Genomic DNA, 72089 nt, shown 5'->3' on the forward strand with positions numbered 1-72089 from the left:
CTGCTACCCCTGCGCCAACAGAACAATATGTTGGGAACCTGCCAAAGTGCAGCAAATGCAACTACCATCACCACGGTAATTGCGGTGAAATGCACTGTTAAAACTGCGACAAGAAAGGGCACACTGCTCGTTTCTGTAAGGCACCGGCGCGACCAATCACTCAAGTTCCTGGTACTGGGATAAGCCAGGCATGTTATGGGTGTGGAGAAACTAGGCACTTCAAGAGGGATTGCCCCAAGGCAAAGAATGTTGGCAGCGTCGGGAGAGTGCTGGCGATAGGTCAAAATGAAGCAATAGCTGACCCCACGGTGGTTACGGGTACGTTTCTCCTCGAAAACATTTATGCATGCATACTCTTTGACTGCGGTGTGGAGAGAAGTTTTGTAAGTCATAAATTCAAACACCTACTTAATCAAAAACCCCAACCACTCAATAACATATTCATTGTAGAAATGGAAAACGGTAAAAACGGAAAGCGCAAGCGATATGTACGTAGGGTGCACATTAAATTTAAACGAGCACTTATTTCAAATCGACCTTATGCCCATTTCGATAAGAAGTTTTGATGTCATCATCGGTATGGACTGGTTAAGTCTTCACCATGCCGATATACTTTCTCACGAAAGGGCCGTTCACCTCAATCTGCCAAACGGCGAAACTCTTGTCATCTATGGTGACAAACCTAGTACGAATTTACAAATCATCTCCTGTGTTAAAGCACGAAAATATCTTCGCAAGGAGTATCATGCCTTTCTAGCTCACGTAGTAGACCAGAAACAAGAACCGAAGAACATTAAAGACACTCCAGAAGTCTACAACTTCCCAGACATTTTCCTAGAAGATCTTCTAGGAATCCCACCAGAACGTCAAGTCGAGTTTAGAATCGACTTAATCCCCGGAGCTACTCTAGTAGCAAAGTCGCCTTACTGTTTAGCCCCAGCGGAGATGCAGGAACTGTCCAGTCAATTAAACGAGCTGCTGAGCAAGGGTTTCATCAAACCGAGCTTGTCACCATGGGGAGCACTGGTCCTATTCGTGAAGAAGAAGGACGGATCTTTTCGCATGTGCATCGATTACCGGGAGCTGAACAAACTCACGATCAAGAACCGATATCCCCAACCGCGCATAGACGATCTGTTCGACCAACTACAGGGAGCGAGCTACTTCTCAAAGATCGATCTAAGATCTGGTCATCACCAACTGCGAGTGCTGGAAGGAGACATCCCCAAAACGGCATTCCGAACAAGCTATGGTCACTACGAGTTTGTAGTGATGCCCTTTGGATTGACAAATGCACCAGCAGTGTTCATGGACTTGATGAACCGGGTATGTCGTCCCTTCCTGGATAAATTCGTGATCGTGTTCATAGATGATATACTCATCTATTCAAGAAGAAAGGAAGAACACGGCCAACACCTCTGCCAAGTCTTGGAAACATTGAGGGAAGAAAAACTATACGCAAAATTTTCAAAGTGTGAATTTTGGATTCGGGAAGTAGATTTCCTAGGTCACGTAGTAAGCAAAGAAGGGATACACGTGGATCCTTCTAAGATCAAAGCAATAGAGAATTGGACAACTCCGAGAACCCCAACAGAAATCCGGCAATTTTTGGGACTCGCCGGGTATTACCGAAGGTTTATACAAAACTTTTCGAAGATTGCTAAGCCACTTACCACCTTAACTCAGAAGAGTATGACCTTCGACTGGGGAGAAAAACAAGACATCACGTTTCAAACACTAAAGCGAGCCTTATGTAGTGCGCCCATTCTAACCTTACCAGAAGGAACGGAGGACTTCGTGGTCTATTGTGATGCGTCAAACCAAGGACTTGGGTGTGTTCTGATGCAACGAGGGAAGGTCATCGCCTATGCCTCAAGACAACTAAAGACGCACGAAGTAAACTACACAGCGCACCATCTCGAGCTAGGAGCAGTCATTTTCGCTCTAAAGATATGGAGGCACTATCTCTACAGCACAAAATGTACAATCTTCACCAATCATAAAAGCCTCCGGCACATCCTCAACCAGAAAGAACTTAACATGAGACAAAGACGGTGGGTAGAACTACTAAATGATTACGAATGCGAAATTCGATATCATCCCAGAAAGGCTAACGTCGTGGCCGATGCACTCAGCCGGAAGGAATACTCGGGCCGCAGAGTGAAGTCTCTAACCATGACAATCCATTTACACCTGTCCACGCAAATCAAGGAAGCCCAAATAGAAGCCTTAAAATCCAAAAATGTAGCAGGGGAAGCCTTAAGGGGAATGGATAAGAAGCTTGAAGTCAAGAATGATGGAGTTCATTACTTCATGGATCGAATCTGGACACCGAAGTTTGGCGGATTCAGAGAAGTCATCATGAACGAAGCCCATAATACACGACACTCCATACATCCCGGCTTCGATAAGATGTATCTCGACCTCAAGAAACTGTACTGGTGGCCGAACATGAAAGCCGAAATTCCTACCTACGTGAGCAAATGTCTGACGTGCGCCAAAGTCAAGGTAGAACACCAAAAGCCCTCATGATTGCTGCAACAACTAGAAATACCCGAATGGAAGTGGGAACGGATAACCATGGATTTCATAACCAAATTACCCAAGACGACAAGCAGACTCGACACCATCTGGGTGATCGTCGATAGGTTAACTAAATCAGCGCACTTCCTGCCAATCAAAGAAATGGATAAATTGGAGAAACTAACTAGAACATACCTCAGAGAGATCGTACGATTGCATGGTGTGACCATATCCATTATCTCGGACCGAGATAGTAGATTCACCTCAAGATTCTGGCAGTTGCTACAAACATCTCTAGGAACATGACTAGACATGAGTGTTGCTTATCACCCACAAACTGACGGCCAGAGTGAGGGAACCATACAAACCCTAAAGGATATGTTGAGATCTTGCGTAATCGATTTTGGCAAAGCATGGGACACCCATCTACCCTTGGTCGAATTCTCGTACAACAATAGCTACCACACTAGTATCAAGGCTGCCCCGTTCGAAGCCCTCTACGGCCATAAATGCATATCACCTCTGCGCTGGGCTGAAGTGGGGGACACACAACTAGCAAAAGGGCAAGCAACAGAAAACATGCTCACCGGGCCAGAAATCATAAGAGATACTACGGAGAAGATTGTTCAAATCCAGGAACGACTGAAAGCATCAAGGGACAAACAAAAGGGTTACGCGGATAAAAGACGGAAACCCTTGGAATTCCAGGTTGGAGACCGTGTCGTACTAAAAGTCTCGCCATGGAAAGGATTAATACGCTTCAGAAAGCATGGGAAACTGAACCCAAGATACATTGGACCATTCGAGATCCTTGCTAGGATCCGTCCGATGGCTTACAAACTTCGATTACCTCAGGAACTCCACAATGTACACCCTACCTTTCACGTATCAAAACTAAAGAAGTGCTTGTCCGATGAGACCCTTGTCATCCCTCTAGACGAAATTACAATAAATGAGAATCTCCAATTCATAGAAGAACCAGTAGAGATCATGGATCGGTAAATAAAAAGGACTAAACAAAGCCGCATACCTATTGTAAAGGTCCGCTGGAACGTCAAGCGAGGACCTGAATACACCTGGGAACACGAGGATCAGATGAAACAAAAGTACCCGTATCTCTTCCGTAACCCGTAAACGCAGTCTTAGATTAAATTTCCGGATGAAATTCCCCTAACGGGGGGATGATGTGACAACCCTATATTTTTCCAAAAGCAATGTAACACTCAAAAGTCAAATACAACGAAAACTATTTGGAATCAACGAAATTAACCTCAAAAATAAAGTGTTCAAATATCTAAATTGGGATGCATCAAATGTTAGATATCGTGCCAAGGTTTCCAAAAACATAAAGAACATTCGAAACCGGGTTATATTGAAGAAACTATAACCACTCAAATATTTACGACACACCTAGTAAAACACTATTTAACGTAAAAAGGTGAAATAACAATAAAATGCATTTTAGCCTTAAGTATCTAAACAAAAGTTGCAGAGTTCGTTAAACTGTAAACTTACATAAAAAGATCGCCCAAATTGGACCTCGTATGAAGAAGTACGAATTTTCTAAGTCTCGTAACAGTAGTAGAGGGCTAAAAACTCGAATTGAAGATCGAGCAATCTTTAGCTAACGCAACCTAAACGAAAGTTGAAGGTCTCCACTGTAGGAGTAAGATGATAAAAAGACAAACAAAAACCGACGTCGAATAAAGAAACTATGAATTTTTAACGGACTTTAGCAGTCCCGGCCTATTAAAAACATAGCATTAAAAATAAATTCTAAACTAGCCAACGGAGTCTAAATGAAAGTTGTAGAGCATAATCTCGCCTACGCGTGGATATAAAGAATGCGAGAAACGGAGCCCGCACGCGAAAGTTACGGAATTTAGAAGATGGAAGCTAGGATTACGCCCAACGTACTCAGGTGCAGGGTCGAGTCCCATCGGCTGCAGCTCTACGCCTAGCAAGACTCGAGTCGTAAGCCATGACGCAAAGTTACGCCCAGTGTAACCGAAGTACACCCAGCGTAACGCGTACGCCCAGCGTACTCCGGTGGTACGCCCAGCGTAGTCGCACCTTCAGCCCTATAAATAGAAGGCATAAGCCCCATATTTTAGCACACATTTCCCAAACATTCACTTACTCTCACACACTCTCAAGCACCAGAGGCCGTCCCGACACCCTTGATTTCCGCACCCGAGCCCCCGACGAAGGTTCTACGCTACCGAGATCCCCAAGAAGCTCGAAGATGCAGCTTTCCACGGTTGAAGTTCTGCTCGACTCTAGTCCCACTCTCTTCAAACCAAACAAGTGAGTTCATACCCCTACTTTACAAGTCTTTTCATGTTGTAGGGGGGGATACAAGTATAATACAAGAAAACGTATCGTTTTATATAAACTTAAATGCAACAACTATCTTTACGTATAAAGTTAGTATATCACCAAGTTATTTTCCCCAAATGGAACATACTTTCTGAAAAACTATAATGGGTATAGTTTGCGAGTTATTCATCCATTCTTACGTTTACATCATGAAAAACGAAATACTTTCATCTAAAGTGAAACAAAGACCTTATCGTAAATCTATTTATACTAAGTAATGTGAGATATTCAAACTTCAACGTACTCTAATGTATGCATTTCCAGTTCTGTATTATAAGCCATAATCTCTTGAAGGGAGAGCGTGATTCTTGTGTATAGATCTATACGGGATTGACAATCCCGCACCTAAACTGTTAGATACAGTTAGACCGACAGGTCTGGGGTGACAAATGTCATAACACTACAACACCTGAAGAATGTTGTTACAGGCATTCTGTGTCAATAGTATGGTTATAAGACTCATACGAAAGTATAAAAACAAGCTTGATTTACGAGATTTATACATGCATTCAGTATTTACATTATTTTGAGTACAAACTTATCTTTATCATTCAATTACGAAAGATACTAACGCCCTCCAACTTTGGGAACTTTTCAAACTATATATGGAAAATATTGGATTTTCTAAAAACCACGTTCATCGATTTTCTACCAAAAAGACATACTTTTCAATACAAAACACTTATGAACTCACCAACTTTATTGTTGACACTTTTTCGAAACCACTTGTATTTCTCAGGGAATCGGTAATACAGGTAACTACCAGCTTTTGAAGAAGGAACACTAAGGACGTTTATTATTAAACATTTTACATCATCATATTGTAATATTCTTTTGGAAACATGTATAACGCAACAATGTACGTTTTTATTATATATATGATGGTTGTGTTACTTTCTTTACAATATTCAATTGTTATGGTACTACGTGAAGCCATCCATCCCCGAATGTTTCCGCCATTCTGGTTTGGGGGTGTGACAGCGTACTTCGGCTACGCTGGGCGTAAGTATGTGTCATGGCTTACGACTCGGGTCTACCTAAGCGTAGAGCCTGCTAGCTGATGGGACTCGACACTGCGACTGAGTACGCTGGGCGTACTCTTGAATTACGTTGGGTGTGATTTAGGCTTCAATTTTCTAAACTCCGTAACTTTTGCGTATGGGCTCCATTTTTCGCGTTCTTTATATCCACGCGTAGGTGAGACTATGCTCTACAACTTTCATTTAGACTCTGTCGGCTAGTTTTGACTTTATATTTAATATTATGTTTTTAGTAGGTCGGGACTGCTAAAGTCCGTTAAAAATTCATAACTTCTTTATCCGATGTCTGATTTCGTCTGTCTTTTCACCATCTTACTCCTGTTGTGGAGACCTTCAATTCTCGTTTAGGTTACGTTAGCTAAAAACTATTTGATCTTTAATTCGAGTTTTTAGCTCTCTACTACTGTTACGAAACTTAGAAAATTCATAACTTCTTCATACGAGGTCCAATTTGGGAAATATTTTTATGCACGTTCACGGTTTAATGTAATCTACGACTTTTGTTTAGATACCTAAGGCTAAAATGCATTTTATTGGAATATCACTTTTTACGTTTAATAATGTTTTACCGGGTGTGTCGTGAATATTTGAGTGGTCATAATCTTTTCATTATAACTCGGTTTTGAACGTTCTTTATGTTTTTGGAAACCTTGGCACGATATCTAACATTTGATGCATCCCAAATTTAGATTTTTGAATACATTATTTTTGAGGTTAATTCCGTTGATTCCAAATAGTTCGTTGTATTTGACTTTTGAGTGTTACATTGGTTTGGAAAAATACAGGGTTGTCTCATCCTCTATGACCTTCTTAAACTCCAAGCCTTCTTCTTACAATTGCTTCAAAACACTCTTTCCCTCCTTCACACACTCAAAATGGGGGTTTGGATCTATTAGGGCTGCTTCTAGACATCAAGGGTTGAGGTAAGGACTTAAGGTCCTTTAAATAGGGTGCAAACCCTAAAATTAGGGTTTTCTCTTCCCAACACCAACTCGTCGAGTCCAGTTGCCGACTCGGCGAGTTGGTCACTTAACACGTGGCCAACACCCGCTCCGACTCGACGAGTAGGCATACCTACTTGCCGAGTAGACTCCTTAATTTACATATAAGCCCCTAAAATATACTTCTGATGTTTGGGATATTACATTTACCCCCAATATGATTACATAACTGCCCGGGTTTAACCACGATGTTCAACTCCCCTAAAGACTTTTATTGTTTCTTATTGTGACAATACACTACTGTACACACATAGGTTTATATTTTATTTTTCTTAAGAGTATTTTAGTCCCAATGTATTTATAGTTACATATCTTGTATTATTAGATATGCCTGTTCACTATAAACATTCTTGTGATACCAATCTGTCACACCCCCAAACCAGACGGCAGAAATGTCCATGGGCGGGTGACTTCATCAATTAATATCATCACAATATATATAAATGAATCAAAGACAACATCATCACCATACATACAATATATCAAACATCATAGTTTTACATCATTGTATTTGTTTATAATATTACATCCAAAACATCTTGTATGGTGAGAAACAAAAATACGGCATAAATCTTCACTCCTTATCGACCCACCTGTTTTAACGTGTTCCTGAGAATACATGTCATTTTGAAAAGCATCAACATATAAAATGGTGGTGAGTTCATAAGTATGTTTGTATAAATAGTTTTGTATTAGTTTGTAAACACTAGAAAATCCGATATTTTCTGTAAAAGTAACTTGAGAGTTTTTTTTTTCAAATCTTGTATTATAGTGTGTGATTTTGTCTAATAATGTATAAAAAGCGTTTTTCAAAAAATCCTATATTTTCTGTCTAATGAAAAAGTGTGGTCTTAACCCTAAGACCAGAGTGGTGAAAGTTTTAAACATGAATAATAAATGTATAGTTCGTACTTTGTATCATGAGTATAGTATGTGCATTCCGTAAATTTATTTGTTTGTTATTCTCTATGTGAGTCGCTATAACCATACTTGATATGACTGATATGCCTGTCATGACGTTCTTCCCAACCCTTGCCACCAAATGGTGACATGTGGCATCCAACTCGATGTGTTAGAGGCCCTAACTCGATGAGTTGATTTGTATTTCAGCCTATAAATAGCATGCGAAGGTCTCCATAATTTTCACACAAAAACCTACTTCTCTCTCTCTCTCTAACTTCTCTCTAAGCCTCTGAAAACCCTCCCCAAGCCCTAGTAACTTCTAAGTGCTAGAGGAAAGCTCGGAGCACCCGAAGGCTCAAAGAAAAAGAGCTTTCTAACTCAAAAGTTTTGCTGCTGTAGAGCCCGATTCCTAGAGAAACCCCCTTGTAAGTGAGTTATGCTTACCCTAATTTAATTATAACTTATGTTTAAGTTCATTATTGTTATTACGAACCTATAAACAAGATTTATCAGTAATTCAAAGTCATTATATTGATTGAACTACTTATGGGAGAGATGTCTAGAATGGTCACGTTGGGTTTGGTTGTTGTATATCAGAAAAGCTAAACGCCGAAATGGCCCTGCCTCCCAACTGTCCTGCCTGGCTGATCCTTACATGATAGATCATGACGTAGACTCTGAGTACATGTCAAAGCTAGTGGGAGCATAAGGGTTATGCTGATAATTCTCATATTAGTGGGAGCATGATAATTATGATAAGTGTTGCAAATTAGCAATGTTAATTATAGAAAATAAAAAGTTTCAATTAGGAAAAGTTGTTTTGCTATAATTAAGGGAGAGGAAATTGTACTTCATTTCAATTCTAAAAGCTTAGATTGAGATTTTAATCATCTTTAGTCAAGGATATATATATATATATATATATATATATATATATATATATATATATATATATATATATATGAATTTTATGTTGGAATAGCTCAACATAAGGAAATTCTATATATGGGTCCATTATTTGCATTCTAAAATTCGATTATGATTACGGCATCCCTTTTCATAATCTGAATTATGGGAACTTGGCAAATAGATATAGAAATATTATAGCAAAAAGACTGGTCTATTATCATGTCTTTATGTGAGACATCATGAATCGTGTCCCATATGCTTCGGATATAGGATCGATTGCATGTGCTATAATATTTATCCTTTCTAAATTTTTTCCGAAATGCCTAGTGGCATTAAGAGGGGAAAAAAGGTCTAGAATTGGATATAACTAAAATGATTAAGCAATTGTCGAGGACAATCTAAGGTTTACCAAAGATTGGTTGCTTAAGGACAGTTAGAAGTATGGTGTTAATTTTGGAAGGACCATATTGACATACTCTGAAAGGAGGCAACTTTTGTTCAGAAGTGATAGTCAAAATGGGAATATGGAAATGACTCCATAGGTGGAAGTTATTCAATCTGTGTAAGATTAAAAAACTTAATGCAAGAAGGATGTTCAAAGCAATGTACTTTGAATATGAGACTTCGTTTCCATGGAGTTTATCTCCATTAGTATACTCTGTAATTTCTGTTGACAAGTCTTTGTGACTTTGTGCATAATCATTACAGAGGATTAGTGCATATAAGTTTAAAATCTAACAAATTTCGGTAAATGGCAGGAATTTGGAATTATTGTATTTGCAGTAAGGATTTGGGATTGTGAAATGAGAATCATTGGAATTATGTTCAATCGATTTATTTCACAAAGTAAAGATCATAGACAAACTTAGTGTGCATACTTGGTGTATGGCATAACTAATGTTTCGAAAAACATAGTGTGCATACTTGGTGTATGGCATGACTAGTGTTTAGAAAACGTAGTGTACATGCTTGGAGCATGGGACAACTATTGTTTTAACTCAAGTTTAAAGTTGATAATTTGAAACAGTATTCAATGAATAATGTGTAATCAATATGGTGATAAATAAAAGGTGTTTTATTTATATTCATAAGTTCTGAGACCATATTGGATTCGATTATTCTTGTGTTTCACTTCGCATGTTTTGACTTCCAGAATAATTATGTTATGGTATTTCATATTATTCAAATTCTCCATAGTCGGTCATATGTTGGAAGTAGATATGAATCAAGACTGTCATGAGTTGGCTTGTAGATGTCTAAGATGTTGGACATAGCAAGAGTTGCTACAACACTCATGGGTGCTCATAAGTTCTGAGTATTGGATTCAACCCACGCTCACTTGTATCAATTCATGGAATTTATCTCGAGTGATCGTGAGAAAGTAATATCATATAAGTCTTCAAACCTAGAGATATGAGTTATTGCCTATGAGTTGGTTATACATTGATTGTACAAAAAAACTCATTGGCAACTCGATGTTATAAAACGTGCCTTTGTGTATGATTTAACAAGTAGTAGAACAAGCATATGAGTCGAAGTTTATATGTTCCTTCTTGGTTTAGAAGCGATATCTGGGCCCCTCGATGATTTTGTTGTGACCTATGTACCGGGCCCGGTCAGAACTAAATTGATGTGTTCAATTAAGTCCTATGTCAAACAAATCGGAAATCGAGAAACAAACTGCTGGACAATAAGTAAGACACTGTTCCATGTATTTTTCTGGCTGATATCTAGAACAGAGGATTATATGATTCCTTGTCTAAAATGTTCTTCATAGTTCAACAGAGTTTTAAGAGCTACGATTGTCGGTCGGTTCCTGAATTCATAATTGAAACTATAGTTATTAGACTTATCCAAGTGGGAGACTATTGGATAAGGTGTCTAAGTCCATAACTATATTTGAGATGTACTTCACCCGACCCGACATGGTCCATTTGGGTTGCACTTCACCCGAACAATTTATATGGATAATCTTTTGAGAATAGTATAAGTTATGATTTATTAATATATTATAAGTTCTAATATATTAATATGAAATCATATTATTTAATTAATATTGATATAAAATTAATTTAGAATTAATTTAGTGATCAAAAGTGTGACTAATTAAATATGGACTCTTGTATTTATATAGTGTGGGCTAATGCTTATTTAGAATGGGCTAGGCTTGCATGGTAAGTCCATGGAGCTTTAACCCATGGATCTCATGGAAATGAAAGGTCATGGGTATTAGGGTTTACATGGATGTAACCCTAATCCACCACACTATATAAAGGAGTCCTTGGCACTTGAAATTGCACTAGTTTTTCTGTACGAACTAAGGGTGGTGATTTCTAGAAGTGTTCTACCATTCTCTCAAGTTTCCAAGGGTTGTGGTGATTTGTGACTTCCATTTGAGGCATCCACATTATTAGTGCTAAGCTCTCAAACTCCAAGCAATCAACCACTACTAAAAGGTATGTAACTCTACTAGCTTATTAAGTTTCAAAGTTCCCCATGCCATGCTAGTTAGGTTAAGAACCTTGGAAAAACAAATTTGCATGTATCTTAGTAAAACATAGATCCAAGGTTTCTAGGGTTACATGTACACCATAGGAGTGTTAGAATGCTCAAAAACCTTCAGTTTAAACAAGAAGTGGGGATCAATTGGGCAGGAAGATAAAGACGTTGTGATCCGATCGAGGAGGAGAGTATCTTAATATCGAGTTCCATGACTATCTTAAGGAATGTGGAATTGTTTCACAATTGAAGCCTCCAAGGAAACCATAGCTTAATGGTGTGGCTGAGAGGTGTAATAGAACCTTGCTTGACATGTTTCGTTCCATGATGAGTCGAGCTTCATTACCTATCTCATTCTGGGCTATGCCTTAGAGACTGTCGCACATATCCTTAATCTAATCCCTACCAAAAAGGTTTCCAAAACACCTCACAAGATGTGGATAGGGAAGGTTCCCTTGTTAGACCACATCAAAGTTTGGGGTTACGAGGCTTTCGTGAGACGCAAGACTCACGACACGCTCGAACCTCAGAGTGAGCGATGTGTTTTCATCGGCTACCCACAAAAGTCCGTTGGATATCTCTTTTATAGACCGAGTGACAATGTTGTCTTCATCGCGAGGAGAGAAGTCTTTTGTGAGTGAGAACTCATATGCCAACGGGACAGTGGGAGGCAAATTGACCTTGAAGAGCTTCAAGAGTCAAGCGGTGAAGGAACCTCAAACACTAACAATCAACCTAAGGAGGAAACAACGGTTGAGCCAATTGACGAATTCGTATGACAATCAAGTTTGGAACTTGGTTGACAATGTACCAGGCCGTAAGACAGTCGAGTGCAAATGGATCTTCAAGAAGAAGACCCACATGGATAGGAAAGTACACACATATAAAGCACGACTAGTTGCGAAGGGCTTTACTCAAACTCCGGGAGTTGACTATGATGAGACCTTCTCACCAGTAGCGAAGATTAAATATATATATAAGGGTTATGTTGGACATAGCTGCATTTCATGATTATGAAATATGTCAAATGGATGTCAAAACCACTTTCCTTAATGGAAAGTTGGCAGAAGATGTTTACATGAGTCCACCGAAAGGTTTTTGTCAATGCAAAGTACCCTAATAGAGTGTGTAAGCTTGAGAAATCCATTTATGGATTGAAACACGCATCTCGCAGATGGAATCTTTGCTTTTATGAGAAAGTCAAAGAGTTTGGATTTTCGAGAAGCGATGATGAGTCCTGTGTATATGTCAAAGCTAGTGGGAGTATAGTGAGCTTTCTGGTACTGCAGGAGGTTAAGTCTTGGCTTGGGAAGTGTTTTGCTATGAAGGACCTTGGTGCAGCTGCTTACATCCCAGGGATAAGGATATTGAGAAACAGGAGTAAAAGACTAATAGGGGTCCAATAAAGGTGAGCTACCTATCCAAAGCAATACTACACTAAGTAAGACTCAGAGTCTGAGTACAGAGGCAAAGCTAGTGTAACGCCCGTAGATCCGGGCTAGTCAATTTAGAGTTAATAGGGGTCGAAAACGACTTTTCGACAAATGATTATTTAGAATAAATAATCTAAACCAAGTTGTAGAATATGTCTCGGGGGTTCCATACATATAAAGAACGCTGAAATCCGAGTTATAACGAAGAATTTATGGCACGTCGAAGTTTTTCGGCAAAACCGGCACGACACCGGGAAACGTAAATAGTGAATTTACGATAAAAGACTTTGTATGAGGAAGTTATGAATTTTCTAAGATTTGGCATAGTAGTGCACGGTCCGAAAATCGAATTTTAGTTGGAGCAGTTTTTGGCCTATGCGACCTAAATGAGAGTTAAAGATCTCATTAATAGGAACTCAACGAAAAAAAGACACACGAAAATGGAGTCTGTATGTAGAAGTTATGAATTTTACGCGGACATTTAGCAGTATAATCTCCTCCTACTGTTAAATTTAAGATCAGTCGAGAATTAGCCGACAAAGTCTAAATGAAAGTTGTAGATCTTGTTTTTACCTACGTGTGGATATAAAGAACGTCGAAAACGGAGCTCGTATGCGAAAGCTACGGGGTTTAAAAGTCGACAGGGTGTTGTGCGAAATCGAGTGACGTGGCTGAATATGGGCCAATGCTTTCTCCCCAAGGCAAGCTACCTGGTGGTAACACCTGGCCATGGACTCGACGAGTAGGACCCCCTACTCGACGAGTAGAGCAGGATTCCAGCCTATAAATAGAGGTGTCGGGTTCCCTCATTCTTCACACCATTCCAACTTCTTCTCTCTCTCTCTCTCTAAACTCTCACTCTAGCCCCCAAACCCCTCCTAAAGTCCAGGTGAACCTTCTAGCACCCAAAGGAAGCCCCGAGGCTCCCGAAGCCCCAAGAAAAGAGCCTTTCAGCTCAGAAACTCTGCTCCGGCGGAGCCTGGTTTTCAAGAAAAACCCGTTGTAAGTGAGTTATGCCAACCCTATCTTTTATGTAGCTTATGTTTCAATATAGTAATGTTATTAGAACCTTATAATGAGTATTTAGGCTATTATTATGATTTATATAAGTGTCGTAATAATTTCTTTTTAACCACTCGCAGTACGGGGAATATGGTTTAAAGGGCCGCTTGGGTTGCTGGATTCAGAAGTGCTATATGCCGAAATGATCCTGCCCTCCGGTGTTTCATGTCTGGCCCCTGTCTGTACATAGTGATTGAGAAATATTGTTTCATGCATATATAATAGTAATAATAGAAAGACTATTAATTAGTCACGGTGAATATTAGACTAAACTCTATTGGTAATGATTCCAGGTTTTGTCAAAGGAAAATTATGTTAAGAGTAAAGAAGTGTTGTCCGAGTGCCGAGTCACCACCTTTTCAAGTGAGTGCATGGTCCCTTTTCATCTTACACATAGATATGAAGTATTTTATATAAACTATGTGCTGTGTGTGCATATTATCTATATAATTGCTATCTATGCTGGATGAATGATGTTATACAAGTTTTATATGATTTAAACTGTATATGTATTTATATCTACATAATATGTTGGGTAAAACATGGGTAGATGAAATATGAGTTGGATGATGAGTTGAGAGGTGATATAGACCATGTGGTAAGGGTGAGAGGTGGACAATGTGAGAAGCCTTGTTCCCAAATGTTGGCTCCGTCATCTAGCAGAGTATGGATGACAACCACGGACAATTCTAGACAGTCCGGTGGAACACTAGAAGGCTCGCAACCTGTAGGTGTTGTGAATGATGTGTTCAGCGGTGTACTCTAAAAACCCATTGACATGTATTACGAGTGGACTATCAAAAACGATACTATCAATAAACGAGATAACCCTAGCAACTGTTCCCAAAGGACAATACCAACAGTTGCGCCTCATTGAGAATGTCACAATTCTGGCAGCTGCGCCTAAGTGATAAAACTAGCAGTTGTGCTTGACAGTTGTGTCATTGACAACGATGGACTTCGTACCCATTCTTTAGGATAATCCTTAGGAATGAATGAATGAGAAATAGCTGATTCTTAGGGTAGATCGTTAAGAGTAATGAAGATAATGGGGATGGGTAATTGGGTTAACTGTTTGATGATTAAACATAATAATTATAATATTATGGGTTGAAAACCCTATGCACTCACCAGGTTTCACAACCTGACCCACTCAGTTTATTTATATCACAGGTGTTGATATGAAGTCACATTACACTAAGAGATTAAGGAGATATAAATCACTAGTGATAACGAATTATGCTTATGTTTCTTTATTGACGATGACATCCCAATGTTTTAAAATGAATAAAATACATTTCTTCGGAAATGCTTTGATAATGTATTTATCATGTTTTTCTGGGAACAAATTCCGCAACTATTTTCTTTAAAAGGTTACTCTGATTTTCAAAGTAAAGCATAAACAAATCGGTCTTTTCTGTCCATGAAAACGGGATGTCACAGATAGCAGAGATGAGTCGAATGCCATATGCTTCTGCAGTTGGCTCGATCATGTATGCTATGACTTGTACTCGCCCTAATGTGGCCTTTGCTTTGATCATGGTCATCAAATATCAAGGGAATCCAGGTAAAGGTCATTGGATTGTAGTTAAGAACATTCTTAAATACTTGCGGAGGACTAAGGACTTGGTCCTTACCCTCGGTGGGAGTGATGACTTGAGAGTGACGGGGTATAGTGATGTCAGTTTTCAAACCGATAGAGATAATTTCCGCTCTCAGTCGAGCTGGGTATTTACCCTGAATGGAGGAGCAGTGACATGGAAAAGTTCCAAGTAGGAGACTGTAGCTGATTCAACGTGCGAGTCAGATTACATAGCAGCAAGCGAAGCATCGAAGCAGGCGATATGGTTGAAAAACTTCATCGAAGACCTTGGAGTCATACCATCCATACAGGATCCTATAGAGATTTTCTGCGATAATGAAGGCGCGGTTGCCTTAACCAAGGAACCGAAAGATCATGGTAGATCCACGCATAGTAGGGTTAAGCACCTGCAGCATGCAAGGGGCATTGGGCTACTGGACGATATTAGTTTTAGTGGTTAGATAAATAGAAACTTATAATAGCTAAATAGTAATTAATATTTGATGATTAAATAAAAGGAGTTTTATTTATAAGTAAAGTTACTGTCTTGTGTCAATTATATACTATTGTTTCACTTTGCGTGTTTTGACTTCCAGAATAATAATATTATTCAAACCATCCACAGTCGATCATACGTTGGAAGTAGGTAATGAGGCTAGACTGTCATGAGTTGGCTTGTAGATTGTCTAAGGTGTTAGACATAGCAAAAGTTTGCTACACCATTCATGAGTGCTCCTAAAATAAGATTTGAGTATTGGATTCAACCCGCGCTCACCTGAATTACTTCATGGAATTTATCTTGAGTAATTGTGAGACGATAATATCATATAATCTTCAGACCAAGATATATGAGTTGTTGACTACGAGTTGGTTGTGTATTGATGGCATGAAAACGCATCAGTAACTTGATGTTATAAAACATGTCGTTGTGCATGATTTGATGAGTAGTTAGTACAAGCATATAATGTCGAAGTTTATATGTTCCTTTTATCCTATGAGGATTAAAAGCGATATCTTGGGCCCCTCGATGATTATGTAATGGCTATGTGTCGGGCCCGATCAGAACTAAATTGATGTGTTCAGTTATGTTCTATGTCAGACGAATCAGAAATCGGGAAACAAATTGCAGGAAAATAAGCATAACTATGTTCCATGTATTTGTCTGCATAGATATCTTGAGAACAGAGGAGTATATGTTCCCTTATCTGAAGGACGTGTCACTAACTAGGTCAGAGTTCGACAAAGGCTTTTGAAAGCTTACGATTGTTAAGTCGGATCCTGAAGTTGTTGGGTTTTGAGCATTATAACACTCCTAAGTATACATGCAACCCTAAATACCTTGGATCTATGTTTTCTCTATTATACATACAAATATGAACATCCAAGGTATTATCCTAATCTAGCATATAAAATAATGAATATAACAAGATAGAATACATACCTCTCTCATGTAGAAAGTCTTCATGAAGCTTGAGTGCCAAGTGCCCCAAGTGTGACACCTCAAATGGTTCACACAACACCAAATACACTTGGAATAACTTGAGAGAATTCTACACTTCATGAAAATCGGCTAGCCCTCTCTAGATCATACTCTAGTGGCCGATTTTGGTCAAGAATAAGATCTTTATATAGTGTTATAATTAGGGTAAACCCTAATTGTCATGACTTTCCATTTCCTTGGATCCATTGGTTCAAATACACCATGGAGCATCCATGGACCATCCTATGGGTTTTAGCTCAACTTGATTATCCATGGAGCATTAGCCCACTATACAAGTATGGATGATTTACACAATCAACCCATATATTTAATTAGTCTTCTTTTGATCACTTAATTAATCCTAGATTAATTCTTGATCAATACTAATTAAATAATCTTATTATTCTTATTATTAATATACTAGAACTTATAATATATTAATAACCATAAGTGTCTTATTTCTCTCATTATAGTCTATCCAAGTGCATGATGCCATGCAACCCAAATGGACCATGTCGGGTCGGGTCAAGTCTTACCAATTATAGTTATGGACTTAGACATTAATCCAACAGAAGTTGCATTGGCGGTTATAGTTATTAGACTTATTCAAGTGGGAGACTGTTGGATTTGGTGTCTAAGCCCATAACTATAACTGGGATGTACTTGACCCGATTGTAGCATGGTCCTTTTGGGTTGCCTTCACCAGGGCAATTTGATAGGATGGACTCTTGAGAATAAGGTTATTTATGATTTATTAATATATTATAAGTCAATTATATTAATATGAAATTATATTATTTAATTAGTATTGATCAAGAATTAATTTGGAATTAATTTTGTGGTCAAAAGAGACTAATTAAATATATTGAGATTGATTATGTAAATCAATGATTCTTATAGTGTGGGCTAATGATCCATGATAATTTAGATGGGCTAAACCAATGAGATAATCCATGGATAGTCCATGGTGGTTAAAACCATGGAGCATAAGAATGTGAAAGGTCATGGAGCATTAAGGTTTGCATGAATGTAACACTATCTTAGCAACACTATAAAAGCACATCCCTAGAACCAAAATTGGTTACACCATCATTCTAAGAAGTTTGATATTGATTTTGAGCTAAGTAACTTATTCTCTCAAGCCTCCTCTTGCATATTGGTTTTTGTCAACCATTAGAGGCATCACACTTGGGGTGCTCAAGCTTTCAAAGGTCAAGAACTACAAGTCCTTCTAAGAGGTAAGTCATCTAACTAGTTGTATTGTTCATTGTTCAATTGTATGCTAGTTAGGGAGAATGCTTTGGAAAAATTGAAAATGCATGTATAATTAGAGAAAATATACATCCAAAGCATTTAGTATTATAGTGCTCAAAACCCAACAAAGAGTTAGTTTCTCTCAAGGATGTTAATAGGAAATGTTCAGGCTGTCGTTTCATCGTTGGATCAGATTTATGAGTATTGGTCAACATGGTTGAGGTTCGAGTGTCTGGAAGTCAGGCATAGTTACAAAGTCTTCAGATTATGGATAAGGAAGTTAGTTCTTCTCGATCTGGTTTAGTTGTAAAGTGTTAGTGTTGCCTCTTTGTCGGGTCTCACGTTTCCAACCAAGGATTAAGTTGGCTTTTGGGATTGAAGGGAAGTGTCTGTTTTGATCAATTTCCCAGTGTTGTGATGGTCATGAATTCGACATTTGGGAATTCCGCTAGGGTTTGTCTTATTTGCTTGGTTTTAGAAATCCTTATGACTGTGGCGAAAGTTTCAAGCATTCAGGGTGGGGTCGATTGAAAAAACCATAAGGGGTTCGGAGTGTGTTTTAAGAGTAATTTGTAAGGACAAATTTCGAGGAAAAAGTCTAATTTATGCAGGGGAGATTTGTAATACCCTTTTTCTAGAATGGTTTAGCCAAAGAGTTAACAAGATCAAAGATGGTGTTTTTTGGAGAAAACCCTAAGCCGCAACGTAGTGCAAAGATGAACACGACACGGAATGGGTTTTATGGAATACACATTTTAGGAGAGCACCACGACATGACAAGAAGGTTGCCATGACATGACGAGTGCTGGAGCCCAAGCTTATGATTTTTAGGGTTTCACCCATATTTTTAAAGGCCTTAACTCTAAGGTTAGCTCATTTCCCTCGGCCTCCATTCTCCTATTTTGAAACCTTAGCCCCATTTGAGTGTTCTTGATGAGCTCTTTGAATTCTTGAAGTTTGAAGCCTTGGTTTGTACTTTGTGAAGAAGAAGAAGGCGTGCTTGCTAGTTAGAAGAGTGCATCTACTTCAGATCTTGCATCTCCTGAATCTCGTGGAGCCTGGGAAGGTATAAAGCCTCCACATGTATCATCCTTTTCCATTATTTCATGCCATGAAGTCCCTTGATGGAGTGTTCTTTGAGTTTTGGTCAACTCCTGAACCTTAGGCTTGTTTGGTGACCATTTTTTTGGTCATATGTGATGGAAAAAGTATTAAGTCTTTGTCCCCTTTGCTCTATGATCAAGTTGAGGTCTTATTAAGGGTTTTATGGACTTAGGATTTTATATTTTGTCTTGTGGTGAGGTCCTAATGGATAAAGTTGGAAACTTTATCCATTAAGTCACTAAGAAGAATTAAATATGGAAGTTTGAGCTTTGGTATGTAAGAATTAAGCTCTTAATGACAAAATGGCTTCTGGCAATAGCCACAACATGGAGAAGAGGTCTCCATGTTGTGGAATAGGTTCAGTCTCACGACTGTTTTGTATGGACATTCCCACGACGTGGCCAAGAGGTTATCATGTCGTGGTGACAGTTGACCTGGTTGATCGTTGATTCCTGACCTGTTTGACTTGGGGCCAAAGTTAGAGGATTTGGATTGTTGATTGAGGATTTATCTCCTTTGGTGTTAGTTTGTTTGATTGAGCATAAATATTTTTTGCCGATGGCAAACCACAACTTTCGAATATGGTACCGCTGCTTTCAGATCTGGAACCAACATCTTTAGATCTAGAACCATCAGCTTCAGATCTGGAACCATCGCCTTCAGATCTGCAACCAACACTTCTAGATCTAGGGATGAGATTTAGAACCGGAAAACCGAACTGGAATCGGAATCGGACCGGAACCGGAACCGCTAGAACCATAATATATTGAACCATTTCCGGTTCCGGGTTTAAAAATTTGGTTTATCCGGGTTTCGGGTAATCTGGGTTTGCGTCCATCGGTTCCAGGTAAACCAGGTCTAAAAACCGGAACCGTTGTTAGGAACCAGAACCACTTTTAGGGTCGGAACCGATTTTTGTGAAACGTTTAAAAGATGCATATCTCATTCGTTTAAACTCCGATTGACATGTGGTTTTTTCTAATGTGTAGCTTAGAGTTTGTACATGATTTTAAACAATAAATTTTTCATTTTTAGTTTTATATTCATTGACTTACAGTCCCCCAAAGTTGAGATATTAAAGCTGAAAGTTTATGGTTTTTCAGTTTTTTTTTTGTATTCTGTGAAAGTTTTAAAACATGCATATCTAATTCATTTGAAGTCGAATTGATATGTGGATTTTTCCAAATTGTATTTTAGAGTTTGTACATGATTTTTGGACTATAATTTTGTCATTTCTGGTTTAATATTCAATGATTTATAGTCCCCCGAAGTCGGGATATCAAAACTGAAAATTTTCAACTTTTCAGCTATTTGTTTTTGTAGTTTGTATTATGTGAAAATGTTAACAGATGCATATCTCATTCGTTTAAAGTCGGATTGACATGCAATTTTTTCCAGTGTGTAGTTTAAAGTTTGTACATGATTTTAGACTATAATTTTGTAAATCTTGGTTTCATATTCAATGAGTTACAGTCCCCCAAAGTCGGAATATCAATATGAAAATTTTCAAAGTTCAACCCACTAAGTAGTAAGTAATTGCCAAAAAATTCCGGTTTTTTCTGGTTTTCCGGTTCTAAGCTCACTTTATCCGGTTCCACCCTATCCACTTTGATGTTTCCGGGTCTTCCGGTTCAAGACCCACTTTACCCGGAACTGAACCGGAACCGGTTCCTATATACCGGTCCGATTTCCGGTTCTACAAAATCCCGTTAACCGGTTCTAGGTTTTCCGGGGTCGGGTCCATTCGGTCCGGGTTTGGACCCACTTTCATCCCTATCTAGATCTATGATTTTCCGTTGTCACTATATAATATGATCATATATGTTGTTTTTGATGCGATTTCCTTAGATCTAATACCGTCACCATCACCGTCGACGACCACTACATGTCAACGAATGTTGCCACTGGCCGTACAACTTCCCTCGGAATGTCAATTCAGAAACATTTTTTGCTTTAGGAGTAGTTTTGTAAGATGATAATTATTAATAAAATTAAAACAAACCAAATTAATATTACGGTTTTGGTGTATTAAGAATTAAAATTTATTTTTATCTATTTCAATATTTTAATTTTTAGAAGTGTCTAACTCTTCTTATATCAAACTATATATAAAAAAGTTAGCTTATTGTGTGTCATTTTGTACATGGTAGTTTTATTCTATCAATGACAAGTAACAGTAACAATTAGAAAGATTATATGATGTAAAATGATGATGAAAATAGTTCAAAACAATTACTATGTTTTTTCCCCTTAAAATCACATTTAATATTTTTCTTAAAATTAAACACCATTTCTTGAAAGAGAGTTATCTTGATGGAAATTGCAAAATGAAAGCAATAATACATCACTTAGGCTTTGTTTGGCGTACTAGCTGAAAAGCTGGCTGATAGCTGAAAAGCTAGCTGTTAAATAAAAAGCTAGCTGATAGCTGAAAAGCTAACTGATAAAAAATGACGTTTGGTAAAACTAGCTGAAAAGCTAGCTGAAATATATAAAATTACATAAAAGGACATGTGAGAGTATGTGTTTCTATAATTAATTAAGGGGTATATTTGGAAATTTTTAAAAAAAGCTCCTAAAAAGCTAGTCTAAGTAGCTTTTCAAAAAGCTAGCTTATAAGCTAGTTTTTGGCTTACCAAACACGACAACATAAAAAAGCTCAAAAAATAAGCTAGCTTATCAGCTAGCTGTGGCGTGCCAAACACAACCTAAATGTGAGGTTCCACCAAATCATGAACAACCTTATATGAGATTCCTTTCTTTTGGAAAGATTTGGGTGTGGTCCAATGGTTTGACATGAAAAGCATTGTCATATTTCTTCTTATGTATCTTCCTTTTTGTTATAAAATTGTAGTAATTGAAAGTTAAGTAATCATAGAATCTTACTTTATTAAAAGTAAGTTCCCACCCAATTTCCCTGTCTTTCTTTTAATTTTTCACTCTTTATAAATTACCTCACATATTCACTACTCAAAAACAAGTTAGAAACTGTGTGTTTTATAGAAGAGAATCAGTAATAATAAGTATATGTGCCCCCGCCACCTTTCCAACGTTGAAAATACATAGAGCAAATCGACATGCTTTCTCATTGTCACAAGTTGTAAATCTAACTTGTAAGTATGTAAAAGCACCTCATAATATAATTATTTATGAGTTAATGTACACTATGTTAATGCCATTGAAGTCTTTGATTTTGTGTACGTTTATTCTTACTAGGAAAAGGAAAAGCTTTTAAGAAAAAGATTAAAATAACAAGTATAAAATATGATATGAAATTGCATTGCATTGTATTTTTTTTTTAAAATTATTTTAATAGCTAGTCAATATATTACAAATTATATAATGCCACCACACTATAGACATCGAAAGTGAAACAATGAGAAACATTTTCTGGACAACATAACCTTAATTTTTCATTAGAAGGGTTAGATATTTTCAAAATTAAATAAATTATTATGTATAAATACCCTTCTCTATCTGAAAAAACCATACATTATGTATAAATAAATATATATATTTTTAAAAAACATTTTCGACATAAAAAGAAACGCTAAAAAGTAGAATCTATTCACGTGTTTGGTTCTACAAAGGGAATTTAATCCCCACTCATCTGAGATACACTGCACTTCATCTTCATCTGCTTTCCTTTCTCCCTCTCCATCTACACTTCCTTTGCCGGCGAACAATCTCTCTTCTGAAAGCCCACCAACTTAACTTCGCCACCGATGCACCAAACGTCCTCATCAGCAGCCTCTGTGGAAGCATTTATACGAAGAATCAGTGTTATCGATAACTGTGTCCAGATTGCAATTGATCAAACGGGTGGTGGACATGGTTGCAGGAAGAACACATGGGGAAAAAAATGAGATCCGGGTCTCCGCTCTCCGGTCACCACTCACAAGTAAGATCGATTAATATTTGGCCGGAAATCGACCGGCCTTGTTTGTATTTCTAATCAAGTTTCTTTCTTGCGTAAACACATGGTTAGGCTGTTCGATGATCATGGTTGAACCTGTATTTTTTTGTTAATTTATCTGTCCATGACCTGTTCGACGAAATTCCTGAATGAACCCCACAAGTCCACAACCTTTCTTTCAAAGCTAATTCCACCATTATCAACTTATATCCTTGTTAATCAACAATTAGGTGCGTGATCTTACTTCCTCATTTCAAGAGCTCTTTTCCTCTTTCTTAAAATGTTTATTTTTGTATCCTGTTCGTATTTATGTCTTCAATTGAGCCCCTTTTATTGTTTTCATTTAAGGATTCTATTGAATTTATATCTCTCTTCGTAAATTTATTTAAAATTTTCTTTTTAATAAACTGAAGTAACTTCATAAATACAGAGTAATCCTTAGGAAAAGAGTATTATAATTTAGTCATGATTTTATATATTAGTAGTAGATCTTTAAATTTGCATTTCTTGTTGACTCTTTTGGAAAAAATCAAGTAAAAACTTTTCTCCTAATTGCTCTTATATCGATTATATTTACTTTTTGTTGTATGTATGTCTACTAATTACTAATTGATCACTAACGATATTATAAATTTTGATGTACACATTTTTTAGAATAATCGAAGACAGGAATATCAAATATCTACTAAATAATACAATATACAAAGGTTTTCATAATAATTTAACAAAGAGATAAAAAGCTTTTCGTATTTGGAAATACCACTTTAAGCTTTTGTTTTCAAGATAAAACGTCATCATCATCTTTGCATAAATCAAATAGTACACCATGGCACATGCTAAAAAGCAAAATCTCGATTGGTTTTAATCTTCAGAGTCTTCATCTTCTTAAGTTGCATTCTTTCGATTGTTGCAGCCTAATCATCATCTTAAACTTATTATTATTCTTTTGATATCCCACAATTAGTGTTAACATATGGACATATGATCATGATATATTGTTGTACATGAAATATGTTGTCCAAAAATTCACTATAATAGAAAAATAAAAAATTTATTTTTGAATAATTTGATAAGTAGTTTTATATAATCAATCTCCAAATTTCAACATAATAATAATAATAATAATAATAAAAAATAATTATTATCGTTTCTAGGGATGAGCAAAAGGACCGAACCGGCCGGAACCGGCCCGAACCGAACCGGACCGGGGAACCGGCTTCGGCCAAAATCAAGAACCGAACCGGCCCGGCGGTTCTACCGGTTCCCGGTTCCTACCGGTTCTTGTCGTGTCTTCAAATGTTGGAACCGCTCCTTGAAAAATAGCATCATACGGTTCCGGTTCTACCGGTTCCGGTTCCTACCGGTTCCCGGTTCCAAAAATCCACAAAAATAACGTCCCGGTCCCGGCCCGACCGGTTCCATCGGGTTCCGGTTCCGGTACCGGTTCCGGCCGGTTCCCCGGTCCATATGCTCATCCCTAATCGTTTCCATGATTTTGAATGTACGTTACATAATAGCAAGGAAAGGTGAACATTTTTTTTGTCTATTTGTTGTTTATAAAAATAAATGATGTTATTGCATCAAAAGGAAATAACAGTTCACTTAATTTCTTGTAATAAATATATTTTTTGTTACTTTTCCATTAAACACATTCACATTGTTGAAGTGACGAAGGAAGTTATAAGGAAGGTTCCACAAAACTAGACCTGACAATCCGTGTCTGCGTGTCGTGTATTTGTGTCACACATGAATTTACACGATATGAATTTGTTAAACACAAACACGACACGAATTATAAAACGTGTTTGGGGTATCAAACACGAACACGACACGTAAAAAATTCGTGTGACACGTGACACGACACGAATAGACACGTTTTTAATGACTTTTTTTTAAAACTAGGGATATAAACTAATTATTGAGTTTTATGAAATTGTTCCCTAATATATTGTAAATATAAAATTTAACCCTAATATATATATATATATATATATATATATATATATATATATGTGTGTGTGTGTGTGTTTGTACGTATCACATGTCAACATGATTTTGTATCGTGTCTTATACGTGTCTAAACATGTAAATTTGTGTTTGACACGTGTAAGACACGAAACATGAATTTAAAATGTGTAAGACACGAATAAACACGAAACACGAATTTCTAAAACACATACACGAAAAACTCGTGTCGTGTTCATGTCGTGTTAATCGTGTCATGTAGCAAATTGCCAGGTCTACACGAAACTTCATGGTCATCCTTTATACTTTATATAAAGTCTCTTCCTCTATATATTCACTATCATCAAGAACTAGACACCATATCCAAAACAAATTAGAAGAGAATCAATGGCATCTCCTAATTTCCTAATCTTCTATCTCAGCTTGCAACTTTCTCTCTTTCTCTCTAGCTTTTACTCTTATTGGCATTTGATAAAATATAAATTTTGAAAATTGAAACACTTGTGAAGTTTGTTGGAGTTAATCCTCAAAATAAGAACTTACAAGTATAGTGTGTGCATGAAGCTTTCTTTACACAGAAGTTAACTTCGATAACACGGATATGAAATTACCATATATTAATCCAAAATGTAGATTACATTTTACATTTCAACATACCCCTTAATCCAGGCTTGAGTTACTTCTTCCTTTGTCCTCAAATCTTGGATGTTTAATACTTTTAATGATTGTACGTTTGTTTTGTGATTTCTTCATGTGTACTCCTTTGCAACACAAGGTGAAAAACCTATCATATACACCGTTCCATTTGTTCTTTTGTTTATCTTCTTTGATTCTATATTTTTCTTTTCCACAAATATCTTCTCTTCCTTCTTTTAGTGTTTAATTTCAACCCATCATCCTTATCCACCTGTCTAACATTAACGAAAGAACGAAAGTAGCTACATGTGATCATTCCATTGACACCATATAGCCCTTCTTGAAAACTGGATAAAGATAAAATAAAATAAAATAAAATAAAACTTTTTTCATGCATTAACTTTAATCCTTCTTAGAACTCATAATAGAAATCTGATTCATGTACTATCATTTCATATCATGATGTTTCTTTCCTTCACTTTTGTAAGTACCCACGTGATCAACCTTCTCTTCCCCTTTTCAAACAATTTGTCTTCTTTTGAGTTATTGTTGGTTCGTAAATCACTCTTTATTTATTGAAATCAATATCCATTAAACCATACCTTGAAGACCGTTCCTTTTCTTGACCAAATATTTTTGTAAGCTTGTAGAATCAATTCTCCAAAATCCTTTCCTTAATTCCTTAAGTTGGTCGGTGTGGTAAACGCCCACATCGGCGTTTTTAGATAAAAACAAAGAAACCCAGTTAAACGAAGGTGGTGGTGGCAACGGGAAGCAACAGCAAATGTATAACGCCCAAAAACGGTAAAGGGGGCGGTTTTTGTGTGTTATAACGCCCTATACCCAACACCCTTATCTAAATACCTTTATGTTTATTTCTTTTATTTTTTTTAAAACCTATACACACATCATTATCTTCACTTAGTTTTATTTCATCATAGCTTTAGTGCAAATAAAGCTTTGTTATTTGTTGTTACACTTTTCCCATATCCCTTATTAAAAATCTATATATTAATTTTGAGATAGTTTTATTAATTTGAAATGTATGTTATTTTTAGGATAGTTTTGTTGATTTTAGGACTTTATCCGCTACAAGAAAAAACGATTATTAGCGGCGACAAAAAATCACCGCAAAGAGTTTGCTTAGTCACCGATAAAAGTAATAACGGAGACAAGTCGTTGCTACTGTCCCTCGTTATTGATCAAAATGTCGTCGCTAAAACTTATTGTCGCCATTAATAGATCCAAATGAGATGTACTTCCAATTAGTTTAAACCAAGATATACTTGTCGTGCTTCGCCACATATATAGATATGGACAGAGAAAAAGGACGAAAGTTATACTTATCCTTAACATATGTGCGTGTGTGTGTGAACATAATGTTGAAATGTAAAACTCATTTATCTAAATATTTGATTTCCCTAGCATTATGTGTGCTCCTTCTATCTCCCCCGACATCTACCAATTATATTAGTTAATTATCATTTTAAACCAAATAAGTATTAGGCTAGCGGTATCAAGAATTGACTGATAGGTGTTTATCGGTATCGGTAAAAAAAGTGAGGGTTCAAGCCTCGAGTTGGGATGATATGTGTAGATATAAGAGTAGAACAGCGAGTGAATGTGTAAATCCTTAAAATAATTAATTTTTCATTTTAATCTCTATTTATGTCAATTAATTATTTAACGTTATGTATTTTATTGACACTTATCTTCCTTTGTTTTTGGTCCTTACTAGTTTAATGTCCATGAGTCCATAGCCAATTCTTTACAACTTTAGACTTCAAATACTACAAAATGTCATATCTATTTTTAACTTTTATATATCATTTTTGACACTAACAGAGTGTTAATGCTTAGATTGAAAATTCGATCTAAAAGAATTTTAGTAATTTCAACCATGAGTTTGTAAGTTAAATCAATGGATAAAAAGTAGACACGCTAACATGAGTTTAAAACTTTAAACTTCATTAATACGGTAAATGATAATATCAAAGCTTTATTAACATGGTAAATGTTAATATCAAAAATATTAAAATCTTAAACATCAAACTTAATAAAAAGATTATATATATATATATATATATATATATATATATATATATATATATATATATAATGGAATTGGTTGGTATGATATTACATTTGTATTGAAAACATTGTACCAATACAATACCATGATTACTCAATTGGTATTCGTATTACGAATCATACATTTTGGTTACCAAACATATTGGTTACAAACATATTTGGTTTGGTTGCTAACGTGTTGGTTGGTTTTCCATGGTACATATTGTCAGCCCTATTGAATCCAAACCATTTCCTTTTAGCCCAAACTTTTGATCTAATTAGTAAACAAGTAGCAAAAAGTATTATAAAGGAATAAATGTTTCTTCTTTTCTCCAATGTCCCATAGGGCATTTTCCTTTAGAAAAGTTTCAATTCCTAATTGACTTATATTTACATGAATCTTGATTTGGTTGTTGGAATACAATATAGTGGGCTCGGGGTGCGGTGCATGAGAATTCAGATTAGTTGGGAAAGAGTTACTATTTTAGGAGGTACGAATTATAATAATGGAATATGAAAACCCTTTAAATTAACATTTTTTTTTTCGCTTTTGATGATTTTTATTTTTTATTCTGATTTAGAGCTTGTTCTTAAAGGCAAGACTATTGTTTATGATCTGGCTGTTCAACAGATCGGATGGGCAGATTGTAGCTCTAACTTTATATACAAAAATGAATAATTTTTAGTTAATATAAAATAAAATAAAATATTTAATTATGTTCATTGTTTGTAGGTTTTCAAATTTTGAATGTCTCATAAATAATACTAACTCCGTCTCAATTTGATAGTCCACTTTTGACTTTTGAAGTCTTTTTTCTTCAATGTTAACCTTAAATATTTTTGTTTTTGATAAATAATACTTGATGAAAAATATATGAATGGATTGTATTTTAAATGTTTTTTTCAATGTTATAAGTTTTATCAAGTAATATATAGCACAAATAAAAATATTTACGGTCAATGTTGAAGAAAAAAGACTTGAAAAATCAAAACTAGACTATTAATTTGGGACGGAGGGAGTATTAATTATCAATGATACCACAAGAGCCATAGGCCCATGGCTAATCTTTTTACCATTATATATATATATATATATATATATATATATATATATATATATATATATATATAAAAGTTTTTCAAGACCAATTTGATTAGTCCAATCACCAAGTCTTAAGGGTGGAATTGGTACGATATCAATCATTTTTTCCTTAAACTTTGTATCGTACCAATTATAATTGGTACAAAATTTTTGCTATCACTACCGTACCGGGTATAGTTGATACCATCTTATTTGACTACTAATAAGTTTGGTTAGTAAATGTTGGCAATGGTATATACAAATATGTATTGGGGCTTTATAAATGATGGTTTTTGTGTTCTTTGAGCATTGTGACCATGAATTAGGGTTTTGTGAGTGAGTTTTGTAATGGCTTAGATTGAAAATTCGATCAAAAAGAATTTTAGTAATTTCAACCATGAGTTTTTAAGTTAAATCAATGGAGGAAAAGTAGACACGCTAACATGAGTTTAAAACTTTAAACTTCATTAATACGGTAAATTATAATATCAAAGCTTTATTAACATGGTAAATGTTAATATCAAAAATATTAAAATCTTAAACATCAAACTTAATAATAAGATTATATATATATATATATATATATATATATATATATATATATATATATATATATATATAATGGAATTGGTTGGTATGATATTACATTTGTATTGAAAACATTGTACCAATACTGTACCATGATTACTCAATTGATATTGGTACTACCAATCAAACATTTTGGTTACCAAACATATTCGTTACAACATATTTGGTATGGCTGGTAACGTGTTGGTTGGTTTTCCATGGTACATATTGCTAGCCCTACTGAATCTAACCCATTCCCATTTAGCCTAAACTTTTTGATCTAATTAGTAAACAAGTAGCAAAAAGTATTATAAAGGAATAAATGTTACATCTTTTCTTCAATGTCCCATAGGGCATTTTCCTTTAGAAAAGTTTCAATTCCTAATTGAATTATATTTACATGAATCTTGATTTGGTTGTTGGAATACAATATAGTGGGCTTGGGGTGCGGTGCATGAGAATTCAGATTAGTTGGGAAAGAGTTACTATTTTAGGAGGTATGAATTATAATCATGGAATATGAAAACCCTTTAAACTAACATTTTTTTTCGCTTTTGATGGTTTTTATATTTTATTCTGTGATTTAGACCTTGTTCTTAAAGGCAAGACCATTGTTTATGATCTGGCCGTTCAACAGATCAGATGGGCAGATACAAAAATGAATAATTTTTAGTTAATATAAAATAAAATAAAATATTAAATTATGTTCATTGTTTGTAGGTTTTCAAATTTTGAATGTCTCGAGATAGTAGAAATGAAGTAAACACCAACTAATTGTTCAACATGTTTACTTAGTTCTTTTTGCCGAAGACATTAAAAATTTGAAAACCTACAAAAATATTGAATAACATAATTTAATATTTTATTTTATATTAACTAGAACTTATTCATTATATATATATATATATATATATATATATATATATATATATATATATATATATATATATATATATATATATATATAAACTTACAATTACCGTGTGCCCATCCGATTTGTTGACTGCCCATATGATAAATGATAGTCTTGTCTTTAAGAACACGATTTAAATCACCGAATAAAAATAAAAATCAAGAAAAGCAAAAAAAAAATGTCAATTTATAAGGGTTTCATGTTCCATGATTATAATTCATAACTCATAAAATACTAACTCCATTCTCCCGACTAATCTAAATTCCCATGCACCACATCCAAACCCTACTGTATTTTCATGTAAATATAAGTCAATTAGGCTGCATTTGTTACACAAGAATGGACAAGTTTTCCAGGACTAGTTTTGTCACAATGACATAGGTCCTAATCCTTGTCAAATCAAACATTGTCAACCTGTTCTATTTTATCTTGTTAAACTTACAGAAGGGGAAGAGGGGGGGGGGGGGGGGGGGGGGGTTACATAATGTCATATAAAATACCGTGAAGATTTGGTATACAAGATAGTCTTGAGGTCTAAACTGCATTGCAGCATCACTGGCAAAATTGAAATGTATCATGGAAATATGTCAATATAGAAATAACTCAAATAATAATAAAATCTAACTATTAAATAATAAAAATATTTATCACATCGAATGATAAAACAGAGCATTAACACTCTGTTAGTCTAAAAAATTATATATGAAACTTAAGGGTATATTTGACATTCGGTAATATTCGATGTCTAAAGTCGATGTAAAAAACTAACAATGGACTCATGGACGTAAGGACCAAAAGGAATGAAAATAAGTGTCAGTAAAATACATAACGTTAAAATAATTAATTGACATAAATAGGGATAATAACGAAAATTAATTATTTTAACGGTTTACACATGCACTCGTTGTTCTACTATTAAATCTACACATTTCATCCCAACCTGAGACTTGAAATTATGTTGATACCACTAGGCTAATACTCGGTCGGTATCAAACTATGTTGCTGTCTAATATGTTATCGGTCAAATATTGATACCGCTAGGCTAATACACATTTGGTTTCAAATTATGTTGTTGTTTGATATCTTTGTAGGGTTTCAATTTTTTTTTGTCTTTGACCAGTCATATTGGCGTTGGCAGCGACAGTTCATTTTTGGTTTCATGTCACCAACTAATTCTAGTCATTGTTATTGCTTTTATTGTACATGACTGTGATGTTGTTTGGTTTATATCCCTGATAGCCTTAGCCTTTTGAATCGTCCGTTGTTTGGATTACATTAACCTTTTGAATCATCCGTTGTTTGGATTACATTAGCCTTTTGAATCATCCGTTGTTTGGTTTACATCCGTGATAGCCTTCTGAATCATCTGAATTATGTAGTCATCTTGGTGACGGTTTGGGGAGGTTTACATTAAATTATCCCTAATCAATAGATGATTATCTTAATGACTATTCACCCACTTTATATATATATATATATATATATATATATATATATATATATATATATATATATATACACACACTAGACGAATTCTCGTGCGTTGTGCGACGCAGGTTAAAAATATATTGTTAGAATATTGAAAAATATATGTTTATAATGGTTGTGTTATTGACGTTAATTAATAGAATTAAATATAATTATCTATCTAGTATTATTTTTAACAATTTTTACGATTGATTAATTTTAATTTTTTTTTTACTTATGCAATTATTTTCTAATTTCATTAATGATGTCCATTTAAATACAATTTATTTGTAACTAACGTTATGTAATTTATAATTTGATCTTATTATCATTTAATTTTTTTTTTTTATTAATTTTAAACAAATTATTGTTATTAATAAGTTATAAAAGACTCAAATATGAAGCATATACTAAATAATAAAGTGAGTCTTGCATGGATAATATAACATATCCATGATTTTTATAATTTGTTTTTATTATTTATAACTAATGTTCGTTAATTTTAAGACCATTTATTATTAATAAGTGAAAGAAAACTTTTAAAAAACACTAATTATTATAATTAAAATATTAAACATATACTAAAATATAAAGTGATAAGATAGACAATTTGAATTTTTAAAGAGACTTATATGGATAATATGGATAATATGACATACCCATTATTTTTAATTAATTATTGCTTTGAAGCAGCAAAACATACAAACATATATACATAATTTTATAAGTGGAAGTGAATATATTATTTTAATGTTGAAATTTAGTTTATATATGATTACACTTTATGTTTGATATTTATTTAACCTAAGTAACTAAATTATAATTATGATTAGAAAGAAATTGAAAAGTCATGAGAGTTTCAAATGAATGTGATGAAAGGAAAAATACATGAGAGTTTCAAATGAATGTGGTGAAAAAGAAAAATGTTAGCTTTATAAATATACTAGGCATAACCTCGCGTGTTGCGCAAGAATTCATTTAAGTAGTTAAAATAATTATGGGAAAAAATAGAAATATGTTGAAATTTACGTTTTTAGTCATGTTTTGTGTATTAACTGAATTATAAAAAAAGATAAAAATCCATCAATTTATATTTTGATACTATCTAATATAGTTCATATCTTATAAACTTTATTTTTACTTTAATAATATCCGATATATATTATAAGTTTTTGTATAACATTAATATAGTCTACTTTTCTTATGTCCGATAATATTCTTTGGATAAAATAAGAAATAAGTAGTTTTGAATGAGCTATTAATAAACAATATTGAACTAATAGACTTTGTATTACATTATTTATATTACACCAAAACATCCAATGTTTCATATATGAACTTTCAAATATTAAACATTGAAATTAAGAATGAAGTCATACAAAATATATCATTATACATAAATGTCATCAAGCGTTTTAAAATAAGTCGATTAGTAAATATGATATTTAATTTTAATTCCATATTTTGCAAGGCGTATGTTTGATTTTATATTGGTGCGCCGGTAATCCTCTTCCTTAATTTGTACCTAAAAAATTAAGGTGAATAGGAATATATAAAATAGATATTACTAAGCATTAATATAAATTATTAAAAATGGTATATAGATCTCCTACCACTGGTTAAAGACATCATACTTTTCTAGTGGTATCGATTCTTATGTGAAATTGAAGTAGTCATTCTATGTATACCTTGTTTTCTAATTACATAAACAAATATAGGTAACCAAACATAAAAATGTTATCTTTATATAGGAAAAATATTTTAGTTAACTAACAAATTAAATAATATAAGTTTAAGAGTTAGGAGTTTCAAAACATTAATATTTTTATTAATCAATCATTTAAGTAACACATGTTGAAATTTTTACAATCATTATTATAAAACATTTGAAATATTAGATTTTAAATGAATTTTGGTTGAAGTGTTTTGACCTCTATTATATATATATATATATATATATATATATATATATATATATATATATATATATAGAGAGAGAGAGAGAGAGAGATGGAAAGTATAACATATGTATGAGTTTTAATTAATTATCTTTTTGAAACGGTACAATTACAAAACAAAAAAAAACATATTGAAAATATTTAATTAAATATTTCGACATCACCCTATATAACATATGATCAATATCTTAATGATTAAACCACAACATACAAAGTCTGTATTACAATAATCCAAAAACGAAGAAAATATAAAAACAAATTAGTATAACAAACTTACAAATTAAATTAAAAGCTCTAATATAATAGCATATTTCATAAGACCTGAACCTAACATAAAAACTTTAAGTTTGTTTTCTTTCTGAAATTGGTATATGATCTGAATGCATATCTTCCCAAAAGATTGATCTATTTATAGTAAATTTTTCATTAAATGCTAATTAAACATAATATAAGTTATAAAAGTTTTGAGTGTTAAGTCATAATTAAGAAAACTTTTAAGTTGCATTTGTTAAAAAAGGGGGTTTCAAATTCATGTGGTTTGAGGAAGTTAAAAAAGGGGTTTCAAATGCATGAGAATTTTTTAATGTTTGTATTTAATAGAGTGTTTGTATTTAATAGAGTTTTCTTTATCTATAGAGAAAACATATCATTTTTTAATGTTTGTATTTAATAGAGTTTTCTTTATCTATAGAGAGTTCATACTTATATAATTAAAATATTTAAAACAATTTATTAAAATATTATTTTTAGAAAACAAATAGTTTTGTTTTTAGATAACGTATTTGTTTGTATCGAATTTTAATACAAGCTCTTATGAGCTATCTAGCATCATGAATATGATTATTGTTTAAAATCGTACTTAAATTAGTAGGTTTATAAAAATCTTTAAGATTTTGCTCAGAGTTATTTATAGATTATTGGATTTGCTGTATTCTTAAAAGAATATTTCTATTAGGAATACAATTCATCAAGATTTTGTTAGACACAATTAAATAATTTAAGCATGAATTTGACTAACTTGATTATTAAAAACGAGTACTATTTTAACAAAAATTTCAAATCTTGTAGAATTAATAGTTAGAATAACTCGAAATAAACTATCATGGAGAAATAAATTTAATAACAACAATACAATGATAAAATATTTAGACAGTACCTTCTTGAATTAAGCTTGAATTACAATCAATACATACATCTGGAGAAAGAATTATTTGAAAATCTAGAGACTTTGAACATCTACTAGTAGAAAGAGAGACTCTTGGAGATTTTTTAGACATGGGATGAACATTTTTTAAGGAATGAATATTTTCTTGCTTGCCTCTACTCAAATATGATGTCTATTTATATTCATCTTGAAATCTTCAAAGCCTTGAAATCTTGTAGTGAAATTTGATGTATGATCAAATGGCCAATCAATTACTTGTAAGTGGTTGTCACTCATCTTTTGAAGAAATTGTCGTTTGTAATCAATGAATATCTTCTTTTGATAAAGCATGTCATTATAGAGCATCTTCTAAAGTTTCTTGTCTTCATATTATCATTGATGATAAGAATAAATAATTTTGATAATATTTGTTTATACACTATAAATACATATATTGTGTATACTCAAACAGTTTATACACACTCGTATTTGAAATAATAATTTTGATAATAGAAGAAACGAAATACCTTACATTGAAGGTATTACACCAAATTTAAAGATAAGAATTTCTTATTCTTCATAAGGATCATCAAAAGGGTCTTGAGAGTCTTGAAACAAATCATTTTTTATAGATTTTGGAGAATCGTCTGAAACTATGGAGTTTGGCAAATTTCATGAAGTAGCTTTTGAAGTTCTTCAGGAGAAGAGGTAGCAGCATCTTTAATTCATGCAATTAGATCCACATCACTTTGAGGAAGACTGTTGATAAAAGTGGCTTCAACCTCTGGTTTTTGAATATATATTTCTTGATAATGTTTAATTACTGGTTGTTCACTGGCTTGAGAAATCTGCATTTTATCCCACCATTTTGAGCGAATTGGCGATTAAGTCAAGGAGGAGAGGAATCCTTTGCTTCTTGATAATGAAAAGTCCAAGACATTATCCATGGAACTTTAAATATCATGGTGAATTGTAACATATATTCAAATTCTGGGATTTGTTGAATAAACAATTCCTTAAATTTGAGATATCCAACGTAAATTTCTTTTGGTAAACAATTTGGAAGAATTCCCATATATTTGTACCAATTGATAAACCATAATGATATTCACAATTGAAGTTCAAATCAAAGAAGATAAACCATGAGTGTGAATAATTCTGAACAAAGAATGCCTTAGTCCAGACATCTTGAGATTTATAGTAAGAAAATATGGGATAAGCAGGATCACTTATAAGAGGTTTTTCAGAGTGAAGGTTTGGAACCCAACTTTCTGGAGAGATGATTTTAATAATATGAGCTTTGCTAAAATCAATGTTTCCCTCTTTTGAATTAGAACGATGAAAAAAATTAACTGAACCAGATTCTTGCAGAATAGCTTGACAATATTCTCGAGTTTTGTATGACTCAACATAAAATGTTTTCCCTTGACCAAAGAGATGATTTGTGAGAATATGAAAACCTTGATGTAACTTATGGATTTGAAATCTTCAAGAATTTGAACTCTTAAGAAATTTGGATTAAGAACATAAGGAGTTTTTGTAGAAGGGCTAGGAGTAACAGATTTTTGAGTTTGAGGAGTGATAGGTTTTGCAAAAGGGCTTATCGTGTTGGTTGAAGTAACTTTTGGAGTAATTGTGAATTCTTAGAAGTAGGAGTTAAAGGAGAAAAACGATTTTGATTTTGAAATGGAACAAGCTTTTGAGAGACTGGCTTCTTGTCATCATGTTTGGAAGAGGACGACGAACTCATTTTCCCTCCAAAAATTCTCGAGAAAGAAAGTCAGGAAGCGAATTATTTTCACCTTTTATAAATTCTATTTTGAAATCAAAGTTACCCAAGACGGCTTGCCAACGAGCAAAAATTTGCTTGGAAATAATATTTTTCACATCTTTTTCTAGAATAGTTTTTGCAGATTGACAATTTATTCTTAATAAAAAAAACTTTTCATAAATAAATCATCTTCAAATTTTTTAATACATAAAACAATGCTTAAAATTTCTTTTTTGACAGTTGAATAATTTTTTTTGTGTATTATTCCATGCACCAGAGTAATATCGAACCAATTGTTCCTCAGTTGAGTTAACAAATTTTTGTTTTAGAATTCCTCCGAATCCAAAAACTAGCATCAGTGTCAACTATGATATTGGCATTGGGATAAGGTAAATTTAAACATGGCAAAGTAGGGACCTTTTGTTTTATATATATTTAATTATATTTGTATGTTTTTGATTCCATGGTTCAGGATTGTCTTTTAATCTATTATAAAGCGGTTTACATATAATCCCTAAATCTTTGAAAAAAATCATGAATATAATTTAAGCATCCTAAAAGCCTTTGAAGTTGCTTTTTATCTTTAATTTCATCAGGAAATTTAGTAGAAAATTGCAAGCTTCTTGTAATAGGTGTAATAGTGTTTTTGGCAATATCATGTCCTTAAAAACGAGTTTCATTTTAAAATAAATGCATTTTTGGTGCAGAGACAGCTAAACCATTTTGATATATTAAATCACAAAATTGATTTAAATGTTTAAAATGTTGATCAATTGATTTTGAAAAAATTTGGACATCGTCAATATAAGCAATGGCAAAACTACTTATAGGAGTTATGATATCATTCATAATATTTTGGAATTCAGAAGGAGCATTTTTTTAATCCAAAAGGCATTACTTTCCATTCAAAATGCCCGAAGGGAACATTAAAACCAGTTTCGTATTTATCTTACTCATGAAGTTGTATTTGCCAAAATCCTGATTTCATATCAAACTTTGAAAATATTTTTGAATCATAAAGCTTTTTTAAGCAAATTTCGTTTATTAGGAATAGGATAACGAATCTATTCTAAAACTTTGTTTAAAGGTTTATAATTGATAACTAATCTTGGTGATCCTCTTTCTAATTCTGCGGCATTCATAACATAAAATGCTGAACAAGACCAGGGTGATTTAGAAGGTCTTATGAGTTTTTTATTTATTAAATCTTGAATTTCATTTTTACAATGACTTTCTAATTCATTATTCATGTGAATGGCTCTTGATTTTGAAGGAATATCCTTTTCATTAAAATTTTTTTATATATGGTAGTTCTACAATATGTTGTTTTCTATTCCTAAAGGCATTAGGAATATTAGAACAAACATTTTTTTTTCAAATTTTAATTTTAAACCTGTTATTTTATTTTGAATATTATTATCATTTAGTTGATTAGTTATTCGAACATTATTTATTTCGTTAATAAGATATTTCGCTTGTTGTGTTTTATAATTAAGGACATTAATCGTTGAATATAGAGCAGGTTCACAAAATTTAAATATAATTTCTTTTCCAAAAACATTGGTTCTTATACCATCATCATGAACCATAAAAGGATATAGTTTTGTAATGAAAGGCGTTCCTAGAATTAAAGGAGAAGAGAGATCTTTTACTAAAATTAGGTGAGTTTTATAGCAGTAATCTTGGTCATTACAAATATGAACATCGGAAACTTTATAATTTACAATTAATTTTGTACCTCCGGCACCAGTAAGTCTAGATGTAGTTTTTTCATAGAATTGTGTAGGAAAAATTCTTTCTTGAATACAATTCATATCAGCACCACTATCAATTAAAGCCGTTAGGTTGATTTTAAAATTATCCTTGACTAAAGTAATTTGAGTGTTCCATTTTTGAGAAACTTGATTATTTATAAATTTACCAATAGTTACATTTTCAATTTTATTTTCTTATTCGTTATTAATTTCTATATTTTTGTTTTTAAAAGTAGACGGTTATTCTTTTCTAAAATTAAAATTTTATTTTTTAATTCTTTTATTTCTTGTTTTACTATTTTTAATTCTTCTTGAAGTTCTTGCATTGAAATTGGCTTTCCTTCAGTAAATCTTTCATATATATTTTTTAAATTAAAATTTTCATTATAAGCAGGAGTTATGTTATTAGTTTTATTAAGCATCTGTTTTATTAATAATTCTTGGATATTTTTATCTTTACAAGATGATAAAGATCTTTTAAACTCTCTTGATTTTATAAAAGATAAAAATTTACCTCATCCCAATGCCAATATCATAGTTGACACTGATGCTAGTTTTTGGATTCGGAGGAATTCTAAAACAAAAATTTGTTAACTCAACTGAGGTACAATTGGTTCGATATTACTCTGGTGCATGGAATAATACACAAAAGAATTATTCAACTGTCAAAAAAGAAATTTTAAGCATTGTTTTATGTATTAAAAAATTTGAAGAAGATTTATTTATGAAAAGTTTTTTTTATTAAGAATAAATTGTCAATCTGCAAAAACTATTTTAGAAAAAGATGTGAAAAATATTATTTCCAAGCAAATTTTTGCTCGTTGGCAAGCCGTCTTAGGTGACTTTGATTTCAAAATAGAATTTATAAAAGGAGAAAATAATTCACTTCCTGACTTTCTTTCTCGAGAATTTTTGGAGGGAAAATGAGTTCGTCGTCCTCTTCCAAACATGATGACAAGAAGCCAGTCTCTCAAAAGCTTGTTCCATTTCAAAATCAAAATCGTTTTTCTCCTTTAACTCCTACTTCTAAGAATTCACAACTTTATTCTAATATCCTTCAGTCAAAATTTGTTACTCCAAAAGTTACTTCAACCAACACGATAAGCCCTTTTGCAAAACCTATCACTCCTCAAACTCAAAAATCTGTTACTCCTAGCCCTTCTACAAAAACTCCTTATGTTCTCAATCCAAATTTCTTAAGAGTTCAAATTCTTGAAGATTTCAAATCCATAAGTTACATCAAGGTTTTCATATTCTCACAAATCATCTCTTTGGTCAAGGGAAAACCTTTTATGTTGAGTCATACAAGACTCGAGAATATTGTCAAGCTATTCCGTAAGAATCTGATTCAGTCAATATTTTTCATCGTTCTAATTCAAAAGAGGGAAACATTGATTTTAGCAAAGCTTATATTATTAAAATCATCTCTCCAGAAAGTTGGGTTCCAAACCTTCACTCTGAAAAACCTCTTATAAGTGATCCTGCTTATCCCATATTTTCTTACTATAAATCTCAAGATGTCTGGACTAAGGCATTCTTTGTTCGTAATTATTCACACTCATGGTTTATCTTCTTTGATTTGAACTTCAATTGTGAATATCATTATGGTTTATCAATTGGTACAAATATATGGGATTCTTCCAAATTGTTTACCAAAAGAAATTTACGCTGGATATCTCAAATTCAAGGAATTGTTTATTCAACAAATCCCAGAATTTGAATATATGTTACAATTCACCATGATATTTAAAGTTCCATGGATAATGTCTTGGAATTTTCATTATCAAGAAGCAAAGGATTCCTCTTCTCCTTGGCTTACTCGCCAACTCCGCTCAAAATGGTGGGATAAAATAAAGATTTCTCAAGCCAGTGAACAAGTAGTAATTAAACATTATCAAGAAATATATATTCAAAAATCAAAGGTTGAAGCCACTTTTATCAATAGTCATCCTCAAAGTGATGTGGATCTAATTGCAAGAATTAAAGATGCTGCTACCTCTTCTCATGAAGAACTTCAAAAGCTACTTCAAGAAATTCGCCAAACTCCATTAGTTTAAGACGATTCTCCAAAATCTATAAAAAATGATTTATTTCAAGACTCTCAAGACCCTTTTGATGATCCTTATGAAGAATAAGAAATTCTTATCATTAAAATTGGTGTAATACCTTCTATGTAAGGTATTTCGTTTCTTCTATTATCAAAATTATTATTTCAAATACGAGTGTGTATAAACTGTGTGAGTATACACAATACATGTATTTATAGTGTATAAACAAATATTATCAAAATTATTTATTCTTATCATCAATGATAATATGAAGACAAGAAACTTTAGAAGATGCTGTATAATGGCATGCATTATCAAAAGAAGATATTCATTGATTACAAACGACAATTTCTTCAAAATATGAGTGACAACCACTTACAAGTAATTGATTGGCCATTTGATCATACGTCAAATTTCACTACAAGAATTCAAGGCTTTGACGACATCAAGAGAATATAAATAGACATCATATTTGAGTAGAGGCAAGCAAGAAAATATTCATTCAGTAAAACATGTTCATCCCATGTCTAAAAAATCTCCAAGAGTCTCTCTTTCTACTAGTAGATGTTCAAAGTCTCTAGATTTTAAAATAATTCTTTCTCCAGATGTATGTATTGATTGTAATTCAAGCTTAATTCAAGAAGGTACTATCTAAATATTTTATTGTTATTAAATTTATTTCTCCATGATAGTTTCATTTCGAGTTATTCTAGCTATTATTTCTACAAGATTTGAAATTTTTGATAAAATAGTACTCGTTTTTAATAATCAAGTTAATCAAATTCATGCTTAAATTATTTAATTATGTCTAAAAAAATATTGATGAATTGTATTCCTAATAGAAATATTCTTTTAAGAATACAACAAATCCAAGAATCTATAAATAACTCTGAGCAAAATCTTAAAGATTCTTATAAACCTACTAATCTAAGTACGATTTTAAACAATAATCATATTCATGATGCTAGATGGCTCATAAGAGCTAGTATTAAAATTCGTTACAAACAGATACGTTATCTAAAAACAAAACTATTTGTTTTCTAAAAATAATATTTTAAAAAATTGTTTTAAACATTTTAATTATATAAGTATGAACTCTCTATAGATAAAGAAAACTCTAATATATATATATATATATATATATATATATATATATATATATATATATATATATATATATATGTTTTATTAGGTAAATTGGTCAGATAATCATCGATTATATATACATATTATCATTTATAATAGATAAATATTAAATTTTATGTAATAATTTATAATTTAATCAATATACAATTTCTAAAATATATGATAGTCCGTGTAAAATGAAATAACTAATATAGTATATATATTTATAATCAGTACGTTTTAAGTTATATGTATTAATTTATAATTTAATCAAAATATAATGATTAAAATATATGATGTTTTGTGTACTTTGTCATAACTAATTCTCTTTATATAATATATTCATTTAATAACTAAATTACTTAATGAAAAAACATCATTTTTGGTCCATGTATTTTCCCCAATCCCTAAGTATCAAATATTTCACAGATTGTCCCTGTCTTTATACTTTCAAAACTTTGTGTGTATGTGTTGAAGGACTTGATTATATTGTCAAGAACAAGACAAACGATTATGTGTAATCAGCAGGGGGGGGGGGGGAGAGAGAGAGAGTTAAACAATATATTTCTTTTTTTGCTTATTTTTTTTGTAAATAAGACAAAACATCATAAATGGTCCGTATGGTCGTGAAACGACGGAAATGCCCTCCGGATATTATAATCAAATAATAGTTAACGGCTAAAAGCTAACGGAGTTAGCAAAAAAGACCAAACATCAAAATTTTTGAAAATACATGGACTATCTTTGAAATTTTTGATACTTAGGGACTAAAATTCAGATATGGGGAAAGCACATGGACCAAAAATGCTATGGAGGTATGTAAAGTTAATATATTAATCTCCTCTAATAAATGAAGATTTTTTTTGCCACTTTTCAATCTCTCATTAGTTTTGACACTTGTCATTTTGTGGTATTTTTGAAATAAAGATTATCCATTTGTCAATTTTTGGTTTGTTTTAATTTTTAAAATTAAAGTCATATATTTATATATGTAAAGTATTGAATATAATATATATGAAATTAAATTGCAATGAATATGTTTCTTTCTTTCTTATTTTAAATTTTTACATAAAAAATATTTACTGCTTACATTTTAATGTTTAAATTTTTTGAAATTAACTCGTATAATATACGGGTCTCACACATAGTTTTCTAACATATTTAAATTTTCTATTTTCCACTTGTCATTTTATTGTATTTTTCATTTTATTAAATTAAAATTCCACATTTAATATGTAAGGTAATATATATTTAAGGTATTTATTAGAAAATGTTTATATATGTAATGTATCCAATACATTAAAGCCTCATTAATTTTAATAATTCAAAAAAAATTCTTATTTTTCTTAAAAATTCATGCTTTTCAAATTATTAAAATTATATATTTAATTTTTTTAAATAAACTCATGAAATACATGGGTCTCACACCTAGTTTGATAATAAATTAAACCCAAAAATGATGTGGAGGTATGTAAAGTTAATATATTAATTAAATAATAAATTAAGTGTTATATTAATACAAAAATAAAAAAAAGCGTTGCATGTTGCATTTTCAAGGCTTTTATGTTGTAAAAGACCACCTCTTTATGAGGCTTGTAAGGGTTGTAAATTTTATACACTTGGCACACCCACCTTCCCTCTATACACAATCCCACATCTACCCTACACTAAACACCCATCACCAACAACTCAAACCATGTCCCAACCCCATACACGAACACTCATCACCAACTGTATACACACACCCATCTACACACCTACCCTTATCCCTATTTAATCCCAACCCACCCACCAATCTAATCCATACCTACATTAAGGAGGTACGACATGACCAAAGAACCAAACTGGAATCAAAACATGTCACACCCTAAACCAGGACAGCGGAAACGTCCGGGGGCGGATTACGTCATTGTATAATATCATAACAATTGAATATGAATGAAATATAACAAACAAACGACATACATTGAGATAACAAACTTACATTGTTTACAACTTGTATTCGTTCACAATTTACACAAAAGTGACTGAAATGTAATTTCAAAATGCAGCAAAATATCTAACATCCATAGCTCAAGTACCTGCTTACTGTGTTCCTGAGAATACAAGTCATTTTGAAAAGCGTCAACATAGAATGTTGGTGAGTTCATAAGCATATTTGTATGAAAAGATTTGTAACATCTTTGTTTGAAATGATTTGTATGATTCCAAAAAATCCGATATTTTCTATGAAAATGATTTGTAAGTCTCGTTTCAAAACTATGAATATATGCATGCATGTCCTTTGTTTTCTTTAGTTTGTAATTGTATGTTCCCAGAAAATCCTATATTTTCTATTGTATGAAAAACTGTGGTTATAAAACCTTAGACCACTAGTGAACACCAATAGTGTACCGGCAGGAAAAATGTAGTTTTATATTTTATAAAACCGATGAAGTGTAAGCTTCTCGTAAATCAAGACGGTATTGTTAATCTCTAAGTGAATTATTATAACCATGTTCGATGTGACTGTTATGCCTGTGCGACGTTCTTTAGGCGTTGGAATAGGCCGGTAAAATATTTGTTCCATTTTCAACACATAAACAATGCATGCAATTATCCAAAGGATAAATGGCATACTTGAAGCTTGTATATCACGAGTTTATGGTGTGTTAGTTTGAGGTATTCAACATCTTAAGCACAAATTGTTACATAAAATGATAGTGCATGCAAATATCCAAAGGATAAACGAGACTTGACTAGTATTCCTACCCCCCCCCCCCTCGGAAAAGTATGAATAACACGAAAAGCTGGGGGTATGAAGCACACCTTGATTTCATATGATAGGAAGAAGAAAGAAAGAATTTGTTGAGCGTAGCCTTGAGCTTGGAGAGATTCTCGAAAATTTCAAGTGTTCTAAGTTTCATACAAGCGAAATGAGTGTGTAAATGGAATGATCCTAACACAAACATTTATAAAAAACACTTTGAGTTTCATAAGGAAGTTACCAAAATGACTAGGACCGATTTTGTGGTGATGATGCTCGGAATTTTGAGAGAAGGGATTAGAGGAATTTCTTGAGAGCAAATGAGTGAAAATTTGTTTAATCTGTGTGTGTGTGTGGGTGTGGGATCGGCCGATTTCTCCCTTAAATGGTGGAGTGATGGCATCCTTGATGTATGTTTGACAATTGAAAGCCATGCATCGATGCATGGAAGATAGAGGCTTGTACCGTGTGGGAACATGAAGGGTAATAGGATGTAAAGACATTAGGTGTTAACATTAATCCATATCTTTTCTCTCTCTCTCTCTCTCTCTCTCTCTCTTTTCTTTTTTCTTTTTCGCTTTTTTTGTTTGTCTTGACTCCCAACCGAAATCCTAGGAGGTTTTTGGAATTAGAGGCATTTCAAAGGGGTTTTCGGTTTTTGGGTGGCCGAAAACAACCTATGTTCTTAATTGGGTTTTCGGTTTTGAGTGTGTATGAGCTTTTGGACTTAATTGGGGCCAATAAGAGAGTTTTCGGTCCAATAAGGCCCAAAGGAAATGGGTTTTCGACCTAGAGTGTTTGGGCCGAGAATTCTTGGGTCAAGTCCCAAAATTGATTGGGCTTAGCTATTGGATCGAGTTTTGGGTTTGTAAGAGGCTATTTCAACTTTATTCTCAATGTACTCTCATATGTATTCAAATAACATTATAGTTTGAATTTCACTAATTTGATGTTGCAAGGCTACATAGAGGAAATTGTTTTGTACACATAAGCGCATTTGGTTCGATTCTTGATTCCTTGAATTTTTATTTTTCGGTTTCGAGTCGGTTCAGTCCAGAACCGCATAAGAACCAAATATGAAAATCGGTTTGGCTATCGGTTCCTTGAATTTGCATTTTTTGGTTTTAGCTTTTTTAGTTTCGGATCGATTACATGGTCCGGTACCGTAACGAGTCTTATCCCTAACCCACACCACCCCTGCATACTCCAATTATTATTACAAATACTAAGAAGTTAGTACTAGTTTTAGTAGCTAAAATAGAAAAATAATTGCTGCAATATCTTCTTTAAAGTTATGTTTAGTCGTAGATGTATTTGTGTTCAATGCCTTTTTCATCACTTCAATTATTACTACAATTATTACTACAAATACTAAGAAGTTAGTACTCTAATTATTGCTACAAAGACTAATAATTTAGTACTAGTTTTAGTAGCTAAAATACAAAAATAATTGTTGCAATTTCTTTTTTAAAGTTACGTTTAGTCGTAAATGTATTTGGTTTCAATGCCTTTTTCATCGCTTCTTCCCCTCTTTTCCTCATATGCTCATGCTCTATATATTCACTATTATTAAGAACTGGACACCATATCGAAATTGCAAAACAAGTTTGAAGAGAATCAACGATATCTCCTAATATCCTGATCTATTTGTCGGACTTGTAAGTTGTTTTTTTTCTCTCTCTCTTTCTCTCTACCTTTTTCTGTTAGGATTTTTTTAAACACCACTATACTCCACTCCTACTATACATCATTCTAATATTTTTTTGACCTATAATATTTTGTTGACCTACACCTGTGTTTGATTGACTTCTTTATTTTCAATGGTAGACATCTTTAGAAAGAAATAAAAAAGCATGCACATTCCTTGTTTGTTGTTAAACCACATGTGTATATATATATATATATATATATATATATATATATATACATACATATATTTATATTAACACTTTATAAAACGTATATCTTGGTGGTCCCTACCAATTTTAAGACAAAAGTCTTAAAATTCAAGGGGGTGATATGTTGACCCTCCATTTTTATTCCAATGGCCAAGATGGCTTCCCAGACAGACACTCACACAGATCGACCATCTCAGATTCCCTCACGCTTCCTTTTCATTTCAAAATTTGAATACTCACCTTTTTCTCTCTGGAAACCCTAGCTACTATCGCCATAACTAGAAACAGTTTTCTTCTTTTTTCTTCACTTACCGGTGACCCATTAGCACAGTCACCACAGACACCTCCTTCACTATGAAGACCACGATCAGCGAATTTATTCATTTGATTGATTTCATCTATTTTTAATACGTCTTTTAACTGTTCTCCATCAATTCCACCTATTCCGGCAGCCACCCTCTAGATAAGATTTCACATAAGCTTTTGCTCACCTTCTTTCATTCACTTATCTTTATCTTTTCAAGTCAACTCCACATACTACCGTGTTCTTTCCAAGAAACCCCAGATCTAAAGCTAGCCTAAACACCATGAAATCTTCCGTCCCTTCTAGGAGTGTCAAGACTGGATCGCTGCATTGAGCTTGTTTCAAGGTTTGGAACGCAACTTCTTGTTTCTTCTCCCAGATAAAGAGTGAACCCTTTTGGGTTAAAGCGGTGAGCGGCTTGGCGATTTTAGAGAAATTTTGTATGAACCTCTGGTAGTTATCGACGAGGCCTATGAATTGTCTGATCTCCGTTGGGGTTCTTGGGGTTGCCCATCCTTCAATTGCGTTGATATTGGAAAGGTCCACATGTATTCCCTCCTCACTGACCACATGGCCTAGAAAATCCACTCTGCGGATCAAGAACTTGCATTTGGAGAATTTCGCATATAGCTTCTCTGCCCTTAGCGTTTCAAAAACATGCCGTAGATGTTAGTTGTGTTCTTCTTTACTTAGTGAATAGATGAGTGTATCATCGATAAAGACGATCATGAAGTTGTCGAGGTAGGGTCGGCAGACTCGGTTCATCAGGTCCATAAATGTTGTAGGTGCATTTCTTAGACCGCAGGGCATTACCACGAGTTAAAAATGACCATAGCGAGTTCGGAATGCAGTCTTGGGAATATCTTCCTCTCGGACTCGCAATTGATGATAACCAGACCTGAAATCTATCTTCGAAAAGCAACTTGCTCCTTATAGCTGGTCAAATAGATCGTCAATTCGGGGAAGAGGGTATCGATTCTTGACGGTGAGCTTGTTGAGTTCACGGTAATCGATGCACATACGAAACGACCCATCCTTCTTCTTCTTCACAAATAAGACCGGAGCTCCCCAAGGTGAGAAGTGTGGCCTTATAAATAGTTTGTCCAACAGTTCACTTAATTGACTGGAAAGCTCTTGCATCTCCATAGGAGCTAATCTATATGGCAACTTGGCAATTGGTGTGGCTCCGGTTATCAAGTCAATCTGAAATTCGACTTCTCATTTGGGAGGTATTCTCGGATGGTCTTCGGGAAACACGTCGGGAAAATCAGAAACCTCTGGGATGTCTTTGATGCTCTTTTCTTCCTTCTTTTTATCGACGACATGAGCCAAGAACGCATGGTTCTTTTTATGTAAACACTTTTGGTCTTTAATGCACGAGATGAGACGAAGGTTTATACTGGGTTTGTTGCCACATATAACTAGGGTTTCATTGTTGGGTAAGTGAAGGCGAATGACCTTCTCGTAGCACATAATATGAGCATGGTGCAGGCATAACCAATCCATGTCGATGATCACATCAAAACTCCTTATAGTAACCGGTATTAAGTCGATTGGAAAGGAGTGGTTATTTAAAGTTAGTATGCACCCTATGAATACATCGTCAGTTGTTTCTGTTTTTCTGTTTGCCATTTCAACAGTAAATGTTTCGTTTAATGATTAAGGATTTTGGTTGAGCAAGTGCTTAAACCTATGACTCACAAGGCTCCTGTTTGCCCCGCTATCAAATAAAATGCATGCATAGATGTTATTGAGGAGGAACGTACCAGTGATTACTGTCAAATCCTTTATAGCGTCCTCATGTCCTATCGCTAGAACTCTGCTTGTTCCCCCTATATTCCGATTGTTGTCCTTGGGACAGTTTCTTTTGATGTGGCCAGCCTCTTCGCACTCATAACATGCTTGACTTGCCCCAACGTTGTTGGGTTGGTTGTTCTGTTGTTTTGGTGACTTAGAGTATCGGGTAGTGTGCCCTTTCTTGTTGCAGGTTCTGCATTTCATCTCTCTGCAGGCTCCGTGGTGGTGGAAGGGGCATTTTTCGCACTTTGGCAAATTACCGACATATTGCTTTGTTGGAGCTGATGTAGCAGGAGCAGTAGCGGCGTGAACCGCCACTATTTGTTGCTTTTTGGAGGATTCCTGAGTGTGTTGCCCTGTTCTCTTGTTTCCCGTATTTTTCTTGTTATCATTCCCTTTCTTCGATTCAATGACGGAAGTCTTCGTGCCCTTTTGTACCCCATGGTCATATAGCTTTAGCGTGAGGCGTTTGGCGCTGTCGAATGTTGCTGGGTTTGTAGCGATCACATTCTGTTGAATCGGGGGAGTTAGTCCCCAAATGAAACGTTCGACCTTCTTACTTTCAGAGGTGATCATTCCCGGACACAAGATTGACAGATCGCTGAACCTAAGATTCAATGTCGGAGTCCTTTACAGTGAGATTCCACAATTGTTGCTCAAGCTTCTGTACCTCCCCATTAGGAAAATACTCTTCAAGCATCATGGTCTTAAGGTCCTCCCAAGCCACCGATTGTTAAAGCCTTGATGTGGCCATTCCACCATGAAAGGGCTCTACCAGCAAATGTACATGTTGCGAATTTCACCATGCTTTCTTCCAGACATCCGCAAATCTCGAAGACTGATTCCGTCTTCTCAAACCATCGAGTTAGGGCTATGACACCCCTGCTTCCGTTGAATGGTCTTGGCTTTCTGTTTGTGAAGTCTTTATATGAGCATACTCGTTAAGGCCCTTGATTAACCCCATGGTTAGAACTGCCCGTTCCATTCCCACTTCCGCCTCCATTGGCACCATTGTTGTTGATATGTGCCATAGCCGCAGTGACTACAGATGAAACTGCCTCCTGGAATACGGCCGAATCCATTTGTGGTGGAGGCGGCGGCAGCGGTGGTGCTGCCTCGTTGTTCTTGCGTCGAATGTGTCTCTGAGGCGACATTATACTGCCACAAGTGGAATTTGATAACTTTTTGATATGGGTTATGATGCGGATACTATTGTAATGAAACATCGCGTTTAGATATTTCAGGTATAGTAATTATCGAACGTTATTTTGTGCATACAATTGAAACATTGTTTTACAAAATAAAAATGAATATAGAAAACATAGCAGATAACAACATCTAAAAATAAAGCACATATTTGTTTCATAAATTATAAGATTTTAGTACATGATATGAGAAAAATGAAAAGGTCAACAGTACATCAAGGATAAAATCTAACAGTATAACGACCCTATGAGTAGTGTAATCATTTAGACATAGGGTCGGTCCTACATACATAAAAGAAAAGAAAAGGGGTAGCACTAAAGCATACCCAAACATCTAGTCTATCATATGGTGAGTAGGATAGATCTTACTCACGTCGAGTCGTCCCCTGCGATGCTTGGGATGATGTAGAGGCGCCATACAAGTCGGCCAAACGGTGCTCGGCTACCCGCACCCTCTCCTCCAGGGCAACATGCCTCTCCTTATATTCCCTCACTCCCGCTCGCGCGGTAGTAAGGTCCTCGACGAGCCGATCCATAGGGTAAAAGTCCCTATCGAGGTCACGAGTGCGTACGACCGTTACCTCCATAGCAACCCTCATCTCCATGACTCGGTGGACTTTCGTCTGGGCCGGGTCTCCGATGTCTGAAATCCTCCGGACCATGACGGGGAGGGCTTGGTCCGCAGGCCCTCCATGGCGAAGGCCTTAAAATCCTCGCTCCATCCCGAAAGGTGGGTGTTTCCCATGATGTCAGCTCCACCTCTCAAGGTCATAGGCCCAAGGGGGCGTAGGGCCATTATAGCCCCATCGGTGTGCTGGTAGCCTAGCCATGTAGGGAGGGTCGATGACTTCATACTCTGCGTCCGAATCATCGTCCTCCCCCTCCTCGTCTATCTCCTCATCTACTTCCTCCTCTGATTCATCCTCCAGAATCTCTTCGAGATCCTCTACTATCCACCCCGCGTTCCCCTGGTTGGGGGGATATGGATCTCATGGGTGGTGAAAATATGCCATGACGTCTGTACGAAAGTATATAAGTATGAGAAAATAGATAGAATGTCAAAATACCCCTATAGTATTTTATTTCTTTTAGTTTTGTTCTTAGACCCTTTTGGTTCAAAGTCTGTAAGTTTTAGATTTATCATCCACCTCGACCACTCATAAACACATGTTGGTCATATCTCGAATAAATATAGTTGATCGAGCTATAATTACCCTAGATATGATTACATAACTGTCTAAGTTTAGTCGCGATGTCCAACTCCTCTAAATACTTTTTACTAGTTTCTTTGTTATGGTACTGTCCATATTATGCACACATGTATGTATAATTTTATAAAATACTTATATTTTTAAGGTATAAATTTTATTAGGAGTGTTATAGTCCCATTGTATTTATATTTGTATATCTTGTATGGTTAGATATACCACTTCACTATAAACAATGCTCTGATACCAATTTGTCATACCCCTGAACCAGGACGACGTAAACGTGCGGGGGCGGATAACGTCATTGTATAGTATCATAACAATTGAATATGAATGAAACATAGCAACCAAACGACATACATTTAGATAACAAACTTACATTGTTTACAAATTGTATTTGTTAACAAATTACACAAAAGTGACTGAAAAGTAATTTCCAAAATGCAGCAAAATATCCAACATCCATAGCTCAAATACCTACTTATTGTGTTCCTGAGAATACAAGTCATTTTGAAAAGCATCAACATAGAATGTTGGTGAGTTCATAAGCATATTTGTAGGAAAAGATTTGTAACATCTTTGTTTGAAATGATTTGTATGATTCCACAAAATCCGATATTTTCCATGAAAATGGTTTGTAAGTCTCGTTTCAAAACTGTGAATATATCCATGCATGTCCTTTGTTTTCTTTAGTTTGTAATTGTATGTTCCCAGAAAATCCTATATTTTATGTTGTATGAAAAACTATGGTCATAAAGCCCTAGACCAGTAGTGAAAACCAATAGTGTAGCGGGAGGATAAATGCAATTTTATATTTTATAAAACCGGTGAAGTGTAAGCTTCCCGTAAATTAAGATAGTATTGTTAATCCCTAAGTGAGTTATTATAACCATGCATGATGTGAATGTTATGCCTGTGCGGCGTTCTTCAGGCGTCGGAATTGGTAAGATATTTGTCCCATTTTCAACACATAAACGATGCATGCAATTATCCAAAGGATAAAATTAATCTATCATACTTGAAGCTTGTATATCACTAGTTTATGGTGTGTTATTTTGAGGTATTCAATATCTTAAGCATAAATTGTTACATAAACATGATGGTGCATGCAAATATCCAGAGGGTAAACGAGACTCAACTTGTATCCCCCCCCCCCCCCCCCCCCCCGAAAATTATGAAAAATATGAAAAGATGGGGGTATGAAGCTCACCTTGATTTCGTGTGATAGGAAGAAGAATAAAGAAGTTGTTGAGCCTAGCCTTTAGCTTGGAGATTCTCGAAAATTTCAAGTGTTCTAAGTTTCATACACACGAAATGAGTGTGTAAATGGAATGATCTTAACACAAACTGTCACACCCCCAAACCGGAACGACGGAAACGTTCGGGGGCGGAGGGCGTCATGCACAGTATCACAACAATTTTACAATAGTAATCAAAGCAAAAACAACCATTTCATTGATAACATATAGTTTACATTGTAATTGATATACATAGGTTTAACATCCATAAGTAAACAGCAAAACTAAGACTTGGTACTATGATGTTCCGTCTTCTGGAAACTTGTATGCATACTTGACTTACTAATTTCTTGAGAATACAAGTAGTTTGAAAGAGTATCAACATTAAAGTCGGTGAGTTCATAAGCATTTTTGTTGTAAAATGGGTATGTCCTTTTATTCTTTGGAAAAATGGAATGTAGCCTTTGAGTCTTAAGACCAAAATATATTTGTGTTTCTCATGTTTTTAAAGAATGTTTCAAAATTCAAAAGACTAGTGAACAAAATATGTTCCTGGTGCAATTTCTTGGTGTGTACATGTTAGTAAAGTTTTTAGATCGAACGGACCCACTACGTATTTACAAAGAAACTATTTTCGTAACATGAATGTTTTGTAATGATGTAAAACCTTTATAAATATGATTTTTATTCCTGAGAGAAATAAAATGACATAAAAATACTAATTATACTTGACCTAGTATTACATACTTTGCTCGACATGTTACAAAGTGTCAATAACTCTTAAGCTTGTTTTTGATAGTTCTACTCTCTACTGGCCCTGTTTTAGAATATTTATAGAAAAATCATCGTAAGTCGAAAATTAAATCCGTAAACTCTGAGAGTTTGGAAAGAGAGTCTTCTGTGTTCATAAATTTTCTTAGAATTTTTGGTGGTCGCAAACCAGTGTGAAAACGTTCATTTTCATAGACTGGTCCGAATTCGTTGCTGCAGTGACCGACAGTTTTGTAAAAATCACTATAAATTTTAAACAAATCGTATCAATGCGTGCGAGTAGTCCTTAGAAAGGTACAAACCTGAACTACTTTTAGATTGTACAGTTTTGAAAAATAGTAAGTTTAAGTTGGGTAAAACAGTTCGTGAACAGGTCACAATGTTTTTGTTGTAAGCTGTCAAGTTAAGTTTTGTATATGTTTTGATGATTTAACTTGTATTCCCCCCTGAAAACTAATGAAAACTGGAACACTTGATGAAGATGATGAGTTTCAAGTCAAGAACACTTGATGAACACACAAAGTTTTTGGATGATCAAATGAACGGTTTCGTGTTAATATGTGTGTAGATGATTCAAGATTGTTATGAAAACATGTAATAGCACTCGAGTTAGAAGTAAATACTTACCAATAAGTGAATAAACAACTGAAGAACACTTCAAAAGTGTGGCTGGAAGTTGTGAGAAAAAGTAGCTCTCTTGATGGTTAAGAAGTGCGTAAGTGTTTGATGGTGAAGAAAATGATCAAGGAAATCCCTAGGTATTTCTTTATATGAAGGATTTCTGGAGCAAGTGGCTAGGGTGAAGGGATGTTTACATTGATGTGTGTGATGTGGATAAGGTTTGACCAATGAGAAAGTGACACATAGGTGCAAGTGGACACACTTGACCCACATGTGGCATAAAATATCCTAAGCTATTTTCTTTAACGGAAATAATGATTTATAATTAATAAATCCTTGAGATATGCATAAAATATGAGTTTAGGGGGTTTAAAATACTAAAAATATGAATTTGGTGAAAAATCCCCGTCAAAAAACGGGCTTAACAGGAGAAAGTAGTTGAAAATCGGACAAGATGGGGCGAACCTGCGAAGGTTTAGTTCTTGGTGCTGCGAACCGAAGGTGGAAGAAGGAATTGAAAGTGGGTCTCGGGTCTGAAGGGAGATGGAAGAGAAATGGACGGAAGGCTCGGTTCATTTCTGCTGTTGATGAGGTTCAGTCCTTAAGAGGAAGGGTTCGGTCCTAAGAAGGTTCGGTCCTAAGAAGGGTTTCGGTTCTAAATGGTTGTTTTTCAAGTTAACTCACTGATTCAAGTGGTTTTTGTCTAAGTTAAGGGTCGAGATGACCCGGATGACTATAAAAAGTTGAGAGAGATTTGACTGTTGTCTTTGTTAGTGTTTATCCTCGCAATGCAAGGTTCGTAAGCTCATTTAGGCTTTGTTTATGAATATTTTAAGCCCCCTAAGGGTCCATAATCATGTTTTGGTGCATTTACTCTCCCTTCTTAGGGTTTTATATTGCTAAACACATAAAATCTCCGATACACTTGAATTCTCTACATAAAAATGCACATTTTCATACATATAATAACTTTTAACATATAAGTACTAGTTAACTTTGAGCAATTTGACTTGTTGACTTTGACCTTGACTTGTTGACTTTGACATTGACTTTGTTGACTTTGACCTGGACTTGTTGACTTTTAACTTGACCAAAAATTTGATGGTTGTCACATTATCCCCCCATTAGAAGGAATTTCGTCCTGAAATTAGCATTTTAAGTGAGACTTAAAGGGTTTGGGGAATAAATGTGGGTACTTTTGCTTTGATTGGTCCTCGCGTTCCCATGTAAATTCGGGTCCTCGCTTGGCGTTCCAGTGGACCTTTACAAAGGGTATGCGGCTTTGCTTTATCATTTTCACCTCTCGATCCGTGATTTCAATAGGTTCCTCTACGAAGTGGAGGTTCTCGTTGATCTCAATTTCGACTAGTGGAATGACAAGGGTTTCATTGGACAAGAATTTTTTCAAATTAGACACATCAAAGGTAGGATGAATGTTGTTAAGTTCCTGCGGTAGTTGAATCTTGTATGCAACCGGGCCAATCGTGGCGAGGATTTCGAATGGCTCAATATACCTTGGGTTTAGTTTCCCTCGTTTTCCCAAAACGTGTTGATCCCTTCCAAGGTGATACTTTTAGTATTACTCAATTCCCAACTTAAAATTCCAAAGGCTTCCTTCTTTTATCCGTATAACTCTTTTGTCGGTCTGAGAAATCTGCAGTCGCTCTCGAATTTGGTCGATTCTTGCTGTCGTTTACCTTATGATATCAAGGCCAATGAGAGTGTTGTTAGGAACTTGCCCCTTAACTAGTTGCGTCTCGCCCACCTCAGCCCAACACAGGGGCGATCTGCACTTACGGCCATAGAGGGATTTGAATGGAGCAACTTTGATGCTAGTGTGATAACTATTATTATATGAGAATTCGATAAGGGGTAAATGAGCATCCCAAGCTTTACCAAAGTCTATCACACAAGCTTTTAGCATGTCCTCTAATGTTTGAATGGTTCTTTCACTCTGCCCGTCAGTCTGTGGGTGGTAGGCTGTACTCATGTCCAATCTAGTTCCCATAAATTTCTGTAGTGACTGCCAGAACCGTGACGTGAACCAACTATCTCTGTCGGAGATAATGGATATTGGTACTCCGTGTAGTCTTACAATTTTCCTTAATGTAATTCCTTGTCAGTTTCTCCATTTCGTTTGTTTTTTTACTCGTAGAAGGTGTACGGTTTTGGTTAATCAATGAATGCTTGCCTTAGTGCTGTTGAGTCCATCCGTACTCCCGGCAACTGCGTCCTGAAGTTGTGGTAGGTTCTTGTACATGGTTCCTCTATCATCTCTTAGTGTATTCACGTCGTATATAGTTAAGATTGGTTAGATTGTTAGTTGTGTGATTCTGCCCAAAGTCCACAACCAAACGAGGAATAGGAGATAAGGGGGACTCATACATCCGAAATCCGTAGGATCTTAATTATATACCACCCCGATGCATGCCCGAAGTGGTGATAGTTTAACCGTATGGCCCACCTGAAGTTGACTTGCTATACGTGTGGTATTCTTGAATGGTTTGTTGAGGAAAACTAAGAAAAGTGTGGTACTCCTCACACGACTACTTTGAAGGTTTGAGGCAAGCGATGATTCTAGGGTTCGCGTCGGGTTCACCGCTATGAGTGATGATGGCTTTGTTAGTCGGCTAGTTAAGGCGAATATTAAATCCATAGAACACACAATTGGTATGGTGAGGACCAAGTGAATTGAGTTTGAGTGATGACGTCGGGATCTATTAGGTATTAACTTGATCTGGAAAGAGTGTTTGTTAGACGATAATGCCTCCCTTGTATTTGTTCTCTGTGTTTTCAGTTTTTCCTTTTGTTATTAGTAATGTGAACATTTATGCATTGCTTCTTAGTGAGTATTAATAGTACGTGAATTTTGAGAAGTTGAAAATGATACCCTTTTTAGAATAGAATCCCTATCGGGTGTATTTATTATTACTTGGGGTATATCAGTCACGCTTAATTAAGATTTGAAATACCGTTGACTAAGCGATGCTTCCCTAATTCCACAACCAGACAGGGACCAGGAAATAAGGCGGGATCACTCACTCTAAGTCTATAAATCTTACTTATAGATGACCCTAAGGTATACGCTAAGTCGTACCAGTTCATATGCAAGGGTCCTTAAATGCCGGAATTTTTAGAGTAAAATTTGATGTTAAATTATCGTTGTTAGGATACGTACCAAAACATTTAGTAGGCTTCCTTGTTGTTTCACTATGTCCCGTTGCTAAACACCTCCTACTCCTTCGTTATCCTTCTCTATTGGACATTCCCTCTTGAAATGCCCTATTTTACCACATGCATGACATATCTGACTGGTACTAGCATCGGTGGTTGAAGTGATGTGTTGGGCTGGGTTTCTACAGAGAGGGATAGTATGCCCATTTTTGTTGCACCCAATGCAACACAACACTCAACAGGTTCCGGTATGATGGTAGTTTCACTTGTTGTAGTTTCAAAGATTTCCAGCATATTGGCGCACTGGCGTTGGTGTTGGAGTAGTATATGTTGTGGTTGTAGGGGTTGCTACAGTTTGCTGCCTCCTGGCAAGTTTTGGAGATACTCTGCTCTTCTTTTTGTTCCAGAACTTTTGTTTATTGATCTTAGATTTGTGAGTTGAAGGATTCTTATAGGTAGGTACTTGTTGATTTCCTTTGTTGTTACTACGGTATGAATTGTCTACACTGCTTCCATTTTCACTAGTGTTATTTGCATTGAGATGTGCCATAACGGCGGACACGGCGGCTGAAACCACAACTTGAAAGGTAGCATAGTCTATCTGCAGGAATGGTGTGTTGTTGGTTGACTGGTTATTTCCATGTGGAGGCATGATTCTGTTATAATGTATGAAATAAGCTGGTAAGTAACAATAGTTGTCTCTAGATGTAACCCACTTATTTATATACATGCATAAATTTCTTGTTTTGATATACGATTTTTAATGTCTCATCATACATTCCCATGATGTACTTGTGGTAGAGAGAAGAAGTAGGTATTTTATCTAGAATTTAGTTCGACTAAAATCGAGTATCGATACTGATTTTTAAGAGGGTCTATTATTTTTATGGTTCTGGAAGGGGGTATTTCTTCTGGTTTTATTGCTACTAGTGGAGATGAAAGGTACGACAACATAGTGCGAGTAGTGTAGTCACTGACTCACTAGGTTATATTAGTTTCTTAGTTTATTAGCATGATACATACGGTATTTCCTAGTCCACTCCGAACGGGATAAGGTTTTGTTTAATGGTTTTTATAGTGTCTTTCCTTTCTTTTGATTCTTTCTCAGAATCCTCCTCGTGAACTGTAACGCCTGTGTTTCCGGGCTTGCCATTTTTAGCGATGTAATAGTCTAGGTTAACCTTTGTAACCCGTTTTGAAATAATAAGATTTTATTATTTGAGTATTATGTGTTTTGTGCTTAATTGCTTAATTATCTGGTTTGATTAATTAAGAATAAAAATAAGCGTCAAAATTTAAGTGTAAAATTAACGCGTTATCTTTGGATAATGTTGTAGTAGTTGAAACAAGGTTTCCGAATATATAAAGAACACCCAAATCTGACTTCGTATGAGGAAGTTATGATTTTCTGAAGTTTTGACTTAGCGGTATGCAGCCTGAAATACTCGATTTGAGATCGAGCGGTTTTTAGTCGAATCTATCTAAACGAGAATCGAAGATCTCGTTGTTGGTATCGAAGCGACGAAAAGTTAGGCGAGAACGGACGTCAAACGAAGAAGTTATGAATTTATAACGAAGTTTTCTGTCCCGCCCTATTAAAAATAAATAATAAAAATAAATTTAAAATTAGCCGACGGAGTCTAAACGAAAGTTGTAGAGAGTAGTCTCACCTTCGCGTGGATATAAAGAACATCGACAACGGAGTTCGTATGAAGAATATATGAATTTCTGAAGTTTATTAAATAATTTGTATTTAAATTTAATTGTAAAACCCGATATTATCCGAAGGGGGAGTCACCGGGCATATCCGAAGTACGCCCAGCGTACTGTTGTACGCCCCGCGTACATTGAAGCATGACGACCTTCGCACTCGAGTTCTTCGGATGACGAACGCAATGACGATTTCGGACCAGTACGCCCCGCGTACTCCGAGGCTCCAGCCTCCTATAAATAGGATGCGAGGGTTCCAGGCTTATTTGCTCATTTCTCCTCCATTTTGTGCCAAAGCTCTGCGTGTAAACCCCCGAAGCCATCCCGACACCCCGGATCTCATATCCATGTTAAGAAGGAAGTTTCGCACTCCCGAGATCCCAAGAAGTGCAATTCCCGAGCCGAAGCTCTGCCGCGAGAAGTTCGATTTTTGTGATGATCTTCCAGATCTGGGGAGAGATACTACTTCTACAAGCCGTAGTACTGTCTTATCATCTTCTGATTAAGTGAGTGTATACTACCTTTCATAAACACGCTAATAATACAAGTATGGTTTGAGTGTATTAAGTATATTGTTGTTTATATGTGTGAATGTGTATTCACTTTCTTCTATCTTATAGATCTGATTATTTCTCTATGAAATATGTGTTATGTGTGTGTGCCTCATCTGTTATGTGGAGTATGTATTGATGACGACCACGGACTTTTCTAGACAATCTTGTGGAAACATTAGCAGGTTCGCCACCTGTCGGTGTTAATGAAGTTCGGTGTTCATTCGCTGTACTCCGTCCCCCTCATGGTTGATTATTTGACTTATATTGCTGAGGAACCCTTGAAGCATGTGTTGTCGCCCCGATGAAATATTCTTAGACTAGGTCCCTTATGTTAGGTGATTTAGGGACATAAAGTGAGAATAACGGGAATGGGTAATTGGGTTATTGTTGGTTGGTGGAAATTAAATATAATTATTTATTGTGGGTTGAAAACCCTATACGCTCACCAGGCTCCCAAGCCTGACCCACTCAGTTTTATTTGTATTACAGGAAGTGGCGCAAGGGCATGAGATGGATGAACCATCAACTTGTTTTGTTTACAAGTCTGTATATGTATATATTTGTTGAATGACTTGTAATGTTATCGTTTATGCTTATTGGTCTGTATCGGAACATGACACCCCAAGTTTTGATTATATAATGAAAATACATTTCTTTTATGAAATGCTTTGCTAAACATTGTCTTATCATGTTTTGTATTTGGGAACAAATTCTGCAACTCTTTCAAATCAAAAGGATTTACTCTGAAATTATTTTAAAAACATAAATGAAAATCGGTCTTTTCTGGCCGAGATTTTGGGGATGTCACAGTTGGTATCAGAGCATTAGTTTAAGCGAACTAGGAATTTGTAGGATTTCTAGACTTAAACTTAGAATGCTAAGTGAAATTTTGAGATGTGTGTCTGTGATGTTTTAGACACGAGCACTACTTTATTTTAGGAAAGTTTCCTAAAATGCTTTATGTGCTGAATGTTATATGTTGCCATATATGATATTATTTGTTCGGATCTATGGTCTGTTGCCGACCGGATCTAGAAACCTTATGTGTGTAGGATTCTAAGCGTACGTCTACGATATTAGAACTAGCATGTAAACGTTTCGGAGTGATAAGGATGATTTGAATATCTATCGTGAATGAGGATCTAATTTCACCTTATTCGATGTGTAGATCAAAATGGTGAGAACAAGAAGTGGAGTTGGAAATGCTGATGAAAACAGGAATCAACCACCAGTGATTGAGCAAATACCTGTCGTAGCAGCAACACCTGAGCCAATAACCATGGATGGTGTGCAAATTATGATTCAAACAATGTTGGATCATCAAATGGATGAAACTAGGCGGTTGCTTCAACAGAATCGTGAAGAACTGTCAATTCGTCTGGAAGAGCCCGAATTAAATGAAGGGCACTCGGTAGGTGGAAACTTCAGTGGGTCTGTTGGTCAAGCCAACCCACCGATAGTTAGGCAAAACAACCATGATGGAAGGAATGATGGAATGGGATTCAAGTACAAGGACTTTCTAACTTGCAAACCATCGACCTTCAATGGAAAGGAGGATCCGATTGGAGTTATGGATTGGATCTCCGAAATGGAGTTAGCCTTCATGACTTGTGGCTGCAGAGGCAAGTTGCAGACCATCTATGCAGTGCGTTAATTCCGAGGTGGAGCCGTTCGTTGGTGGAACACTCTAGGGAAGACGTTAATCCCTAATGAGCCACTGCAACTGACATGGGCAGAATTTTTGGTGCAGTTCAAGCGCAAGTTCTGCTCGGCTCAAAATATGTTGGAACTAGAGAATAAGTTTTTGGCATTGACGAAAGGCAGCACGTCAGTTGATGAATACACCAATAACTTCACCGATAAGATGGAGTTTGCCTTGCGTATCGTCCTAGACGATTTGACAAAGGTGGACCGGTATGCGAAGGGACTCCATAGGAGTATGAGGTGCCAGTACGTCAGGCACATACTCTAGAGGCAGCTATCTGGGCTGCCAAGTCTGTTGAGAACATGATTAAGGGGAGAACCACCGACAAGGTTGAGGTTGGTGAGAAGAGAAATTTTGAGGGAACATCTGGTTCCGGTAAGAAAAGCAAATTTTCGAAATCTGATTCGAAAAAGTTTGGAGGAAAAGGTGGCGAAGCGAAGTGGTGTGATAAGTGTAAGAAAAAGCACTTTGGGAAATGTAGCGAGGATGTAACCTGCTACAAGTGTGGGAAGGTTGGACATTTTGCCAATGAGTGTCCGAACAAAAAAAGGATGTGTTTTGGTTGTAATGAAGAGGGGCATATTTTGAAAGAATGTCCGAAGAAGAAAGAGGCAGCTAGACCCAACGTTCCAAAAAAGCCGAAGGCGAGAGCCTTCCAGATGACACTTGAGGCTGCGAAAGATGAAGCTGATGTCGCTTCAGGTACCTTTCTCGTAAACGAATTACCTGCTCAATTTTTGTTTGATTCTGGAGCCAACTACTCCTTTATTTCGCATGAGTTTCGTAGAAAACTAGCTTTGCCTGTTAATAGACTAGATAATGCATTATTAGTCGAAGTTGCTAGTGGCAACTTTGTACCTGTTAGCCATCGTATGAAAAACATCTTAATCGACCTTAATGGGAATAAGTTTCACGATGAATTATTGCCTATCGAAATTAATGGTTTCGACATCGTGTTGGGAATGGATTGGCTTAGCGCCAATGATGCCGAAATTTTATGCAAGAAGAAGATAGTTAAAGTAAACCCGCCTGGGAAAGATTCGTTTATGGAGTATGGGGACAAACACAGAGTAAATTCTGGAATCATTTCTCTAATGAAAGCCAGAAAGTGTTTGACCAAGGGATGTACATCATATTTTGCATTCGTGATCGATGCTAAGAAGGAAAAGAAGGTGATGCAGAGTATTCTAGTGGTGTGTGATTATCCGAAAGTATTTCCCGAAGATCTTCCTGGATTACCACCTGATAGACAAGTGGAGTTCAGAATTGACTTGTTACAAGGAACTATGCCAATAGCAAAAGCACCTTACCGATTAGCACCGACGGAGATGAAGGAGCTAATGATGCAACTTCAGGAGTTATTGGAAAAAGGTTTCACTAGACCTAGTTCATCGCCCTGGGGAGCTTCGGTGTTATTTGTGAAGAAGAAAGATGGAAATACGAGAATGTGCATCGATTACAGAGAGCTGAACAAGGCAACAATAAAGAATAAATATCCGTTGCCGAGGATTGATGACCTATTTGATCAATTGCAAGGTTCGAGCTATTTCTTGAAGATCGATCTTAGGTCAGGATATCATCTGCTAAAAGTAAGAGAGCAAGATATCGAGAAGACTGCATTCAGAACTAGATATGGACACTAAGAGTTCTTGGTTATGTCGTTTGGACTAACCAATGATCCGACGGTATTTATGGATTTAATGAATAGGGTTTGTAATCCTTTCCTTGATAAATCCGTGATAGTGTTCATAGACGACATTCTGATTTACTTGAAAAGACAAGAGGGCATGGAAGACACTTGCGAGAAGTGTTAGAAGTCTTGAAGAAGGAGAAGCTGTATGCAAAATTCTCTAAGTGTGATTTTTGGATTCGTGAAGTCAATTCTTTGGTCACGTGGTCAACCTAGAAGGGATAATGGTTGATCCAGCGAAGATCGAAGCTGTGATGAAGTGGGAACAACCGAAAAGTCCCACGGAGATTCGAAGCTTTTTGGGATTAGCCGGATATTACCGAAGGTTTATCCAAGGTTTTTCTTCAATCGCTACTCCATTAACAGCTTTGACCCACAAAGGAGCTACTTATGCTTGGAGTGATAAGCATAAAGAAGCATTCGAGAAGCTAAAGAAGAAGCTATGCGAGGCACCGATACTTTCTTTACCTGATAGAGTTGAAGACTTCGTTGTTTATAGCGATGCCTCTGGGGTTGGATTGGGTTGTGTTTTGACCCAAAGAGAAAAGGTGATAGCATATGCGTCTCGACAGCTGAAGGAGCATGAAAAGAATTACCCGACTCATGATTTGGAGTTGGCAGCGGTAGTTTTCGCTCTGAAAATATGGAGGCATTACCTCTATGGTACAAAGTGCAAACTTTTCACTGATCATAAGGGTCTCCAATATCTCTTTAATAAGAAGGAATTGAATATGAGGTAACGACGCTGGCTAGAATTACTTAAAAACTATGACTGCGAGATACTTTACCACCCCGGTAAAGCTAATGTTGTTGCTGATGCTCTCAGTCGGAAAGTCAATCTTGAAAGGAAAAGGCCAAGAGCGTTGAGAATTGAAGTTGTCTCGACTATTTTGGAAAGTATAAAGAAATATCAAAGCGAAGCTTTTGAGAAGAATGACCGAAAGCAGGAACGTTTGGGCAAAACGTTGGTGTTCGGTGTAAACAGTCATGGACTGAAGGTGTTCCAAGATCGTATTTGGGTACCTAAGTCAGGAGGAATTAGGGATCTTATGATGGAAGAAGCTCACATAACCATGTACTCGATTCATCCTGTTAGCACTAAAATGTATAGGGACCTGAAACCCTATTACTGGTGGCCGACGATGAAGCTTGATGTTGCAAAGTATGTGGTTGAGTGTGTGACTTGTGCGAGAGTAAAGACACAACATCAGAAACCATACAGGAGTTTAGAACCATTGCCTGTGCCTATGGGTAAGTGGGAAGACATTGCTATGGATTTTTTCACTAAACTGCCCCGAACAAAGAATGGTCACGACATGATTTGGGTGGTCGTTGATCGATTCACTAAGAGTGCGCATTTCATAGCAGCCAAGGAGAAATGGTCTATGGAGAAACTTGCAAATTCTTACGTGAGGGAAATTGTGAGGCTTCACGGTGTTCCATTAACGATTGTGTCGGATCGTGATAGCCGTTTCACCTCGAGGTTTTGGAAAAGTGTACAAGAGGAAATGGGTACCAAGTTATCTTTAAGCACAGCTTACCATCCGCAGACTGATGGTCAGAGTGAAAGAACAATACAAACACTTGAAGATATGCTGAGAACATGTACCCTGGAATTCCTAGGTAACTGGGTTGAACATTATCCTTTGGTATAATTTTCCTATAATAATAGTTTTCACTCAAGCATTAAGATGGCACCTTATCAACTTTGTATGGACAGAAGTGTCGTACTCCGTCTTGTTGGCTTGAGGCTGGGGAAAAGCAGTTTATGGGACCGGAGATGGTCCATCAAACTGCTGAAAAGTTGAAAATAATTAGGGAAAGAATGTTAGCAGCTCAGGATCGTCAAAAGAGCTATGCTGACTAGAAGCGAAGACCGATGACTTTTGAAATTGGAGATTCGGTTTTGCTTAAAGTCTCGCCGTGGAAGGGACTTATAAGATTTGGTAAAAGGGGAAAGTTGAGTCCAAGGTTTATTGGACCATTTAAAGTTCTTCAGATAATTGGGAACCAAGCTTACAAGCTCGGACTACCAGAAGAACTGAATGGAATCCACAACACTTTTCATGTGTGTTATTTGAGGAAGTTCACGGAAGAAGTTCCCGACATAATTCCAATTTCTGAATTGAGAATTGATGAGAACAAAAGGTTGATTGAACAACCAGAGGCAATTGTTGACCGAAATACTAAGAAGTTGCGACGCAAAATGGTTGGGTTAGTGTTTGTCCGATGGAAACACATGAATGGGCCAAATCTCACCTGGGAGACGGAGAGTGACATGTTGAGTCGCTATCCGCATTTGTTTGTTGATGTGTGATTCCGGGGACGAAATCATTCTAAGGTGGAGAGAATTGTAACGCCTGTGTTTCCGGGCTTGCCATTTTTAGCGATGTAATAGTCTAGGTTAACCTTTGTAGCCCGTTTTGAAATAATAAGATTGTATTATTTGAGTATTATGTGTTTTGTGCTTAATTGCTTAATTATGTGATTTGATTAATTAAGAATAAAAATAAGCGTCAAAATTTAAGTGTAAAATAAACTCGTTATCTTTGGATAATGTTGTAATAGTTGAAACGAGGTTTCCGAATATATAAAGAACTCCCAAATCTGACTTCGTATGAGGAAGTTATGATTTTCTGAAGTTTCGACTTAGCGGTATGCAGCCCGAAATACTCGATTTGAGATCGATCGGTTTTTAGTCGAATCGATCTAAACAAGAATTGAAGATCTCGTTGTTGGTATCGAAGCGATGAAAAGTTAGGCGAGAACGGACGTCAAACGAAGAAGTTATGAATTTATAACGAAGTTTTCTGTCCCGACCTATTAAAAATAAATAATAAAAATAAATTTAAAATTAGCCGACGGAGTCTAAACGAAAGTTGTAGAGCGTAGTTTCACCTTCGCGTGGATATAAAGAACGTCGAAAACGGAGTTCGTATGAAGAAGATATGAATTTCCAAAGTTTATTAAATAATTTGTATTTAAATATAATTATAAAACCCAGTATTATCCGAAGGGGGAGTCACCGGGCATATCTGAAGTACGCCCAACGTACTGATGTACGCCCCGCGTACAGCGAAGCATGACGACCTTCGCACTCGAGTTCTTCGGATGACGAATGCAATGACGATTTCGGACCAGTACGCCCCGCGTACTCCGAGGCTCCAACCTCCTATAAATAGGATGCGAGGGTTCCGGGCTTATTTGCTCATTTCTCCTCCATTTTGTGCCGAAGCTCTGCGTGTAAACCCCCGAAGCCATCCCGACACCCCAGATCTCATATCCAAGTTAAGAAGGAAGTTTCGTGCTCCTGAGATCCCGAGAAGTGCGATTCCCGAGCCGAAGCTCTGCCCACGAGAAGTTCGATTTTTGTGAAGATCTTCCAGATCTGCGGAGAGATACTACTTCTACAAGCCGTAGTGCTGTCTGATCATCTTCTGATCAAGTGAGTGTATACTACCTTTCATAAACATGATAATAATACAAGTATGGTTTGAGTGTATTAAGTATATTGTTGTTTATATGTGTGAATGTGTATTCACTTTCTTCTATCTTATGGATCTGATTATTTCTCTATGAAATATGTGTTATGTGTGTGTGCCTCATCTGTTATGTGGAGTATGTATTGATTAAAGCATGCTATACAGTTTTTTTTAAAGTATGTATAAAAATGTATATTTTTATCAACTAATATGTTGGGTAGAACATGGGTAGATAGTTGGTGTGTAATAAACAGATGAGAGGCCTCGTTGTTGTTTGATTTAGTCAGCTAGTGGAGTTTGGATGACGACCACAAACTTTTCTAGACAATCTTGTGGAAACATTAGCAGGTTCGCCACCTGTAGGTGTTAATGAAGTTGGGTGTTCATACTTTGTACTCCATCCCCCTCATGGTTGCCTTATTTGACTTATATTGCTGAGGAACCCCCGAAGCATGTGTTGTCGCCCCGATGAAATATTCTTAGACTAGGTCCCTTATGTTAGGTGATTTAGGGACATAAAGTGAGAATAACGGGAATGGGTAATTGGGTTATTGTTGGTTGGTGGAAATTAAATATAATTATTTATTGTGGGTTGAAAACCCTATACGCTCACCAGGCTCCCAAGCCTGACCCACTCAGTTTTATTTGTATTACAGGAAGTGGCGCAAGGGCATGAGATGGATGAACCATCAACTTGTTTTGTTTACAAGTCTGTATATGTATATATTTGTTGAATGACTTGTAATGTTATCGTTTATGCTTAATGGTCTGTATCGGAACATGACACCCCGAGTTTTGATTATATAATGAAAATACATTTCTTTTATGAAATGGTTTGGTAAACATTGTTTTATCATGTTTTGTTTTTGGGAATAAATTCCGCAACTCTTTCAAATGAAAAGGATTTAATCTGAAATTATTTTAAAAGCATAAATGAAAATCGGTCTTTTCTAGCCGAGATTTTGGGGATGTCACATGAACCCTTTTCTGGTTCTGTCTCGACTCTTCCGTTGACTGCTTGCTATGTCCAGGTGTGTTGGTTGCACGAGAATGAAAATGCCTAATGAATCTATGAGATTAATAAAATATTGAGATTTTTATGGTGATCCTCACCAGGTCCTTCTATAATTACGTAGTTTATACCGATTATACATAACCAAGATCAAATAGACCTTCAAATAAGTGATCCTACTCTAAGTCCACAACCAAACAAGGAACAGGACGTAGAGTGAAGATCATAGATTCTAAGTCTATAAAATCTCAATTATATATAACTCGGAGAGTATACACACCGAAATCATAGACCAACCAGTCAGGGTCTTTTTAGTTTTCATATAAGTTAGTTATAGCACCTAAAATACTCCCATAGTATTTTAGTTGCATGATTGATTCTTGAGCTTGTTGATATACGAAGCTGATGAGTTTTTAAATTTGTTGTTTATTGCATGGTATCATAAAATGCTCGTATTGTATTTTAAATCTTTATGTTCGGTTTTAGTATTCCTTTATGTAGAATTGGTAAGTTTTAGTTCCGTCGACACACCACTATCACTCCTGAACAGATGTTGGTCGTATCTTGAATAAATATAGTTGATCTGGTTATATTTATCCAAGATATAATTACATAGATGTCTAGGTTTAACTGTAGTGTCCTACCTCTAAATACTTTTGTTTTGTTCCTTTTGTGATACTTGCTTTAGTATATGTATATATAAATATACATGCGTGTATGTATACTTTTGTAAAAATATTGTTATATTCTAAAAGTATAATTTAAGTCAGAGCACTTCGGCCCCATTGCCCGAAGGGATAGAAGACTTCGCTGTATACTGTGATGCATCCAGCCAAGGGCTCGATTGTGTTCTAATGCAACGAGATAAGGTCATTGCATATGCCTCGAGACGGCTGAAGTCACACGAAGTCAACAACACCACATATCATCTTGAGCTAGGGGCAGTTGTGTTTTCGCTGAAAATCTGGAGACATTACCTTTATGGCACGAAAGCACCATTTTTACAGACGACAAGATTTTGCAACACATATTCGATCAGAAGGAGCTCAACATGAGGCAACGACGGTGGGTCGAGCTACTCAATGACTACGAATGTGAAATTCGTTATCATCTGGGTAAAGCCGACGTAGTAGCAGACGCCCTAAGTCGGAAACAATATTCTGGTCGAAGGGTCAAATCATTGACAATAAATATCCATTCACACTTGTCTACACAAAGTTAGAGGCTCATCTTGAAGCCTTGAAACCTGAAAACACGGCGGGTGAATCCCTTAGACGAATGGATAAGAATTTAGAAGCCAAGGGTGGCGCAGACTTATATTTCATGGACCAGATCTGGACACCGAAACACGGTGGCTTCTGAGATTTGGTCATCAACGAGGCACACAACACTAGGTATTCTGTCCACCAAGGTTCATTTAAGATGCATCAGGATCCTATAAAGTTGTACTGGTGGCCTAAAATGAAAGCAGAAATTGCTACCTTCGTGAATAAATACCTTACTTGCGCAAAGGTTAAGGTTGAATACCAGATACCGGTAGGTTTACTACAATAACCAGAGATACTGGAATGGAACTGGGAGCGGATCACTATGGATTTTATAACCAAGTTGCCCAAGATGACGGGTGGACTTGATACCATATGGGTCATCGTCGATAGATTGGCCAAGTCTGCACACTTCCCGCCTATCAAAGAAACTGACAAGATGGAAAAGCTTACGAGAATCTACATTAAGGAAGTCGTACGACTGCATGGTGTCCCTATATCCATTATATCTGATAGAAATAGTAGGTTCACTTCAAGATTTTGGCAGTCTCTACAAAGTTCCTAGGGGACGAGGCCGGACATGAGTCCAACCTACCACCCACACACCGACGGACAAAGTGAGAGAACGATACGGACACTAGAAGATATGCTGAGAGCCTGTGTGATTGACTTTAGGAAGGCATGGGATAGTCATTTACCCCTTGTAGAATTTTCCTACAACAATTGTTACCATACGAGTATAAAGGCTGCTTCATTTGAAGCTCTTTACGGCCGGAAGTGCAGATCCCCTCTGTGCTGGGTTGAAGTGGGTGACACACAGTTAGCAAAAGGACATGTTCTTGATAGCACTCTCACAAGTCGGAAGATCATTCGGGAAACGACAGAGAAGATCGTTCAGATACATGAACGATTGAAAGCCTCTAGAGACCTACAGAAAAGCTACGCAGACAAACAAAGGAAACCTTTGGAATTCAAGGTGGGAGACCGCGTTCTTTTGAAAGTCTTGCCCTGGAAGGGCTTAATACGCTTCGGAAAGCGTGGGAAGCTAAATCCAAGGTACATAGGGCCTTTTGAGATCCTTGCCCGAATCGGCCCTGTAGCTTACAAACTTAATCTACCGCGCGAACTCACTAACGTACATCCTACATTCCACGTCTCCAACTTGAAAAAGTGTCTATCTGACGAGACTCTTGTAATCCCACTTGACGAGATTGAGATCAATGAGAGCCTCAACTTTATGGAAGAACCAGTAGAGACCATGGACCGTGAGGTCAAGTAGACGAAGAAAAGCCGAATTCCAATAGTGAATGTTTGCTGGAACGCCAAGCGAGGACCGGAGTTCACATGGGAGCCCGAGGATCAGATGAAACTGAAATATCCTCATCTATTCGCTTAGTTATTTGTAACTACTATTTACTGCTTAAACTCTAATTTCGGGACGAAATTCCATCTAACGGGGGGATGATGTGCAACCCGAAATTTCTATTTTGTACGTAAGACCAATTGACTCCAAGTTAAATTCATTTTACTAGCTCTTAACACTGTTTGGGGTCTAATGGGGTGTTCTAAACCTAGTACAATTAAGGTGGGACCCTAGAAATTGGGCCAAACACTCCTACAAATGGAGTGTGTGGCCGCACACTAGGGTGTATGGCCACACACAGGTGTGTACGGCCTCACACCCATCCCAGCCACACACTCTCACCTATATATACCACACTTAGTGCTTTTGAACACTTTCCCCACTCCTTCAAAGCTGGAACACGTTTTTTCTCTCAAGTATCATCCAAATCATCATCCTGTTCTTCATAAAAGTAAGTAATACTTCTTTTGATATGTTGATATTTGAACTTATCTACCCTTCTCCTTATTTTAATCCATGAAAATGCATTTTGGTGTTTGATCTTCAAGAACACCAAGAACACACACTAAGTTTTGGACACTAAACACCCTTTTCAATCCTCTATACCGTGTACATACTTGCTATACCTGGTTATATGCAAAGAACACTTGATGATACACTTGAAAAACTCAAGATTATCATCTTCATAAAGGGTGTACGGCCGCACACCTTCATGGTGGCTGAACACACCCTTTTTAGGTCCCAAAATGGCAACAAACTTCATTTAAGGCTAAGGCATGATGAATAAAACCTTCCTAGAAGTCTCTTATAGCTTAAAATCATGTTTTGGCACATTCCATAAGGAGTGTGCAGCCGCACACACTTCATGGTCGCACACACTGGCCGCACACATACAATTGTTGTGCATTTTGACCCTACACTCCCTTGTGTAGTCATATACCACTCATATACAATTTCATATGGTGGTAACACTTCATAATAAGTGTTTACTAGTCCCTAAGGTGATTCCAAATCAATAATTAGTTATTAAATACACTAACTGTGTACATATATATATATATATATATATATATATATGTTATTATATGGTTAATAGGATTCGTTTGTGCTCAAGTCTTCAATTGACACTCAACATCCTATATCGATGTTACATTTGACTTATTCAGTATAGGTGAGTTTATACCCCTTAGTTAACCTTTGAAATGTTATTTAATGTTTTTAAATGCATTTATGGTGGAGGGATACAAGTTGAATCATGTTAGTTATTAGATAAATCACATGTGATTAATAACTAGTATACAAATGGATTTTCTATACTTTAAACTCTTTTACTAAACAATGACTTTAAAATGTTTATCAAATTCACTTCGGTATACTACACCTTTCTTTTATAGTTTTCCAACTTATATTTTGTTAAAACCATGTCTACTACATATATAATTATATAAATAAGGTTTGAAGGACTTAGGAGTGATAACCCACTTTATTTCCTGTCCTTGTTTGGTTGTGGACTTAAGGTACCCGGTTGTTTGTCCGAGTGTCGTTGAATCCTTACTTATATATTATGTATTTAAGTATAGATATAAAGGCTTTTATCTAAGTTTAGTACATTCTGTCATACAAACAAGTCTACTAATAAACTATAATAGGTATAGTTTAGGGTTATACAACTTACTACTGCTAGTTTAATGAAGCATACAAGATGTCACACCCCAAAACCAAGAACGACGGAAACGTTCTGGGCGGAGGACGTCATGTACAGTATCACAACAATGTAAAGTAGTAAACAAGCAACAACATCATCCATTACATTAATAATATAATTATTATACAAGTATGTTCTATCAAATTTTGATAAACCCTAAAGCATAAATCAAAATGAAAGATGAGTCTTGAACAAGCTCCATCTTCCTTTCTCCTTGCATCGGTACCTGTCTCTGATGACCTGAGGATACAAGTAATTTTGAAAGCGAGTATCAGCTTTGAAGCTGGTGAGATCATAAGTATTTTAGTGTCTTAATTTGTAAGTAAGTACTTGTAGGTATTTGAAATGTAAGTATTTGTACGTATACGAACTGTAAGTATTGAAAATGTAAATGAACTATAGGTATGAAAATGTTTGTAAAACAACTGTAAACGTTTGAAAAGCCCTAGAAATCCCTATGATTCCTATTAGTAACAAACGGAGTTTTCTACCAAGACTTAACTGTTCCCAATGTAGTCTTCTACTAAGACCTAACTCCTCTACATGTAGTCTTCTACCAAGACCTAACTGTTCTGAATGTAGTCTTCTACTAAGACCTAACTGTTCTGATTGTAGTCTTCTACCAAGACCTAACTGTTTTGAATGTAGTCTTCTACCAAGACCTAACTGTTCTGAATGTAGTCTTCAACCAAGACCAAGCTGTATTAGTATTACCCTTTTGAAACAAAGGAAACTAACAATGTTAACTGAAGACATCCGTAGATGTACATTTACCTTTGTTGCTAACAACTGGGTATAGGAATAATCAGTCCCCAAAAGTATACCTGTAATGGTATCAACCGTTGACATCCGTGGATGTGCTTTTACATCTGTAGCTAACAGAGATTCTAGGAATGGTCAGTCCCGCAATGTATCCTTGGGTACTAGGATATTAAATCCAATCTATCTCGTCGATTATGTGATTGAATCACAAGGTAAATATAAGAATGAGGATTATATAACATAATCTATACATATAAAATGTACTAGTAATTCTGGTAAGTGTACTCATGTAAAT

The sequence above is a fragment of the Lactuca saligna genome, chromosome 1, assembly GCF_052625555.1.
Source record: "Lactuca saligna cultivar CGN05327 chromosome 1, ASM5262555v1, whole genome shotgun sequence".
Classification (NCBI taxonomy): domain Eukaryota; kingdom Viridiplantae; phylum Streptophyta; class Magnoliopsida; order Asterales; family Asteraceae; genus Lactuca; species Lactuca saligna.